At 38.5% G+C, this 61,284-nt stretch overlaps 1 protein-coding gene across 1 annotated transcript; it reads right to left on the bottom strand.

Annotated features, from left to right (window-relative positions):
* Nucleotides 1-846: 846 nt before the first annotated feature.
* On the bottom strand, nucleotides 847-25,064 carry GPHB5 (glycoprotein hormone subunit beta 5). The gene is made up of 3 exons (XM_044073591.1): nucleotides 25,039-25,064; nucleotides 24,120-24,327; nucleotides 847-1,641 (listed from the first exon to the last, which is right to left on the bottom strand). Exons 1-3 carry the CDS (start codon nucleotides 25,062-25,064, stop codon nucleotides 1,453-1,455), a joined length of 423 nt encoding a protein of 140 aa, XP_043929526.1. The 3' UTR covers nucleotides 847-1,452.
* Between the last annotated feature and the right edge of the window lie 36,220 nt (nucleotides 25,065-61,284).

Here is a 61,284-nt window from a genome sequence, read left to right as displayed (position 1 = left end):
TAAACTGTATGTGGGTAAAGTGATCCTGATTGCTTACACTTAAATGAGTGTGATTCAGCTGCACATCTATGTACTTCAAATATTAGAAAAGAAAATGCCATGGCCTCTACTAACACCTTCTGAAGGTAACTGAATAAAATAAGAATGGTAGCTCACACACCAGCAACCACTAAAACCAAAACAAAATCAAACTGCCAAATATATCTGAAGGTGTTTATTCACAAAATGTTGAGTTCTTTTGTCATACAGATTTCATCAGAATATCATACAGACTTTATCAGAATGTACTCTAATGAAGTCTATATGACAAAAGTGATTATGTTATGAATAAAAATCGTATGGTGTATTGCTTAATGTTTGCTATTTTATTTTCCTTTCACATTCTGAAGATAACTTTTAATGGTTTACTGAAGTTGGATATTTATTGTATGTATTTTATTAACCAGGTTGCTCATCTCAGTGAAGGTCCTCTTTAGTGGAGATACAGGAGCTAAGTGACTTATGCAGAGTCACACAATAGGCAAATGCAGAGTGACATAATCAAACCAAGGACTACAGGATGAAGGTCATTAGCTGTTCATAAACTTAATCTTCAATGTTAACCTGTCAGGACAGAAATAATACATTATCATCTTAGATTTTAATGAAATTTATGAGGCACACAACAAGGTATACAAAGGTAATATTTGCATGTTACCACCACAAAAATGATTGCAAATTGATTTGCTTATTGTACCTTTGTATCAATGCATGATGACATCATTATTTAAAGTTTTGTTTTGGCAAAATTGTCTACAAAAAAATGTGTTAAGTTTGTTATAAAAACTAATTTATTCTTCCAGTCCAACTTTTTTTTTTGCATCGACCACTCAGTAGACAGAGTGCAGATACATTTTTTTAGATGGTAAGATCAGTCAACCAGGAAGACCAGGGATTTTTTAAGTAGAGGCACAAACAAGTTTTAAATGCACTATACTTAATTTGTTAATGATGTGATATTAATTCATATGGAATTAGGCTAAATGTAAAAGGATAATTGCCTGTAAATGTGTGTATTTGTCTGCAAATCATTAGTGAAAAAATATTGTGCTAATCCAAATCTTGTTTATTCCAAACATGTTTTGAGAAGAGTGATGCTGGTGTCCTTCTGTATAGTATGCCATTTGCATGAAGGGGCCCCATATACTTGGTTTTAAGGAGGCTTAATGTGAATCTGAGAACCAGTTACCTGGAATAATTCAGTTCAAGCATATCATGCCAAATCTGAGCTGTGGAAACCTCATACTTCCAAATAAAGCTTGGCAGGCATCTTGACCATGCTGTACTAAACTATCTACTACAATATAACGTTTTTATGTTTTGCTGACTGGGTATTAATAACAGATATAGAGACATTCAACTGGATGAATACATTTAACAGTGCTTTCCCTCATTCAGAAACATTTGTAGAAGCTAAAGTGTTTCACACTCTGTATTAGCTGTAGAACACACACCGCAGTCACATCTTATTGCCATGGGGTACGTGTAAAAGGGGTCAACATCAGGTGAACAGTGTGGTAGCTTGACTGTGATTAGTTTTGTCTCATTGTAGGTGCAGACACGGTGGTGTGCTTCAATGTAAGGTGGTTCCAAAACAGGTTTCTGTTAACATAGATAAAATAAAGCATGTTAGAACATGTTAGAAGACAATGGATAGAAAGAACGCATATTTTGCCTGTCTAGATATCATACACTTTTAAAATAATTATTTTGTTATATCCATATAAACAAGCAACAAATACTCCAACTACTGACATGTATGTTGTATGTCAGCCATGTTTATATCAATAATAACTGTGAATTAATCAGGTAATCAATGATCAAGGCTGCAAGTTGCAATTTTTCAAATAAGGACAAAAGGTCAAAGCATTTGGACTGATCATTGCAATGGGGGAAATGGGGAACATCTTTCATGAGGCAAAGTGACCTTGTGGTGGTTACAATAAATATAGAGAGATGGAGGCTTTACTCCCAAACAAACACTTACAATATATTCGAGCAAATGATGTTTTTGGATACATTTTTTATTTAGAATGGCATTCTATGACTCCTGATTTTGCTCACCTGTCCTACAACTTTAGCAATCCAAGTTGTGTAATAATATTGCTATAAAACATAACATACATGTTGTTGCTGTTTTCAAAATATTATTTAATACTAAAAAGTGATATCAGTAATCAATAAGTATAAAGTACAGACTTTGAACAAAACATAATCATTAATATATTAGAAACTGAAGTAAATGACCACAATGCAAGTTCTCCTTCTTTGTTTGTCAAAAAAGAATTAAATTGGAAAAGCCACATTTAAGAGAACTGCAAATAAAATGAAACATCGGAGTATCAAGATGAAGAGATCCATATGTGATGAGTCTGAGCTTTGGTTTCACAGCTCAGATACATGTAATTTGCCTGATAGTCTAAAAAAAGATGATTAATATTAAATACTTTTATGTTAGAAGCTAGCAAAACTGAAAAAACTTAGCTTTGGTTAAATACCATTATGGTTATTACATCCTGCAGTTTGCTTTAAAATATTGTCTTTTCAGGTATTTATCCCATTATTTAGTAGAAGAAAAGTGGAATCTATAATTGTCAGTCAAATGCTGCAATACCATAATACTTGTTTGTGTGAAGGAGAAAGAGAGAGAGAGAGAGAGAGAGATGCATATCCGGCTCAAATGGTGGAAGCCCTCCTTATTCAGAATTGTTTTGACCAGAACTTTACAGATCTCTGAACAAGGCAATGTAGCTACCAAAAGAATAGCTGCTCCTTTATAAAGAGAAGCCCCCCATGTTAAGGTTATGCAAGTAATTGTATGTCATCTGAATCTTAAAAAGCTCTGCAAAATTATAAGGGACCTTCAACCTGTATCCAGTCACTTCATTATTTGAAAAAAAAACATTTTTCAAGAACTCACATAGCTGTTTTTTAAACAACTGGCCTGACTATATAACATTACTGTAAGAAGAAAACTGAGAGCTGAACAAAAAGTGGTACAAAATGGCCCAAAACTCTGTGTTCATCCAGGAGGGAAAATGTGTCAAATGATTTGTACCACTACCATCATTACTTCACAGGAGACACTTTTTAATGAACAGGATTCTTAGATGCATTTCGGAGAATGTGTTAATTCTCACTAAAGGTAGGATATAGCAAAAAAAAAAGTTATATAGGAGAGAGAGTGCAGAAAGAGCAATAATAGATGCTGACAGACACACGGTTACTTGCAAAATGAATACAGTAACTCCAAGATCATATAAACATAGAGAAAAGGGAGAAAGTGAGAAAAACACAACACTCAATTTCTTGTTATGAGTTTACCTGCCATCACAAAACACCACTGAGTCCAACAATCTTTTAGGTTTAATGCTGTGAATATCAGTCACCTATCTGGTGACAAACACTAGGACTCCCTTGATTTTGTTATTAGTCATTCAGTATCTTTATTTCAGCATCTTGTAGCCTATTCTGCCATAGCATATCCTTATAAACTGCAATGTAATGTACATAATACCATGCTGTTTTCTGATACCACTTGGAAAACAGTTTTGTACAGTACCCTCAAGAACATTTTAATCACCAGAAATACTGCTAACATTTTATGAAAATTAATCTGAACTTCCAGCTACATGACTACACACTACAGTCCCTGCACCAAACAGAAACAAAGTAATATTCAATCAGTTGACTTAAGTATGTATCCACCTTCAATGATGTTTAACTTCTTGAAAAAAAAATAGGAGGCAGTCTTTACAGTTTAGAGATATACTACTTAGACTGGCCTGAACTGTTGTCATCAGTCATTTCCCACTGGCAAAAGCAGCAAGGATAACTATAACATTTATGGATAGATTTTAGTGTAGCCACTAAACCAACATTTTTTTGCCCTTTTTTTGTATTGTCACCCACTGACCATCAGGTGCCCAGCTGTGTCGTTTTTCCTTTCAGTGTCCTTGGTAGCATTCCTTCCAAGGCTGGGACCACAATAGTGGTGGGCTGGTAGGAAATGGATAGGCAGTAGAATCGCATATGCTGCCTTGCATGCAATGGACCTTTTCATGCCCAAACTGGTCAGAGATACTGATATCATGTGATCAATACAAATTATGTCATTTAGCTCTGGTTTCCCTTCAGTGTCAAGATATTAATGGCAGTCTGTTACATGATTACAACACTACCCCAATCACTGGTAATGTGTACTATCACAGGCACCCCCCCCCCTCCTTCCTGGGGTGGCCAAACCAGCAAGGCTGCTTATTCCTGTCTCCTCCCCTCCTACCTACTCTAGCATCCCAGCCACTATTCAAACTTGAGTCAGCTGGATCATGGTCAGTGTTCTGTTCCTCTATGTAAACCAGCATGTTTTTTGGCTACCAATCCATATAGCCAAGGAGAAACATGCAAAACTGCACACAAATAGCAACTGGAAATCAGGACTGAGGCTCAGTCTCTTGACTTCTGAGGCATGCAGTGTTAGGGATTTGGATGAGGTGATCCTGAGCTCAGAAGACATAAGTACTCTATTGTGGGTCCCATGCCCAATCTGTCTAGTAGTTAAGTCTTTAGAAAGTCTGTTTTATGCCTTGCAGCTTTTGCAGAACTTGAGTCTTTATGCCTAACTTTGTTTGCTTCATAATTTGTGCGCACGCGTGTGAATGTATCTATCTATCTATCTATCTTTATTTATTTATTTATTTATTGATTGATTGATTTATTTATTTATAGTTTGTTTGCCAGGATAGTCCATTGGGCCACAAGGAGCCCATTTTCAATGGAGTCCTGGGGAGAAAAGCTCCAGAAAATGACAGATTACAGATTTAACATGAGTAAGTTATTAAAGAAATATAATGTGAACAAATGAAGCAAAATTAAACAAATAGAAAAAGATATTAGTACAGTGAACATAGTATAATGCAATGAGTAAAATTTACAGTCAACATTTTTAACAGTTTAACATATTAGCACAATGCAATAACAGAAACAGTCTAATTTTTTAACAGTTATGCTAATTCATGCAGTTAATTTCTAGGGTACTGAATTGTACCATTCTAGGAGTTATGCTAATTCCTAGAATTTATTAGGGGTACAAAAAAATGGGAGGCTATTGTGAATTATAGCTTATAGAGAGTAGCTATAGTGTAGGGAGATTATGTGGGGTGGGAGCAACAGTATTCCCATAGTGAAGTCAGGTGTGAAGTAAGGTTTTGAATGAAGAGAGGCTGCTGGTGGTGCGGATGAGAGGTGGGAGGGAATTCCAATGGCGTGCTAGAGAGAAGGACATTAGATGCTTGCTTAGTAGAAGAGCAGGTTTATGCAGTTCAATTAGATTTTGGGAATTCGATCTCAAAAGTCTATTTGGTTGGTGCCTTTTAAAGGTGGTGGCAAGAGAGGGACAGAGAGAGGGTGTGAAAATAAGTTTGTGTGCTTGGTCAAGTTGAATATAGATGAGGTAATTGGTCAGCTCAAGCCAATTCAGTTGGTGTAGGGCAGTGCAGTGATGGGAAGTGGATCTATGGCCGGTTGCAAATTTTGTTATTTTATTATAGCAAGAGGAGGGTTTAGTCTTGAGGGAGGATTGCAGGTTAGTAAGGATAGAGGTACCGTATAGGAGGGATGGGATAAGGTAAGTGTTGGCTAGGGTGAGCCTAGTGGAGGGAGAGATGTAACGGTTGTGGCACCAAAGCATACCTATTTTTGGTGGGGGTTTTTTGATATTTACTTGTAGATGATTATCAAACTTTAGCTGGTCGTCGATCAGGACTCCTAGTAGTTTAACATTAGAGACTATTTCAAGAGGAGTATTATTTTGACTGGTGACTGAGAATGAGGTTTTATCTAGGGGGTTCCCTATTAGCTGATCGAAGACGCATTATTTCGAATGCGTCTTGATTGAACTTTATAGCGCAAAACGGCAAAATACCAAAGTGGCATATAAGCAAACTCTTTCCCTGGGAAAGAAATCGCTTGGCCGCCTTCGATATTTTGCCTTCTTCATTACTGTAGTGCAGTCTCGGAGTTGGTAGATTTAAGTAGGGGGGTGCAGGGCACAGCCCCCAACATCAGGGAGGGTGTGGGGCTTCACCTCCACATTAGAAATAGTTAGTGGTGTGCGTGTGCTGCGTGTGTGTTTCTCAGAACAGCATTTTTTTCCCTGGGGAAAAAAATCATTGTTCTAAGTGTTCAAGATTGTAAGCTTTCGCTTACATGTTGTCGATGAATCATCGTTCACTTTTCTAAGCGTTCAGTGATTCAATATAGACCCTATCTAGGGTGGTGGTTTTGGAAGCAGTAAATATCATGAGTTTAGTTTTAGTAGCATTGAGTGCTAGATGGTTGTCCATCATCCATTGCTCAGTGGAGGAGAAGGCATCTTGGGTTAATTTAACTAGGGTGGGTATAGAAAAGGCAGAGCAGATTATTGTTGAATTGTCTCCATATTGGACAAGGTTGGCATTTGCGATGGCTTGGTAGAAATCGTTTATGAATACATTGAATAGAAGGGGGCTTAAAATTGAACCCTGGGGACACCTGTGGGAGTATTGAGAAAAGAGGAGGTGGATTTTTTCCACTTGACTGCTTGTTGCTTGTTTGAGAGATAACTGGTAAACCAGTTAATACAGGAGTGGGATAGATGTAGTTTGGAGAGTTTAGTGAAAAGGTTATGAGAGATAGTGTTGAATGCTTAGAGAGGTCAAGGAGGAGAGTGGACACGATGTGGCCAGTGTCACGGGCCTTATTAACTGTTTCTAGGAAGGAGAGGAAAGCTGTGGTAGTGCTCTAGCCGGGTTTGAAACCATGTTGAGTTGGGGTTAGAAGTTGGTTGTTTATGAGATAAGGTAGAAGTTGTAGATGGATACATTTTTCGAGAAGTTTAGAAATGGGGGATAAGATAGCAATAGGTCGAAAGTTTGTGATATTATTGTTATTACCACCTTTATGGAGTGGAATAATAAAGGCCATTACCAGAGCTGGGGAACGTGACATTCAGCAACAGATCGATTTATAAAACTGCAGATGGGAAGAGCTATTCCTTCTGTGGCAACTTTTATGAAATATGAGGATATATCATCAGGGGCATTGGAGCTAGGTTTCAATGTTAGTAGAAGTTTTTTTATGGTGGCTGTAGGGATGGGGTTGAAGGAGAAAGGAGGAGGTTGGGAGCAGGAGATGCTAAGGGAGGGAGGGATAGGTGGAAATAAGGGTGGGGAAGCCAAATGGGAAGTGAAGGATGATGTAAGTTTATTTATGGAATCGATAAAGAAGGTGCTAAATTGGGTGGCTAAGCCCAAGTCAGAGGCATCTGGATCAGGGCAGGTGTTTTCTTTTTTGCCAGGGTTGAGAAGGGAGGAGATTCCATGCCAGAATTTTTTGGGGTTGGTGTTATAGTTGGTTTGGAGTGTAAAGAAGTAGGCTTTGTGGTCTGAGATAATAAGTTTTTTTACTTTGTTAAGAAGTGTTTTAAATTCATTAAGGGTGGTGGTAGTGTTATTTTTGAGTAGCGTTTCCAGGCTTTATCCTGAAATCGCATGGCTAGTAAGGTATTTTTGGTTAGCCAAGGTACAGGATTGCTTCTTATGCATTTTGTTTTCAGAGGGGCAAAGGAGTCAAGCAAGTTGTGGAAAGTTGAGTTAAAGTAGGTAACAGCATTTTCTAAGGGAAGGATTTTTTAGTGAGCTCCAGTTCATTTTTTTAGTGCATTTGAGAATGTACTAGGATTAAACTTTTTTAGACAGCAAATGAAGGTGTAGGTATGAGTTAGGTGTATGGAGGAGGAAGATGGTGGGCAAAAGTGGGGAAGTGGTCACCTAATGGGTCAGGCAGAGTGCCACTATCAGAGATGTAACGTGGATGAGAAACTAGAATCCAGTCCAGGGTGCTTCCAGTACGGAAGTTCTTGGAAGGCATAGTTGTTGAGTTAATAAGCTGAGTGAAGTTGTACAAGTTTATATTAAGTGAGTTTGTAGGAGACTGAATTGTTGACCAGTTAATATTAACATCACTCATGATTATAGTTTCATTAGTGATGTTGTTAGAGAACCAGGAGAGAATATCTTCAAGGGTTGAGATATTGTCTCCAGGAGGGATATAAAGGGAGACTTTGCATATAAGTTTATGTTTGTTTATATGAAGTAGGGCTGGAATTAGTTTGCCTTGCCAAATTTGGGAATAGGTTTGGTATAGGGGGTAACTAAGTGGGATGATGAGTAGAGGAGAGTGACTCCCCTTCCTTTTTTATGTGTTCTATCTTTCCTAATTATGGAGTAGTTGGGTGGTGTTAGTCCAGAGTCTTTTATATGGGGTTTGAGCCAGGTTTCTGAGATGGCCAGAATATTGGGGTGGTTATGGAGAAGCCAGGTATGGAGGTTAGGAATTTTGTCGCATATGCTCTGAGCATTTAGAGCTGAGAAATGGAGGGGTTTACCAGTTGTGGGAGGAGGATGGGATCGGGAGGTTGAGATGTGTGGGGGAGAAGGGCCAGGGTTTGGGTGAATGTTGCCATAGAAAAGGATAGAGATGAGATGGCAGAAGAGGTATTTGAGTTGCTTCGTATGTAATCTATGGGGTGTAAGCTTTATGAAAATGTGGCTAATACAGATGTGAGTAGAGTTTTTGGGGTTAGGTAAGAGTTTGTAGGTGAAGAGCATACTATTATTGAAGGGATAGAGACTGGGCGATATGCAGGTTGAGGAATATGCGTGCATCATGGAGATTGGGTTAGTTTTATGAAATGGGGGTGGGTGATTTGCACTGAGAGGTTGGGTGTGTGTGTGTGTGTGTGTGTGTGTGTGTGTGTGTGTGTGTGTGTGTGTGTGTGTATATATATATATATATATATATATATATATATATATGGTTTAAAATTAGAATGTTGGCGTACCATTGTAAGGCTATGAAGTATTCCAACTACAGATGTTCGAATACTTCATATGTCTGCAGGTTAAATGAGCAAATGTAATATTTGCGAATGGACTGTACATTCGCAAATATGAACGTTCGAAGGGAAGTACAGGGATCACGGTACAGTGTGGTTAAGGAAATACATCCCTTTCCTCACTATAGTGTGATCTCAGAGTTGGAATATATAGTTGGGGGGCGGGGTGCGCTAGTTAGGGAGTAGCAGCAAGGGTGGCATTGCTGTTAAGTGCTGAAGATGCAGTGTTCAACATTTTCGGTAATAACAGCTGATTTTTGACATTAGGACGGTTAGGTTATGTGTACTTTCAGCGAATTAGTTCGTTGTTAAGTACCTTTTTTTGTGATTTTCGAGATTTCAATAGTAAACCATATATGTATATATATATATATATATATATATATATATATATATATATATATATATATGTATAGATACACACACACATACACACACACACACACACACACACACACACACACACACACACACACACACACACACACACACACACACACACATGCATTCTGTGATAGATTGGCATGCAGCCCAGAACTGTCTCTTTGCCTTACCATATCAGGAGAGTGGAAGAACAGGCGAATGTTCTACATTGTAATAATTCACTGGCACCGGTGTATCTCATGGAGCACCCTAATTAATGGAACTGGTGACATATCAATTGACTGTTATTTAATTTAATAGGTGACTAAGAAGCTATACCAGCTTAAAGCACTGGATATTACCTGTTAGGGATATAAATAGTATGTCTGTAATTTTACACCAGATGCACATTATTGCCACCTTACACACAGAATCTCAAAGGAAGAAGCCAGAAATTTCTGATTTGTACACATAGCTCTCAACTGTCTAGATGTTTTGCCTCATATTTCTGGTGTGTTCCTCATAAAATTTGTGTTTTTCCTGGCAATTCAATGGGACAATTTGTCACTAAATAATGACATGAATTTGAGTTCCAGACTTCATATCCTTCAGAAAAATGAATGCTAGCACAAATTCTATTATTCTAACAACTTTCTAAGTTTGTAAGAGCAATATTTAAAATCAGTCCCTATTTTTGGGCCCTTGTCCCCTGACTATGTCAGGCTTTGTCCAGATTTCTTGTGCTAAGAGGTTGAGAGGTATGTTTATACACCAAACTCTTGTTCTTCTGACTACAATATTGCCCTGTTTAATAACTGCAAGGCAATACAGTCTGTCATTATAAAGTTCAGAGATATTTGAATTACATGTCAACTGCACTTTCAAGCCATGCTAGTTATAAATCATATCTCCCAGCAAACCTCCTTCGATCACCCAACTGAAATAGAGACATCTGTAGTTATCTTAGCAGTCAGAAAAGATCCAACATTTTACCCAATCAGTCTGTTCCTATAGCAGTTATTGAAGCATCCAAGCTTGTAAAAAGATCCTATAACCTAGTGCCATCCAAGGCACAGAAATTAAGAGAAAGACATTGCCATTTCTCAGCAATCCCACAAGCTCCATCCACATCCCAGTCCTACCAGAGACTCTTTCAACCTACTGTTGCAGCCAGTAATGTAGTAGCCTCCACTTGACAAAGACACAGATGCAGAAAAAGAGAACTCAGCATTCACTACTGTGGAACCCGTACCAATATAATTAATACTGCAGTATGCAGCACAGAGAAATCCATACCAATGTAATTAATCCTGCAGTATGCAGCACAGAGAAATCCATACCAATGTAATTAATGCTGCAGTATGCAGCACAGTGAAACCCATACCAATGTAATTAATCCTGCAGTATGCAGCACAGTGAAACCCATACCAATGTAATTAATGCTGCAGTATGCAGCACAGTGAAACCCATACCAATGTAATTAATCCTGCAGTATTCAGCACAGTGAAACCCATACCAATGTAATTAATACTGCAGTATGCAGCACAGTTAAACCCGTGCCAATGTAATTAATGCTGCAGTATGCAGCACAGTGAAAGCCATACCAGGGTAATTAATCCTGCAGTATGCAGCACAGAGAAAGCCATACCAATGTAATTAATGCTGCAGTATGCAGTACAGTGAAACCCATACCAATGTAATTAATGCTGCAGTATGCAGCACAGTGAAACCCATACCAATGTAATTAATGCTGCAGTATGCAGCACAGTGAAACCCATACCAATGTAATTAATGCTGCAGTGTGTAGCACAGTGAAACCCGTACCAATGTAATTAATGTTGCAGTATTCAGCACAGTGAAACCCGTGCCAATGTAATTAATGCTGCAGTATGCAGCACAGTGAAACCCATACCAATGTAATTAATGCTGCAGTATGCAGCACAGTGAAACCCATACCAATGTAATTAATGCTGCAGTGTGCAGCACAGTGAAACCCGTACCAATGTAATTAATGCTGCAGTATGCAGCACAGGAGGAATTTGCTGTAGTAAACATGGTCACTTTCACCACAAATAGGCACTATGCAACCTGACTGGCCCTACTCTTTGTGGATTAATAGTTAAAGACTCCCCTGCAGCCTTTCTGTGGAATGAGGTCAATGGCCTTTTTGTGGAAAAGAATGACAATGTAGGCAAAGATAAGGACTCACATAAAATTATAACTTTGATTTATTTTTTTTCTTGAATTAAAAATGCATAATTTATATTTGCATTGTACTTTTTTGTGTTCAGGTTTATGCAGAGGTGCATTCTGCTTGTAAATATGCCATGTCTGTGATCATTGAGATATGTACCTTATGTCAGTGTGTCCTCTTTATTTCTTTTAAAAAATATCTCTGACTCCTCTTCTAGTAGGGTATGCAAGAAGTGGCCGAAGGTGCGCATGTCTTGTGGCATCTAGTGTCTTAATGTAGCAGCGATATTGCAATCATCATGGCAGGGAGTGACAGACTATTAAAGGCTTGACTCTGTTTACCCAAATGCCTCAATTGCTATTCCTTTCCAAAGATTACAAATATTTTCTTAAATTAAGACCAGTCACTTCAAGTGTAGATATCTTTCCTCGTTGGCCACTGGTTATGAGCTGAGATGCTACACAATGAAGTGGACTGTTGTAATATGTTACATTATTCTAGTACTGTTGCAGGGCGGACACGGTGGTGCAGTGGTTAGCATTGTCGCCTCACAGCAAAAGGTTCTCCGGTTTGCTCCTCGGCTGGGGTGCCTTCTGTGCAGAGTCTGCATGTCCTCCCTGTGGTCGCGTGGGTTTCCTCCGGGTGCTCCAGTTTCCTCCCACATCCCAAAGACATGCTGTAGGTGGATTGGACACTCTAAATTGGCTGTGTGTGTGTGTTTGTGTGTGTGTGTGCGTGTGTGCGTGCGTGTGCGTGCATGTGTGTGCGTGTGTGTGTGTGTGTGTGTGTGTGTGTGTGTGCGTGTGTGCGTGTGTGCGTGTGTGTGTGTGTGTGTGTGTGTGTGTGTGTGTGTGTGTGTGTGTGTGTGTGTGTGTGTGTGTGTGCCTTCAGTGGAAGGTTGGGCGCCGGGCTGGCAACTCGACACTGTAAAACTCCACTGCCAATCATGAGCGGACAGGTGATCCACTGTGGCGACCCCTAACCAGGAAAAGCCGAAAGAAGAAGAAAGAAGATTCTAGTACTGTTGCAGACTAACTGCACATTTCTCCCTTGGGTCTGGTACTGGTGCAAGCTAACTGCACATTTACCCCTTGGGTCCACCCACATACAGATGGTACTCTAGTGCTGTCAAATAGAAAGCAGCTGTCTTCTGCTGTTCCATAGAACAGAAACAAAAAGTGCAGTAACTTATTAAACAGGTTTTACACATTTTATGGTAAAGTAAATACTCTGTTATTTGTTACTTTGTTGTAGTTAATGCAATAATAATAATAATCAATTTTGGATGTGTAGTTTGAACTTAGAACATTGTTAATCACAAATGACAGACAACACCTACACCCCATCATGGAAATCTTAGAGCTTTTCTTATGCCACAGAATATAAGAGGTCTTACAACGAGGCACATGCAGCAAACTTGTTTTACACTTCTAAGCAAATTGGGTGTCAATGTAATTGTTTTTAAGAACTGCAACTAAGCTATAAACAATGTACTACAGTTCTGTAATTTGTGGAAAGGTTGGGATATATTTCATTGTCTCAATTCATAGAAGACAGAGAGGTTTTATTCATGTTAGAGTATCATCTTAATTGGATTCTCGAGACAGAATATAGGGATATGTGTCATCACTGGCTGCCAGCAGAGTAAACAAACCACAATGAAAGTGCTCTTAGGTAAGTTCTGCACTCAAAATGATGACAATACAGTGTGCCTCTGTAATTTTTCAGATACTATTGTCAGGCTAATTAAGCCCAGGACTGCAATATTAGTTTGTAGGGACTTTCATGTGGTCAGGACATTCCCTAGTAGCAGGTTCCTATGCATTACTCTTTTGTTAAAGATTATAATATCTATAGGGTTCTGAAGCCATCAATCCTACATTATTCATTTGTTGCCCCAGTGACTGGCACTGCTGCCAAATTAGACCACTGATTTGTTAGTAATGGGTTATTACATATGGTGTATGTGACAGAGAAATGACAATCTCAGATCATAACTATTTTTTGTTTTTGCTAATATGCATGAGTTAGGTCCACTGCCAGATATGCCATGGAAATATAAATCAAATGGCTATTATTTTTAAGTGATTGTTATGAGGGATTGCTCAGTTCTGGGCATAGTTGACAGATGGAATTGAAAGGGTAGAGCAAAAAACCTGAATACTGTAAAACTCAGTTAAGGAAATTTACATGTAACATTAAGAAAGGCAAGCAGGGTGTGCTTGAAGAGCTGCTACAAAAACGTGATGTTCCGCTCCTTGCCATGCAATATGAAAACATGAAAAGTAAGTATACGAATCAGGTCTTATGCTGACAACTACAAAGCAAGAAACAACATTGCTCAACTTAATCCTTACAATTTGCTTCACTGCAATACACAATTCAGAGATGGAAGACTTTGAGCTGTGCTAAAGGCATTATATCTCCCATGTTTCTCAAAGAGAGGATTTAAGAAAAAAGATTGTATTTGGTTACAGCAGGATTTCAAGATGATATGGACAGCATTACATATACCCCCTTCATTGTCATTGAAGTATTGATCATATTTGATAGCAAGTTATATATGACAGAATCCAAGGCTTTGCAGTCAGACCTTAATGATTTCTTTGACGTCTAGATCTGCCTCGTCAGTGTAAAGAAAATTAAGCAGATAAGCCAACCCATTTCTATAGATGAGATCCCTAAAAGCTGTAACAGACCTTCCTTCAGTAAAGGCACCAAGGCCAGATGGTATTCCAGAAAGACAAGCAATATATAGTCCTTCAGCGTCCCCGCTTCTGTGCCTCTTTTACAATGCCATTAAAAATGTCAGCTCTTAGGCTCACTATGATTAGCCACTGTTATGCTCTTCATAAAGGTGGAGCATGACTCATCGTATCCCTCCAACTATCACCCAATGTCACTGATTTATAAGGAGACCAATATCTATACAAAGATCTTGGCTCAGAGATTTGAATGCCTATTACCCAAACTAATACATTTTGCTCAGCAAGCACTATTTAAGATTAATTGTACAACTTTGTAAATCCCAGGAAACCCCAATGGTCATCATATGCTTGGACCCCCAAAAAGTGTTTGATATAGTGGGATGGAACCTTTCTGTTGTGGTTTATGTAGGCATATGGTATTTAGGAACCTTTTATCTGTATGTACCAAGTTCTATGTGTACAACCATTGTGTAAATACTTACTAATGGCTTTAACTCTGACTCAACAGCCCAGCTCTATGTGTTCAACAACTTCAGTACTGCTCAATAAATTTGGGTACTGTTATGGCCTAAAGATAAACTGAACCAAAATTATATTATTTCCACTCTACAGCCCCTGTATCCAGCACTGTGCTTCAACATCCTCCCTAGGCATCAGTAGTGTCAGTAAAGTGACATACATTAGGAGCAAAATAACGGAGATGTTTGGCCAGTTCTTCAAACATAATACAGATTTACTGCTGATCTAACTAGCAAGATTAATAAATGGAAAACTCGGCATTTTCTATTTCTGGCTAAGATGAATGTGATCAAAATTGTCTGTTTGCCTGTTAGGCATTTTCATCATCTCTGCTGGTCCCCCTTTCCAGCCAAAGAGCAGAAAATCATATCCTACTTTATTGGAGATGGCCACCTGCCTACACTCTCAAAATAGCTGGCTATTTCAACTTAGGAAATGGGCCCTGGTATTTTAGATTTTCAGGACTAAGCTATTCCAGCCTCCCCATGTCAGGTTATACATGATCAGGCACATTCATATGCCATAAGGCATTTGCTGGGGATTGAGGCTATGCATATGCAACAAGGAAGGTATTCCCTTGAAGGCAGGAATGGAATATGGGACCTTGTAGGGTCTGATACTTTGCTTTAGATTCCTTGGTTATACCAATCTGTTCATATAGGGCAGAATATGGGGCTTACTCAAGTTTAGGTTGTCTACTCCTATGTTCACCAGTGGGAGTAGATTAATTGTGGTATTGTTTTTTGGCATAATGTGCTTACACTTCCTGGCCAGTCCTTCCCATCACACAATGGATGTATGACCCTAACCTCACCTCAGAACATTCCCTTCTGGCAGTTTTCCAACTACACTCCATTTTTCTCTCCCATAACTATGATAAACCCTTGAAAGATGTTTCTCATGAGAAGAAATTTCAGTTTGCAGATTTCAGAAAGGAAGGTAACCATCTTCCCACATTGCCTATAATTATATAAATACACTCTTCTTAAACACAAGACTATTACTACTGCTTTGTGGGAAAAATGGAGTTTAGTTATATGAAAGACCAATAACAACAGACTGTAGGAAAGGAGTGGAGTTACATGCATGCTTAGTGACATGTATTGCCACTAGCTTTTATTTATGTAACATTTGTTTACCAGGAAAGTCTGACTTGGAATGAAGACAACTTTTGAGGCCCAGGGAGAAACACTCGAGATGCATGTCTTTGTAATGTGGGCGGAAACCAGAGTACCCAGAAAAAACCCACACAAACACACGGAGAACATGCAGACTCTGTACAGAAGGCACTCCAGCTGATAAGCAAACCGGAGAACCTCTTGCTGTGAGGCAACAACACTACCGCTGCACCACTGCACTTTCTTTTACCAAGTTTAAAGTTTTACACATGTAGCAGTACGCCCCAAAGCTTCTGAGGTATGGCAGAAACAGATTTGTGCTGTAGATGATTTATATATTATGGTACTGTCTTAAGAATAATCAAGTATGACAGAAGAATCTGTCAGCAAACATAAAAAAAAATGACAAAACAAAAAACATCAGTCTCAAAAGACTGAAAGTAAAGTAATAAAAAAACCCTCAAAAATAAAAAAAAGCATTTTAGTCGAGGCAAGACCCCCCACACATACACACACTTGCAACTTGTATATACTCACTCCAAGACTGCATAAGAGCAGAAAAAGAACAAATTCCTACTCCCCATTGCACAGCAATCTTATACACACAAACACATACACACACACACACACACACACACACACACACACACACACACACACACGCACACACATGCACACACGCACACACACACCACGCCCGCGCACACACATAAGCAACGCTAGCAGCACCACTGCATGCAACTTTCTATATTCTGAATGTTCAACATTAGTGTCTGCAACTACAGAAGGAGGATATTCATGAGTTCTCATAGATAGTGAAGGCTGCCACTCCATCCACCTGGGATGTAGGTTTCTGGCTTTTTATTATAGTACCAGAGTTAGCGACAATTCTTTCAGCTGAAAAGGAACTGTTAAAGATAATGGTCGGCACTGTATTAAAAGAGTCTTGAAAACTGACGCCAATGATTTTATCCAAAATCTCACAGTCTATGAACATAAGCTGTGTGGTTGCTTTAAAAATTACAGATACAATGCTTATTTATAAACCTTTAGAAGATGTTACTTTACTGTATGGATTCCCAGGTATGATTAGAATTAAGTTTATTATCTAGCTTTGTATTACATTTTCAAGGGTGTTAGGTGATTTGCTGAATATTGCTCCTGTTTAGACATCAGGAGCCCTTCCTTCCATTTGATTGATAAACATTTTTCTTTACTAGCCATTTTTTATAATAAAACTGATGTTCATGATTTATATGTTTAATAATGTTTTCCCCCTTGACAAAATGTTGTTGGACAACAGCTGACAGAACACTGCTTACCAAATCATGATATCCTGAAGCCAGATGACATAATACAAACTTAATATACTGTCTGAAAAAATGAATTTTTGCAAGTGACAAGCCCCCTTTACACACCCCCATTTAAATGTTCTGACTTTAAAGCTGCTCATCCTGAGGGTAGAGAAAATATTTGATTTTGCTGCAAAACTAATTATGTCATTTACCCTGAGAATGTATAACCTTAGAGATGGAATTTTTATATAGAAGGTGGAGGTACAGTCCTCTACATGGAGGTGCAGAGGATTGCCAGTTAGAAAAAAAATATTCAGATTTTGTTACCCATTTTCTGATTTAATTTACTTTATGACTCGTAAAACAGATGTAACACAGCAAACACAAGCAGAAGTTTGGATGCTAGTTAAAGCTTTATTGGAGTATGGAGGGAAAAGGTGATTGCAGATACAAAAATGGGGCCTAGCTGGAAGGTAATATAGATACAGAGAGATAATGTAAACTATGGTAGAACTGGATGCCACTATATCTAAGATATTCACAAACATTGAAGGGAGGAGTGGGGCATAAAATGTATAAAAGTAAATTAATATAAGGTCTAAGTCAGAAGCTTCACATTATACATCAATACATAAATATGTTAGTAACATAGCCATCTCTGATTGTGCAGAAGAACAAAGCCTTACTAAAGATATACACACATTGGTAACATAGCCAGCTCTTCAGTAATAGAAGGATAAAGCCCTGACTATGATCCAACCTTCCTGAGCCTGATTAGTGGCTCAGTCACTTGTGGCAACTGACATGGAGGGAGAAAGGAATGACCTTGTTTAGCTGGCTTACCTCTCTTCATGGTCATGCTCCTGTCCCCAGTGCAAAGCCAGGACCACAGCAGTGTGCTGGCTACAAGGGGTAGGGCAGTCTTGAGGAGGTATGTCACTTGCAAAACTGTGTGGCATGCACTCACTGATGCCCACTGCTTGCCCAATCCTAAGCAGGTTGCATGATGTCTACAGTGGTGGACAGAGCCTTTAAACAAAAAAAAAACTTTTGCTCCTTGAGGATGACATCCCTAACCTTAATCAGCTCTTCCCGCATCCCCAAGGAGCAAAAGGTTTGTAGGTTTGTCCCCAAGCTGGAACAAATAGGTAAGTAGGGCAACTGGGAGGGAGAACTCAAAGGTCAGCAGGAAGATTAGTAATAAAACATAAGAACATGTTAATAAAATGTATGATAAAAAGGATAATGTACAGAACAGCTAAATAGATGTTTCTTGCCATGAAACAGGATGCAACAGATGTTGATGCAACATAATGATGTTAATTGATGAAGAGTTATTTATAAAGTGCCACAGATGTTTTAATTCTACAGAAGCGAAAAAATTGTACCTGGAACAGTCTGCTTCTAGAAGTGAAATGTACTGTCATGTTAAAGAGTTCACAGAATGAACATAAAGATATCTTTGGAAAATGAAGGGAAAATGATTCTGTGATCACTCAAGTGTGACAACATTTCAGACAGAAAAAAAAACGGATTAAGTTTAGTTTGTTACTCTTCAAAGAAATATTTCCTGTTGTAACTCAATCAGCAAGTCCACTCATGCATATGTATTTCCAGCATGTATTAATTTATGCTGACTATTGTTAATATTTGTCAACAAAATATATCAGAGAACACTTTAAATAGGACTGTTTTAATAAGCTGAATGAAAAAAATAAAGCAGGCCATTTTTTAGATGTCCTTCATGTCACTTTAAAGTGACTCAGCGTTTAATAAGTTTTGCTAAGTCATATTCCACACAAAATTTACTTTATTGAGTTGATCTAACCATACAACACTTCAAGAGACATTTATCAAACCTTACTTTGGTGAATCTAACCTGAGGAAAAGCCATGTATTCTGCAGAGAATGACTTCTATAATGCAAAACAAAACAATGGTATTGTTTGTGGGGTAAAAAAATCATTACCTTCCCCATGGATGGTCTATACTCTTTGTACCTTCTAATTTATACAGCTATTTTCCTAGTCACTGCAATTTGGAGTAGGAGAAGGGCAGCTCCTTCACTGCAGCAGTTATTTTGTACCCCATGCAACATGGACAGGATTCACTCAAGAGAGCTGTTTTTGTATAATCACCATCATTAAAATGAGTCAGTTAATATAATTTTGTTCTTGGGTTCCTCATGACCAGCACATTAAATATAGGGACTACATTCAAACCACCTAGATGACAGCACACTCTACTTTCTATGTCCTTGGTTTGCACTACCTGAAACACCTCCACCCAAGAACAAAAGTGTTCCTCGTGGCCATCCCGTTAAAAAGAGAGACTACATTGTATGTCATCTACTGTTTATCATAGTTTACTTTTACTTTTACACTCTCATCTGAATTAAACTGTGGTGGCACATGGTTTATTGCTGGCTCTATCACATCCCCCCTCCACTTTCCTTAACTCAACTTTCCTGCTTACTGACTTTGGATTCTTCATATTCATATAGCTCACCTCTATACACATGCTTCTCCTTACTTCTTCCTTATCCTTGCTGCTATTTTTTTATTATTTCCTTACTCCTCCTTCTTATCTTCCACCCATCCGATATCTCTCCTACTTTACATCAGCTACCGGTCTATGATACTTTAAGTTTAAGCTGCCTTACCTGACTTCACTCTATCCACTTTGCCAGTAGTTTTTCGCAGAGGTTTCCCTCTTCTCATGGCACCTGGCTCACTCCATTTGCCCTCGTTATGCTCGGGCTCACTCTGCTCCCCATATCCTACCCCTATTCCCACCCACCCCAGTCTCATTTCCTTTATACTTAACCACCTGTTGCCACTCCCCCTTGGCCTCTCCCCTAACCCCTCCCCTCCTAAACACCACTCTCCCACTACCCTCTACATCTTCTCTTCCCACCTAGTACATCACTTCTCCCTCTCAAACATTCTCTCTACTAATCCCCCACTCCCTCCCTAAACCACTCCCTAATTACTAATCCACTCCTTCCTTTCCTCAGCATATCTTCTACTTATCCCTACTGCCATAACTCTTTTGTACTTACCTTCTCTTCATCCAAAACTTATAAGCATAGTGAAACTGTCTACCAATTCCCATACCTAAGAAACTCAACATACTATTCCCGTCCTTTGACTATATCCCATCTCTCTCAATGCTACTTTTGACTTCTGTCTTTCTCTACATTTTACTGACAACACCTCAAACCCTCCAAATGTACATACTCTCATCTCAGTCATCCCATTTCTCTATGCTGCTAGCCTATAAGTTGCATCTGTCTCTCCTCTCCTCTTTTTCTCTATTCCGATTATATAACCTCACCTCCTACAACATGCTACTAAAACCTTACTATCAGTCTCCAACCTCCATCTATCCTGCAGTTGTGCCACAACTCCCACACTCATTTCTGGCATCCTCACCTAATCCTTCTACAACATTTCATCTTCCTAAAATCAAAATTCTCCTTAGCCCCTCTATCGTCCCTAAGTGCAAAGTTAAACACCATTACCTCCTCCCCCACCTCTCTATTCTTTTCCCATGTTACTTATACTGCTCTTATCTGGTGATATCCATCCCAACCCAGGACCTCAAAACTCCTCTTCCCCTAACTCATTGCTCAAGTATCCCATCTCTCCTCATCATAACATTCCCATTAAATACTTGTCTATGTATTCCATGAATTTAAGAGGCATAGTTAATAAAGTCAGCAAACTTCAAGCCTGGATAACCCATCACTCTTCTGATATCCTAACTTTCAGTGAAACTTGGTTGAAAACCCACATTCATGATAAAGACTTCCTACCCCTAGGCTACAACATTTTAAGACATGATCAAACTCACCAAAAAAGTGGGAGGAGTTGCCATCATGTTCTCCAACTAACTCACAGTCACCCCCTACATATCCTCACCCTCTCTGCCTCACCTGCAGAACTACTAATTGCAAAATGCAGACTAAATGCACAAAATGTATTCCACACTGTTGCACTCTATGTACCCCCTGGTGACAATATCCCCATACTAGAAAATATTCTCTCCTGCCTCACTCAATATTTACCAAATGATACTATCATCTTAGGTGACATCAACATTAACTGGTTATCCCTCTCCCCAGACACTCCAAACTCCTTCATTGATTTACATGGCTTCACCCAATTAATCACCACTCCTACAAACACCAACAAGTCATCAAATTCCACCTCTCTTCTTGACTGGATTCTTGTCTCACACCCACTGAAATATCACTTCCCAGAACCCTTGCTAGATGCTCTCAGTAATGACTGCCCAGTCAGAGTTCTCAAATTCTCTCCAAACTACTCCAGATCATGCAAGTTCATAGCCTGTTGAAAACTGGCCAGCTATAACTCTGAAACACTCAACAACCTTCTCTCTGCTATCAACTGGAACTTCCTCAAACACCTACCCCTGGATGATGCTGTTCATAAATTCAGCTCCATATTCCTTAACATTCTCAACTCCCTTGCCCCTTTACGTACAGTTAGAGTAAGATCTATTGTATCTTCATGACTTACACTCTCCACCCACTCCCTAATGCAAAAAAAAGTCTGGAAGATCTGGTCCAAAACTAAACACACTTCCCACCTTCAACATTATGAATTACTTCGCAACCTAACTAAGAAATCCATTTGCAATGACAAGAAAAACTTCTATAATAATTCTGCAACCATAACCTCTACCAATCCAAAGAAATTCTGGCATGCCATGAACCAAATTCTTCATCCTGGAAACCTCTCATCCCTGCAACCATGTCCCAACAACACTCCACTCGAAACAACCACTAACTTCAACTCCTATTTCATAGAGACTATTAGCAAACTGTCAATTCAAAACAACTCCAATTCAATTGCTAATATCCCTCTACCTCTACCACCTCCTCAGACTCCTCCTCAGCCTTCTCATTAAAAACAGTATACACCTACAACATTAGATCCTTGCTACAAAAGCTTAAACCTTGCTCCCCCTCTGTCGATAACTTACCACCTCTCTTTCTCCAAAAAGCTGCTAACACTCTTGACCTCCCCATCTCAATACTCATCAATACATCCATTACTGAATCCAAAGTTCTACTATCTGGAAACATTTCTATACCTTACCAATCTACGAGGGAGGCAACTCCTCTAAACTTACTAAATTCAGACCTATTGCAATCCTTATCGCCCCTCTCTAAAATTCTTGAGAAATATGTACATAAGAAAATACTTCACTTCCTCTTACAAAAGAATCTCCTCACCTCTACTCAACATGGTTTTCAACCTAAACATAGCACCTCCACTGCCCTCATTTCCTTTGTAAACACCCTTTCTCAACCCAGAGACCATAATAAACTTATCTCATGCCCATTCCTTGATCAGTCAAAAGCATTCGGCAGAGTCTCCCACCCTCTCTTTCTGCAAAAACTCAGAACTAAACCTTACCTCTTTCACTATCTCCTGATTCACTAGTTACCTTAATGACCAACTCCAAACTGTTAAATGGCTCTCTGCTACTTCTCCTGCTCTGCCTATCAAGATAGGTGTATCCTAAGGATTCATCTCTGGCCCATTACTGTTTAACATCTTTACCTATCTCTTATGTACCTCATGTCCCCAGTCTTCACTGGTGAAATACGCAGATGGCTCAGCCGTTATCACCATAGCTGATTCCCTCACTTACCTTAACAAAATTACACAGAAATACTTCTTATCCATAGAAAATTGGCTCACTAAGAACCAGCTTATTCTGAATCTAAAAAAGACTAAGCTCCTTCTTTTCATTCCCAAAACGATGAACCATCTAAAATCCTCCTTCTCTATCTCATCCCTCAACAACACCCCAATCTCTATCGAATCAAACACAAATTGTTAGAGGTCATCATTGATGACCAAATCAGATTTGATCTACATGTTCTAAATAACCTTAAGAAAACCCACCAAAAACGTGGACTTCTATACAGGAACAAGAAATGTCTCTCTAATAAGGCTAAACTTACCCTATCCCATACCTACTTCCTCCCTACCCTACTATATGGCTCACAAATACTTACATACAAACTACTCTTCAAACTAAACTTGAAGCTACCTACAGTAAAGTAGCAAGATTCGCAGCTGACCATTCCTGCCACTCACACTACTGCCTTGCTCTTAAAAAGTTAAACTGGCTAGAACTTCCCCACCAGCTGGTACTATCACAACTTCAAATATTTCACTCCATATTGTATCTGCCCTCTTTCTGCCCTAACATTGCCTCATTAGTCTCCCTCTACTCCCCTCCAAGGACCCTGTGAAGCTCCAAACAAAACCTGCTCCAAATTTACAAGTCTAAAACAAAAATAGGGCAAAACTGCTAGAGTTATTTCCTAGCCCAGTCCTGGAATGATCTTCCCTCAGATGTTAGAAAAATTTGTCACCCACATAAATTCAAAACTGCCACTAAAAACCATCTTAACAGAATTTGAATCTGTCCCTGTAACTATCCTCCTTGAATGTCTCACACAATCAGCATCACCTCCCTCAAAACTAACTTCCTATTGTTTCTGACATGTTTTCCTCTTTATTTACAGCATATTTGCTGATGATATTAAATACTCAACTTTTTCTCTAAGAAATTTGCTCATCTTGACTTGTTGATGTAAATATGTATATACTCATTGAAGTGGTTAATCATGTAATTCAAATTTTGAAAATTTTTCCCCTTAGAGATTCAAATTGTAATTCTTATTTTTTAATGTATATTTTAATTGTATATGAGTGCTTGTTTTTCTACTTGCTCTTTCTTGTAATTTGTGGAGCTTTTCTCCCTAGGCCTCCACTGAAAAAGGGCTTTGACTCAGTCAGACTAACCCAGTCAACAAATGTGAATAAATAAATAAATAATTTTGATAGCAAACTACTTGAAACTGGCTTATTTGTGCTTCTATGACAGTAAGCAGGAATCTTACCTCCCATGTTTCACAACGCCCCCAACAGGCATCTGTTGTAATCCTCATTCCCTTGCATCCAGGTTTCTTTGCCAAAAAAGTGAACTCTCTCACCGCACAGCCAATGAAAGTACGTAAATTGACACTGGATGTTGTCTTTGCTGCATTAACATAGTTTATCAGGAACAAAACAGGAATATGCCCCAAGAAGACATACTGGAAGTTCATCCTATGAGAAGAACAAAGTTAGACAAGAAGAGTTAAAAGCACTATATATTCCTGTAGTAGGAGGATGATGCTCTACATCCAAAATATAGCAATAAGGCATGAAGGATATATAAAATTATATCATAATATATCTCTTAGGATTGTTTAAAACAGCAAACAAAACTGTGAATTTCATCCTCTACCATAACTACTGTTATTACATACAGGTTTTACGTGAAAACATATTGTCTTGTACAACTTATTGGTAAGCCCACTGGACATGTGTCTCTTTTCAGTGGAAACCTGAGAGCACTGTGTGGTTAAATGGCTTGATTAAAAGTCTCACAATATGCAAATAAAAGCAGAAGGAATCATACCCATTTACCCTGGACACAGGAAGCAGCTGATTAACACCTCAGAGCCTTAATTCTCTGCACATTCCACTAGCTTCTACAATTACTGCATTATAACATTGTCTGTCTTATCTATAAATATTAATACTGTGCCATGTGTTTGTTTAACTTTTGTATAATTAATAATAATAATAATAATAATAATAATAATAAATGATAATGATTTATAAATCTGTTAATGAGAATTCAGGATGTCTGTCACTCATACACAGATTACAAATGCATGGCACACAAGATTATCTTCTTTAATACCTGAAGCAAAAAAAGATTTAGGTTTAGGTTTACATTTCATAAGCTTAGGTGTCAAAGTTGTAACCTACTTGTGTTCTAAAAGCTTGATTGACATTACGCCGTGTGCTGATACTTTCTATTACCCACACATATAAGATTCTTACTAACTCTATTAATGAGGAATTAGATCTAAAATTTAATGGTAGTTTGTAACAACACATTGACAATTGTTCAGTAATGTAATTTCAAATTTTTTCTATTATTTATATTTGTTTTTAATAGCAGGCTTCTGGATTGAGTGATTGCTCCACCCACGGTATGTACCAAGTAGAGGTTTTCAAAAAGAAATTGATCAAACATAGGTTTATATATTAAGCAAATGTCACCTCTCAGATACCTAGAATAAGATCATAATTTCTTGTCCAACTGCTTTCCTGCTTAAGAATTGTCTTACCTTTTTGTAGTTGTACTAAGTGGCCGAGTAGGCTGGACCAATGAAGAGTGTAAGGGAACAGAGACTTCACACCAGTCCTAGACATACCGTTTAATATCACTTGTGCTACAGAGTAAGATTTTATGAAATTAACTGCTCCAAATTGGTCAAAAACTCTGTGCCAATTGACAGGCTTCCTCCGCTTCTTTTAAACAATGCATCAGACTTTGCAAATGATCTGAGCAAAATGCATTTTTTCCAAATGCTTTAATTTTTTCCATTGTGGACATCACACTGTTAACTCTGTGATATAACTATGTATTCTTTTCCACACTAAAATTAATATTGCTGCATTTATTACTATTACAAATGAGGACATTATGACTACATCAGATACATTTTTTCTGCCTATCTTGCAGAACTTTTGCATCATTTCTTGAGGTAACATTGTTTTCTACTAGCATTATCCTGTATAATTTGCTGGCAGGAATTTGCAGTGCATATCACCAGAAATAGATAGAAGACTGATAAGGCCAGATAAATGCAATTGTTATGTATATATTATTATTTTAGTTACTATCACCAAAATCAAATGTGAGTTAAACTTCCTGCAAGTTGTCATTATTTTCTTTTGCTCACTTTCCTTGCCTATAAAGCTTACACATTGTATTTGCTTGTCATTAAGGTGCATCATTTTTGATGGGTCTAACCGGCTTAATTTCATAAACGATGATACATAGTTTATTGTAACGGCTAATGCCATATGGAATACAAATCATACCTTAAGGTGCTGAAAACTTACTGCTTTATAAGGCAGCGCTTACTTGGTAATAAACAGTGCAGTACCCTGAATGTCTTGAACACATTGGTGCAGCACTGGAAGACAAGCAACAAAATAAGTAAAACAAAGACGGCAAATATGAAGCTGACCAATACAGACAAGTATTTAGCACATTTTGAAACAAAACAGATTTATTTTTATTTGGTGCCTGACAATCAAAGTAATGGCAGGAATATGGTACTCATTAAATGCCCCTGAAGTCAGGTTTGTCATAATTCCTGTTTAGAAATAAAGTTACATACAGAAAATTTGGATTTTCTGCCTTAATCGTCATACATTACTACTCAAGCAAGATTTTGGTTGAAACTCCTCAAAACAGATTGCTTTGTAACTAATATTGGTTGACTTGTCAATCGTATGTTTTATGGCAAATGAGTTTAGGAACAAACCAATTTGTGCAGGCACATCTTCGGTAAGTGTTAGAGAGTTAAATGGGGGGGTGGTGAGGAGTGGGAGTTTGTTGCAGAGAGGAGCTATGATTATGGAATAAAGATAGACTTGCTTAGCTTTGGGAAGGGAAAGGTTAATTTGTTAAGGGGACTTTAGAGGAAGTGAGATAGATATAGGGTGGGACTTATGTGTTTTATAGGAGTGCAGCTGGGAAGAGGAGTCATTTTGGCATGACCTTGCTACCCCCTCCCCCTTCCCTTTTTTTTTTTTTTGTTTATTTTGCTTGGTATGATATTGGTGCTGGGTACTGGGTGGAGAAGAGGGGTAAGCTTGTCCTCTTCTGATCCCCCTCTTGGTGTTGGATGTTGATGCAATGAGTTTTGGGGATGAAAGTAAATGGTAGGACGCTGCTTGATTGATGAGAATAAGTGAGCGGAGCTATGGATGCTGCTTAGTTGGGCAGGGTGAGCGAGGTCCGCTGCCAAGATGCATGTTATAAGGATTTTACATGTTGTGATTACAAGGTTATTTGTGTTACAATTAATATTCAAAACAATGTAATAAAGTTATGTTTGGAATTAATAAAGGTTGTCAACTGCCATTTGGTGTCATGTGTATTATTGACCAGGACAACTAGTCTTTTTTCCAGTGTCACTGAGCAAGTAAGAAGGCTGGCACTTTTTTAACTATTACTTCATAAATTAAGTGACTTGAAGTTGCCTATCTAATATTCTTTAAAACTAGTTCAAAAATAATGTTTTTTTTAAGAATTTATTGTTATTACTGAGAATGGCTGTATTAGCTATTTAAATTGTTAGGGTTATGTTCACCAAAATGGCTTAATATACAAGCAAACAAAAATGTACTGCTACCAAATTCTCAGCCTCGTTTTTAAATACCACAAATCAAGCCTTATTAAATTTGCATAATCCAAAAACCACAATGTAAAGCACATATTCATGAAGTATATAAATGCTTGCATTTCGAAACAAACAGTTTTAAACTAGTCATAGAATAAAATAACCCTGTCTTGCAAACATATGTTCACATGAAACCCAAGTCAGCATGCATAATTTAACAGGGACTACAGTTTATTAGTTCTGGCTGAAATCAGTGACCCACACTTTAATGTCACAGTCTTTATTGCAGGGTCTGCAGTGCTAATGGTATTGATTGTCCAAGTTCAGGATATAGTCACCTTGTACACTTGCTGTTAACTTTTATGAGAAATGTGACTTTTGTTAGGTAGATTTCATTGACCTGGTCTCATCAACTTGCGTTTAGCTGTGCAAAAGGTGTTACATCTACAGATGCTACATTTATTAACTATTTTTTCTTTTTTTTTATTTTGATTGGGCTTTTCATTCACTCATTATCATCATTTGATAAGGAAGTTGTCAAGTGTTAAGAAAATAACTGTCAAGTAGACTGGTCTTTTTTTTTTACTCTTACCGATGGATGGGTGATGAATTTTAGTCAGATCTAAAAGTCTAATTAGGTTTAAATGATAAATAAGCATCCACCTTTCTGATCCAAATATGAAATGAAATGGTCTATACTTACCATGGTCCCATACTACTGTATGCCATGTGAACAACAAATAAACTCAGTTAATATATAGAAGGATAAGCTCTTGAATCAACTTTATAAAAATAGTAATAACAGGCTCACTTGGATGTTGTTGTTTGTCTTTCAGCTTTCACAGTTAGGGGTCGCCACAGCGGAACTCCGGTCCACTAATGATTGGCAGTAGATTTTCACGAACACCGAGGTGCCAGCTCGACGTCCAACCTTCAATGAAGGCACGGCCATTTACGCATGTCTTTCGAACGCCCATCCAACTGCAGGGAGGACATGCAGACTCCACACAGAAGGCCCTCCCCGCACTCCAGCCGAGAATCGAACTGAAGAACCTCTTGCTGTGAGGCAACAATGCTACCGCTGCACCACCGCGGATATTCTTGGTCTTAATGAAGACCAATGAATTACATGTTTTTAGTGTTTAACTTGCATGAATCTCATTTCCCTAATCAGCAAAACACTATTATCTATTTGTGGGTTTATTTATGTTGCATGTGCAACATTTCAGGTTAAATATTTAATGTGTGTGTATGTGTGCATTTCTAGAACTTATGTTTGTTGATCCATGATCACAGATGCTAACAGAAGGAAGTTTGCTTTACTATAGCTGCTGTCTGCATTTTTTCGCATAAATCTGTAATAGCAACATGAAACCATTGTAAACATGTATAATGCATGCTTTTATAAATTTAAAATCTAAATAATTTGTAACAATTTTTCTTCTAAGAAATAATCTTAAGTCTCCAAACACTTGTGGACAAAACATAATTTTATGAATATGTAGTAGGCAGCAATTGTGTTACTATATATGCACATGTGAAAATTGCACTTGGTATATCAAGAAAACCATAGTTATGTAAGGTGCAAATGTCAGTATCTAACTCAAAATATAATGTCTGAATACTTATTCAGCAGTAATAATCCTTTTATTTAGTGGTAAATGTATCAGCTACTTTCCTGTCAATATTTCTACCTATCTGAAATGTTTGTTGATTCATTAAGAACATTAAAGACAAACTTGTTTTTTCAACTATAGTTAGGCAATGCTCAGTCAAGAATCAGAAAAGACTTGTGTATGTTTACAGTGGAGTGTATGACCCTCCCCCCAGTTTCACACAAGCAGAGCCGAACAAAGCAGTTGATTAAACAACAGACCAATTAAAGCAACAGAGAAGAAAAGTAAATAAAAAAGAACAAAGCAAGTATGTGGACAAATATTGCCATATATGCACAGAATTTTATATCTATCTATCTATCTATCTATATATATATATATATATATATATATATATATATATATATATATATATATATACATTTGTGTGTGTGTGTGTGTGTGTGTATGTGTATGTGTGTGTGTGTGTGTATACATGCATACAGTTCTACATTTGTCAGCATCTGATTTTTAATTCATTTACAGTTATACCATGCTTGGCATTTTTTTCACAATAGGTTTTATTGCCCTCACAAATGAAATATGACTGACTGATTGACAAGCTGCTTAATAAACACCTGTTGGCAATCCTAGAAGAATTATCACCTCTATCATTTTCTAACCTACAACCTGGTTAGTACTCTCCCCTAATCTGTTTCCCAAAGCATGACTGTATAAAAATAAATAAATCGGACATGGAAATGTGAGCATTATTCAGCCTGATAGTATAAAATATATTGAATGTTATAGCATCAATATGCGTAATTCCATTATCGTATATAACAAAGAAGAAAAGTTTTCAAGTTGAATTATTACTAACAGTGCATCTTAATAAGTTCAGTGTGTACTGCTGCAAATGCCATTTGTTTTCCAAGTTTGTTTTAAGTCAGAATACATATGTTTTACAGAAATTGGAGTGGAACATTATGTCTGTATTATAATTAACTACATCAATGGTGATAAATAAATATTACATGGTTCATGCATTTTGGAATATTTTTAAGAAAAACAGTTTGAAAATATTTACAATACTTCTGTCCTGTTAAACAATTTTGCCATACATCAAAATTAAAATATTATGTAAACATAATTATAAAAGAAAATGCATGCTTACCTAGTAATGTTCTTAGATTTCTGTTTGATTTAGTCACGCCTTTGAGATTTTCAGTGTTTAAACTTGGATTTGAAAAGTGCTGTGGATTTAAGGAACCATGAAACAGCTTTCCAAACAGCTTCAGTTAATGTATCTTCTTAACAATGAACTGGTTGATGGCTCAGGAATATGTTTATATATATAGTGAAATGCATGTCAATCAAATGAGGTCAGTGGAAGAGCCTTATAAAGACATCAAAGAATCCGGATAAGGCAAGGCTTTTTTTCATTATTTTAGCTTTAAAGGTGTTACTTTTCTTTTGCCAGAATCCACAGTGATGAGATTTAAAAAATAAAATCTTTGTAAGCTACAAAAGAGTTTACGTAATTAAAACTAAAATAGCAAATGATGCATTTTACCTGACTGAAACAATTGTGGTATGCTGAATGTGTTACCTTTAAATTCATGGCAATGTTTACTTTAATATACAGTTGGGTATACTCTGGGAATTATTTTGATTATCTTAGTAGGCCTAAGCAGCATAAAATATTGCATGAAATTAGGACATATTCTTTATGGCATACATCTCTCTCTTATGTTAGCATAGGGTGGATAATACATTTTTAGCTTTTAATCCTCTTGTCACTTATTATTTCCTGCATGTTCAGTGATTTGACTTCCAACATCAGCATCTTCCTTTTATCTTCATATGAATTAATCTGGTATATGACACATAGTAATTACCTTAGCCCCTTTACTGTTGGCAAGTTAAACTTGTGTATTTCCCTGCTGGGGATATGTCTTCAGACTTTGCTTCTTCTTTGTACAGTTTAGAATGCTATCTGTTTTGTATAACAGCTACATCTTTCTCACTTTCACCCACCTCTGTATCCATTTATTCACCTATGATTTTAACATATGGTTTTCTCACTCCTTTTTCATACACCACTGTTTGATGCTCCTTCACATTTCACTACTACCTGGTTACCATCTCCTGGCCTAGCATCCTTGAGAAGTTAGGAAGCAAATGGAGTTTGTAGAAAAATATGATCTTGTCATATACTTTTGTCCCACTTACTGATTACCTGCTCCTATCAAATGAATTATTCTTCATTCAGTACCTCGCACTATATGCCTTGTTCAGCATCAACCTATTTTTGATAGGCTTTATGAATGGATGGGCAAAATGTTATTCTAACTGGGAGTACAATTTTCCTATGTCAGCAGATTCTGTCAGTCAGTTACTTAAAGACATTACTTGAATGATAAGTTACTTTTTAAGTATTCTTCATGTTATGTAAGGTAAATTCCATAATAAAATGACATTCATTGCTTTATTCTGATGGCTAGGTGTAGGATACTATTGAAAAACTTGTTTAAGCTATTTTATCATTTTATGGTTATTAAAAAAACATATACATTCATTTTCCCATTTGTTCTAGTCTTCTTGCTTAACCCATGTCTATGTATAGATGTACCTTTTTGCAATCATTATTCAGTTTTTTTTATAATGGCAGGCAAGGAACTGAGCTGTGTCATTAGATGACAAATATTACTTAGCCTTGCATTAATATCTATTTATTGATTCATTCCTTATCCATGTAATACCAGAAACAAGAAGAATATGTTTTCAGGGGTAACCTAAGACGATTGGCCTGGTTATGTGACTTGTTCAGTCATAAAATGAGGGAATCAGATGGAAAACAATCAAATGAAACTCATGCTAGCAAGTAGGATCAACCCTCTATGATTTACTGCCAGGCAGATATATATCTGTATAGACATATTTTTTCATGGTGTGAAGAAGTAGTGGTGACACCATGAAAGCGCTTACCTTATTAATAAAATATATTCCAGCTTTTAAATAGCACTGAAGTCATGACTTCCTACAACATTGTTTGGTCTGTTAGATGTTTTATGATATATTTTTAAACAATAAACATCTTTATTATTTAGACATTTTTTCTTCAAGCCAAATTTATTTTCTCAAAATTTGTTTCAGCTACTTTGCTACTGCAATAAACTATTCCATTGATTGTTCAGAATTATCTTAATGCATTACCTAGGGACTTAAATATATGAGAATGTTATTTAATTTCTTCTTGTTATCCAAGATATGTATGAATTAATACTTGTTAATGAACATCTAGTCATGAGTTATTACTTATCTCTTTGAACATATCTGGGTATATGCTGTTATCTGTTACCTTAACCCTTTAACTGCTCCTATGTATTTATTTGTTGCACGTGATACCAGCACCCTCTGCACTTTAAGATAATTTACAACACGCCCACCAAGTTAGTTCTTTCACTTTTATTACCCTCTTCCATTCCTTATGAGGCCACTAAATCTGTCTCTCAGTTTTTGATGGAAGGTGGGCTTCTGTCTCAACTAATGGACAACATAGAAACAACCCATCAATCACCTTTAGTGTTCTAATTCATGTATGAAGAAAACCATTCCACTCTGACATCAAATGTTACAGAACGGGCTTGTTCAGTTTTAAAGTGTATATATATATATATATATATATATATATATATATATATATATATATATATAGGGGTTATTCATTACTTTTTTCATCATGATTCATGTTACAACATTTACATTATAATTAGCAAATTGCAAGACTTAAATTATACTTAGTCTGGTATTCAGAGTCAGGGGATTCACTAATGACTTACCATTAGAGTCAGGGATTCACTAATGACTTACCATTAGAGTCAGGGGATTCACTAATGACTTACCATTAGAGTCAGGGGATTCACTAATGACTTACCATTAGAGTCAGGGGATTCACTAATGACTTACCATTATCTGTGAATAGTGGTACTACACTGATATGCAAATAAGGTCAATAAAAGTAATTTGCAATGAATACAGAAAAGCCAAGTCTTTTTTTTTGAAAACTGGCCCATTTCTCACAAAACAGTAAGTTGTGTAAAGTTTTACATTACAAAGTTGTGAATTACTTCACAAAAGCATGAGTGTTTTTATAATTTATTTTTTTCACATATCACAGGTGAGCGGGACTGAGCACATTCAAGCCCAAATTATTTAAGGGGAGCTTTGGACTGCACAGCACTTAAAATAGATGTTTTAAAAAGAAAAGGGGTTTATAATTGTTTTATATAGGGTTTTCCTTTTCTGGACACCCTGATAGTGTCATTAAAGAATAAAAGGGGGGGGGCATAAGAAAGATTGAAAAAGGGGATATAAAACAAAGAGGGGGAACACACAAGGGAAAAATTAAGAGGCTTTGTGGTGGGACAGGTGTGAAAGGATGGGCAATATGTTTGTGTTGGGAGATAGACCCCTATTATTTATTTATTTTTTTTATATGAGCAGGTAGTGTGGGTGGGAAATAGGCAAGATGGTGTAGGAGAAAGGATAAGGGAAGAAGGGCTGAGGAAGTACCTGCTAGACTCCCAGTCTACAGAGCCTCAACCATCTACTGCTAGATAGGTTTGCAATGAAGGACCCCAGTGTTGAGGGGTTAGGGTCCAGTATTGGTGGATGGTTGGCACCAAATGAGAGAGTGTGTCTTCTACATGCTGAAGATAGGGTTTGACTGGCTGAATTCTGTTGTCCACTACCTCCACCAGTATGTCCTTTACTAAGCTCAGAAGAATCCTTTCCGTGAGGCTTTATTTTTTATTTTATTTTATTTTTTTTATTATCTTATTTATTTTTGCTTTCCAGGGTACAGCCCTGATTTCCATGGAACTTGTTTAGACTCAGCCTGGGAGCAGTGTCTGGTTAACTGACTTGCTTAAAGTCACACACGTAGGCAATGGAGGCTAAGGGAGTCAAACTCTAAGACCGCAAGAAACAGTTCAGGTTGCCATGTGCCAGAGTGCATGCATGATGGTGTCTCCATTCCAACACTGTAAGGACATCCCCAAATGGGAAGTGGAAGATTTGTCCTTAGCCTGGGAGGTATGTACCTGACCTGCTCCTGAGGGATTTGAAGCTGTAAAAAAAGGAAAATAAATGGAAGAGAAACAAAACAATACATGAGAAAGAAATGCATAATCAAAATAAGAAACTCAAAGAAAAAAGGGGGTGAGGATGGCCAAAACAGAAAAAAGCACAATAAATCCAAACATCACTGCTTACATACCATTTCAGACACTATTGAAATACTGCAGTAAAATCTTTATTGAAGTAAAACAAAAGCATTCAGTTATACCAATAAATTTGGATGATCTCAGCAGTAAAATAGGTGTTGCTGCTGATGATGATAGCATAATTATATTTATTAGGCAGCCTGAGGGAATTGGTAGGCAGTTCTCGGGTTTAAAGGCAGGATACTTCACCCCACAACATGCTAGTAACTCTGGTGAAAGTGATAGTGTAACACAAAGTCAAGCTCAAGTTGACATGCCATTCACGATTGTATAGGAAAAACACCCTTGCACCTCTACACCTCTACATCCATATCTCCAAACTCAGAGGAACACTTTGAGGATGATGGCAGACATTCAAAAGTAACAGAGACCATATGCACAGACATTTCTTACAGCTAACCCAGGAAACACATAAAGCACTGGCTGCCCAAGAGGTAATGTGCTGTGACACTTTTAGGACTCAGAGCACTGCCACATAGAGTCAGCTGGAAATGATCAGAGTTATCCAGGGTATGTGTGATGATTTCCAGCACTACTTTGAAATGGCAGATAATACAGATAATGCCATACTAACAGTGATGTGCAGTATGGTGGCACACAAAGCATCCATGGCCACCTCCATTTGTACACTTGTCAAGACATGCCAGAGTCAAGCTAAAGTCAGTCTTACAAGAGACAGAGGACAGGCTACTATCCAGACACATGGGGGGGGGGGGAATCTCATGATACTACCATGGCTTCTTGGGACAGTAATATCAGTAGTCAAAGTGAGCAGGCACAACACATTTCACTCAGATCATGTCAATGTTCATCTACACCTAGCAGAAACTCCCATGATGATCACAGTCATGCAGCAGTGTCAGTTCAGTGACAACAGGATCACCTGCATCAAGTAGGTCATGACATCAGACCAACTTACCTTACAGTTCTCTTGGTAGCCGCTCCTCCAAATCAGTTGCACCATCACATAGCCTAGGAGATGTGCATGACTCATTTGGTCTTGAATTACTGTGAATCTGCTTCAAAGACACAACTGTCTGTTTAACTAGAATGGAAGTTTTATTTTTTTTGGGGGGGACAAATTTGTAAACATATGCTTTTCATTCCTGTAAAACTAGTCTGTACACCATCAATGAAAGTTAGACAAAAAGCGATACTAAATGAAATACCATTCCTACAGGTGGTGGTACTTAAAGCATCAAAATATTAATGAACAAAAATTTTCAGAAGAAATATATCATAAGCAAATGATACACCTTGCCATGTAAACTTACACTGCTGCCACTTCACTCTCCCCACTGCACAGATGATGCTAGCCTCTAAAGTACATTTTTTGTGTAGAATAGCATAAAATTAATCTGATGTGCAGTACCACATAATAACCTAATAAGAAATGGTGTATATAGAGAAAGCATTATAAGTCATTCTCCTTACATTTGCAATGCAATAACTCTAGAAGTATTTCACTATTGTCATTATTCCTTATTTTTATATCATTATAGCTGAAGTTATTCAAGAAAGTTGACAAAAATGTGAATTATTTTCTATATGATACCTTTTAATATCACTGAACAAGAGTCAGTGAGCACTCCTACATGGTAGTAACATGAGTATTGTTTTATAACAAAATAAGTAAAGAAATGCTGCTCACAAAGGCAAATGCTCTCGTTTAGAACAGTCAGAATTAAAAATGTATATATAAACCAAGAGCAAAGTAAGGATCCGTTTAAGATATTTTCAAACCAAATAATTTATTGTTTCAAATGATAAGCGCTTTCGCTAAATATTAGCCTCATCAGATCACATACCATTTATTATACATAATGCTTAAATACTGAATATGAGCAGTTAATTCATTCAAATCGACCAATCAGAAGATCATATCAATTAATTCCTTTTCAGAATTAAAAGGGTAAATACAGAAGTAAGATACATAGACTAACCTTTGAAAATACATATAGTTACTTCCTATCTATCAAATACATAAAATATATAATATTAAAAACAAAATATATTCGCAATCATCCAAATAGATACATAAAGAAATATAAATATTGAAACTATAAAATGCTGAATACATATAACAATGTATATAAATTGTTTTATGACAGATAAAAAGTAAATATTTTAAGATGAAACAGAATATAAAGGTAAGTATATAAGTTATTTTCCTTACAATTGCAATGCATTAACTCAGGATGTATTTCACTGTTGTCAATATTCTTTACTTTTGTATAATTAAGTAACCATTAAAGCAGAAGTTATTCATGAAAGTAGACAAAAATATTAATTATTTTCTAACTTGATGCCTTTTGACATCACTGCACAGGAATCAGTGAGCACTCAGGCATGGCAATAACATCAGTATGTTGCCTCCTTTGTGGATGGAAGTGATGTGAGATTGTTTCCATATGGTAGGTACTTCTGATTCAGACAAAGACCTATTTACAAGGATACTGATTGTGTAGGCGACTGAGTTAGCAGCCAGTTTGAGGTAGTGTGGTGGAAGATTGTCAGCTGAGGTAGAACAGGGTTTTAGTTTTTGTAGCAGTTTCTTATTTGTGTCAGTGGGTATGGGCTGAAATGAGAATGGGGTTTGTATGATGTTTCGTTGAGGAGGGGGGGTTAATAATGACAGGGTTAGAAGTAGTTGTTGATCTGGGGTTGGTGTCTGAATAGGTTGAAGGATAAGGGGTCCAGCATTAGGGGTGTTAGTGGGTCCAAAATTGATTTTATGAAGTGCTTGTTAATGTTTTTGGCTATTTGTGATGGAGGGGTATCAGGTGATAGGGTGTGCTCTCCATTTCTTCCAGGGTTAAGTAGAGAAGATATGGAATGCCAACATTTACTGGGGTTGATTTTATGCTGGAGGTGAAGCTAGGAATAATATGACCTCTTATTTCTGTTGATTAGTTTTTTCACTTTGTTACATAGTGTTTTGAAATTAACATGATTGTGTTCATTTTTGTTTTGTTTCCAGGTTAACCAGGCTAGGTCCCTTTGCTTCATCAGGTGTTTAGATTCCTTAGAGAGCCATGCTGCTGAGTTCTTTTTGATTCTTTTCATACTAATGGGATCTAGTGTATTAAATATGTGAAATAAAGTGTTGTTAAAGTTTAGTACAGCATCATTAAGGGGTAGTTGTTTAAGGGGTGTCCAGTCTATTTCATGTAGGAGATTGGTGAATTTATGCTGACAAAAATTAGTTGAGTTCCTAACTGATTTTATAGTGTGTGCTCTTAGGTGTTGGGAGTTTGTTCTAAGGGAATAAGCTGGTAGATAATCAATAAGGGAGCTAAACAGTGTGCCAGAAGAGGGGTAATTAGCAGGGTGGGATACTAGGATCCAGTCTAGAGGGAATTGTCAGGTAAGATCTTTGCTGTATATTGTTGGAGTATTGATCAGCTGAGAAAAACATACAGATTTATGCTATTTGTGGGGGAGTTGGAAGCTATGGTTTGCCAATCTATATTTAAATCTCCTAAGATTATTTTTTCAAGGTTGATTGTTTGGGATGTCCAGGATAAAATATTTTCCAACACACTGGTATATTGTTACCTGGTGGGATATATATTATTATTATGCAAATTCTTTTTGATATGCTGAGGTTCAAAAAGAGATTAGTACCTCAGCACTGGAAAAGATGGGTACATTACTGGTGTAGGCTGTGATGTTGAGCATAGAGGGATATAGAAGTGCTAATCCCCCCCCCCTTTTTAGATGTATCTCTTCTGGTTATTGCAAAGTTTGGAGGTATTATTTCTGAGTCTTTTACATTGGGGTGTAGCTATGTTTCGGTAAGGGCTAGTATGTCAGGTTTATTTTGATCAATACAGGCATGCAATGGGGCTGTTTTATTATATATACTTCTAAGGTTCAGTGTAAGTATGTTTAAATCTTTGGGGTTACTCTTGTGGTTAGGATTAGAGGGTGGACCAGGGTTAGGATGGATGTCTCTACATTTGAGTAGATAGGTAATGAGGAATGAGTACCATAGAAAGTTTTTCTTATTCCTAGGTGATGGTACTGGTGTCAAGTGTGGTTTCACAGGAGGTGAGTAAGCCAGTTTGCGGCTTGAATAATATGGGAGGGTATAGGGAAAAAGCTGGGAGGAGATATGTGAGAAGCTGTGTTGTTTATTGGCAAAAGGGTTGGAGGAGGTTGTTGAGGTGTATTGATGTGTGGGGGTATGCGATAATATAGCTGTAGGAAGGTTCAGAATTAAGAGTAAAGAGGCAAGACAAGTTAGGAGAAGCATGTCAACTGTGATAGTGGGACTGATGTCCCTCTCACCAGGTTGAATAAGGAGAAAATTACAGTCAGCTGCCTGTCGGGTGCTAGGATCCGCCACATAACGCATGCACTCAAATCACTCCACAACAAGTACAAATATGACTCTGTCATTGTCCATGTTGGAGTGAATGACTTGAGACGTACCTCCCTGGACTGCATGAAAAGAGACATGGAAGAGCTCTTGGATCATGTGGCCCAGGCAGGTATGACCCTAGCCCTGAGTAGCATCCTGCCTTCGCCCAGAATGAGATACCACAATATAAGGATAAAATGATTGACTTCAACAATTGGCTAAGCTTATGGTGTCATTCAAAGGGGATCCAGTATCTGTCTGCCTGGGATGACATGATTGACAGACCACGATGCTTTGCCAGAGATGGTCTGCACCTGTCGCCCCTGGGATTCAGGTTACTGGCTAAGGCTCTTGCCACCCCTATAGTGCCTTTTTTAGGCAAACGTCAAAGGACAAAACCACCACCATAACAGGTACAAGCATGCAAAATCTGAAGGTAATGCTACTCAATGCTAGAAGTCTAAACCTCAAAATGCACTCTCTCGAGGCACTCCTAAAAATGGAGAACATCGATATCTGTGCAGTAACTGAGACCTGGTTCAAGGCTCCAGAGAGCACCCCTGCAATACCAGGCTACAACTCTTACCACACTTTTCGGCCACCAAACCAGGACCGAAACACTAAAGGTGGAGGAGTGTCAATATTCACCAAGGATATTCACACCACCAGGCTAGTTGGCCAACACAATGTGTCTGAAATTCTCCAAGTGCAACTAACACTAGGTAAGACTGCAATCCAAATTGTAGCTTGCTACAGATCCCCACCATACCCCAAGATTCTCACTACACCTTTCTAAACATACTGGAAAATATTAAGATAGAACCAAACACCCTAATACTGGGTGATTTTAACTACCCTGCCATTAAATGGGAAAACTACTCATGTCCCAACACCTTTGCAAGCGGTTCTTGGAATTCATAAATTCCAATGCCCTGGATCAACTAATCCATAGTCCCACCAGGGGCTCCAATATCCTAGACCTGGTCATTACCAACATGGGAAATCAATGCTCCATACCTATGGTCACCCCCTCGTTAGTCAGGTCTGACCATAAGCTAATCACCCTTAACATCCACATCCCACCCCACCCCCCAGTAAAGAAACCACCATAAAAAAACTTCTCTAAAGCTAACTTCATGCTACTCAAGTCAGAAGTGACAAACTTCATGACGCCCATGCAGACGGGAACTGAAAGTTCAACTGCTGAATCCTACACTAAGGCACTGTACGAGCACATCCACTCATGCATGAATCGTGCCATCCCAAATAGAACCAAAATGCTCTCATCCAAAAAAAAGGAAGCCAATCTGGTGGTCCCCTGCCATAAACAAACTTTACAACAAAAGGAAGAAACTTTTGCAGAAAAGAGGAAAATCTCAGGATGCAAAAAACTCCCTTACTAGCCTCAGTAAGAAACTGAGATGCCTCATAAAATCCTCCAAACTAGTTACGAAAATAAAATTGCCAAAGATTCCAAAGACAACCACAAAGCATTCTATAAATATGTCAAGAATCTAAATGGCAATGCTCAGATCTGCTCTGAGCTAAAACAGAATGGCATTAAATATACTGATCCGAAGGATATTACCAATATCCTGTCAGATCGATTCAGTGCCAACTTCACCCCCCTCTCACCCCCTAAATGGCCCATCTCAATACCAGAAGATTGCCAAATTCCAGTAATAACGGCCACACAGGTACAAAACGCACTCTCTAAAGCCAAGAATACAGCATCCATGGGACCAGATGACATCCTGGGCTGTGTACTACATGAACTACAATATGAACTGGCACCTCACCTAAGTGTCATGTTTAATCATAGCCTCATCTCAGGTTTCGTGCCCACTGAGTGGCGCAGAGCTACAGTTATCGCAATCCACAAGGGGGGATCCACCTTGGATCCCGGAAACTACCATCCCATCAGTCTGACAAGCCTTATCTGCAAGGTCATGGAGCGTATTATCATGGAACTTATAAACAAAGACATTGGCAACCTTCAAACACTGGACCCCACCCAGTTTGGGTTTGTGAAGGGCCGATCTTGTCTCCTGAACCTGATTGACTTCTTTGAATCAGTCTCCAGAGCCATGGACAAGGATAAGGTGGTCCACACAGCCTATCTAGACCTTGCCAAGGCCTTTGACACCATCCCCCACTCTGGAATCATATATAAACTTACTAAGTTGGGCATTAATCCCTATGTCACCCAATGGGTTGTTAAATGGCTTACTGATAGAACCCACACTGTAAAAGTAGCTGACTCCAAATTCAGCTCCAGACAAGTGACAAGTGGAGTACCTCAGGGTTCAGTCCTGGGGCCGCTCTTGTTTGGCATCTACTTCTCTGAAGTACAGGTCAACACTAAGGGACTCTGGCTAACAAAGTTTGAAGATGACTGCAAACTGGGAGCCATTATTGAATCCCCAAATGATGTGGATACTCTACAAAAGGGCCTTACAGAAACAGATGCTTGGTGCCAGAGCCATGGGCTCAAGCTCAATGCCAAGAAATGTATTGTTATCCCCTTTGGGAAAAAACATGTATCCATGAATTACCATATAGGTGGCAGTACACTAAACACAGAAAGTGTGATAAGAGACTTAGGGACACAGGTGGACAGTGGTCTCAACTTCGATAATCATATCACCACAACAGTCAGGAAATCCTTCTGTGGCACACCTCATCACAAAGGGCTTTTCATCCAGAAAAAAGGAGGTCATTGTCCCACTGTACTCATCCCTCATTAGACCCATTATAGAATACGCCCCATTTGGTATGTACCTCTCAAGACATCTGCAACAACTGGAAAGGCCTCAGAAATACCTCACTAAAAGAATCACAGGCCTAAAGCAGATGCCCTACGCTGACCGCCTTAAAAAACTCCAGCTATACTCTGTCGCATATCGTCTACTCAGAGGCGATCTCTGCTTAACATACAAGGCCATGTCAAACCCAGAGCTGTTGGACATGCTACACTTAAAGAAATCCCAATCCCTCAGAGCTACACGCTCCAGGGATCTAAACCTTGTCATCACAATAAACAAAACATGCTGGAGGGATAGGTTCCTGACCCTGAGACTCCCCAGACTCTGGAATAGATTGCCCATACATGTCAAGCAGAGTGCCTCTTTGGACCTCTTCAAGAGGAACCTTGACGATTGGATGGGAGAAAGGAAATTCACCCCAGGGATCACGTCAGTCGCCCTGCTAGACAGGGGTCCAGGAAAGTAAATAATGTGGGAAGAAATAGCCAGGGAATTGTTATGGCTAGGCTTGTATAGGCCCTAGGGCTGATAGCCTAGTACCAACCTATGAACCTATAAATAGTAAAAGTGGTATTTGTGTGTTTAAATGTAATATCAGGTGTAAATAGAGATTATGTTATTGTGTGATATGTGTGCAGCTGAACGTAAGGTTGGAAATGTTTTGACTTCAGAGTGGGCTTTGACAATGTAGCTAGGTGTTTTGCCTTGCTGTTTGTGATAAGGAGGGGTGAGGGAGATGTGATTGCCAGTAGTAAAATTATGGTGCAATGTTAGTTGTGTGTATAGTAGAAGGGAAGGTGATAAGTCTGGACCTAATGTAAGATAGTTTGAGGTGATGATTGTATTATGATGGTAAAGTTGAGAAAGATGCAAAGAATGATAGCAGAAGGTATGAGAATTCAAGGTGATGGATGTAATGGAGAGCAGATAAGATTGGCTAAATAAAAGAACGTAAGGTGTGACTGAAATGTGGGTGTGGACAAGGTAGAGTTGTATTTAATTGGATCATAGGAATGAGGGTGTATTGAGTCCCTGTAATCACATCTATGCAGGTAAAAGCTGCACTCTCTAAAACCAAAAACACAGCATCCATGGGACCAAACAATATCCCAGGCTGTGTTTTACATGAACTTTAGAACGAACTGGCTCCCCACCTAAGTGCCATGTTCAATCATAGTCTCACATCAGGCTTTGTGCCCACTGAATGGCACACAGCAACAGTTATCCCACTCCACAAAGGGGAAGCCACCACTGATTCTGGGAACTATCGCCCTATTAGCCAGATAAGCCTGGTCTGCAAAGCCATGGAACATATCATCATGGAACTCATAAACAAAGACATTGTTAACCTCCAAACTCTGGACCTCACCCAGTTCAGTTTTGTGAAAGGCAGATCATGCCTTCTGAACCTGATCAACTTCTTTGAGGCAGTCACCAAAGTCGTAGACAAGGGTAAGGTGGTTCACACAGCCTATCTTGACCTCGCCAAGGCTTTCAACACCATCCCCCAATCTGGAATTATAGCTAAACTCACTAAACTAGGTATAAATCCCTACATCACAAGATAGGCTGCCAACTGGCTCACTGACAGAACCCACAGTGTAAAAGTTACAGACTCCAAATCTGACTTCAAACCAGTGACAAGTGGAGTACCACAGTGTTCAGTCCTGGGACCTCTCCTGTTTGGTATCTACTTCTCCAAAGTACAGGCTAACACAGAAGGCCTCTGGCTAATGAAGTTCACAGATGACTGCAAACTAGGAGCCATTGTCAAGTCCCCAAATTATGTGGACATCCTACAGAAGGGCCTCACTGAGATAGATGCCTGGTGTCAGAGGCATGGCTTCAAGCTCAGTGCCAAAAAGTGCATTGTCATCCCCTTTGGTAAAAACTCTGTACCCATGAGCTACCACATAAACAGCAGTCTACTTAATGCCGAATGTGTGATAAGAGACCTTGGGACCCAGGTGGACAGTAGTCTCTCCTTTGATAATCACATCGCCACAGTAGTCAGGAAATCCTTCTATGTGGCACACCTCATCACAAAACAGTTCTCATCCGGGAAAAAAGAGGTCATTGTTCCCCTCTACTTGTCACTCATTAGACCCATTATAGAGTACAACGCCCCTTTTGGAATGTACTTCACAAGACATCTGCAGCAGCTGGAAAGGCCACAGAAGTACCCCGCAAAGGGGATTACTGGCCTCAAACAGATGCCCTACACTGACCGTCTCAAAAAACTCCAGCTTTACTCTGTAGCATATTGCCTGCTCTAAGGAGATCTCTGCCTAACAAATAAAGATAGTTTGAGGTGGTGATTGTATTATGATGGTAAAGTTGAGAAAGGAAACCACCCACATAGAAGGACACCATCCCCCATTCTGGAATTATAGCTAAACTCACTAAACTAGGTATAAATCCCTACGTCACAAGATGGGTTGCCAACTGGCTCACTGAGAGAACCTACACTGTAAAAGTTGCAGACTCCAAATCTGACCTCAAAGCAGTGACAAGTGGAGTACCACAGGGTTCCATCCTGGGACCTCTCCTGTTTGGTATCTACTTCTCTGAAGTACAGGCTAACACAGAAGGCCTCTGGCTAATGAAGTTCACAGATGACTGCAAACCAGGAGCCATAGTCAATTCCCCAAATGATGTGGACATCCTAAGGAAGGGCCTCGCTGAGGCAGATGCCTGGTGTCAGAGCCATGGCCTCAAGCTCAATGCCAAAAAGTGCATTGTCATCCCCTTTGGTAAAAACTCTGTACCCAAGAACTACCATGTAGGCAGCAATCTACTTAACACCGAATGTGTGATAAGAGACCTTGGGACCCAGGTGGACAGTAGTCTCTCCTTTGATAGTCACATTGCCACAGTAGTCAGGAAGTCCTTCTATGTGGCACACCTCATCATAAAAGGGTTCTCATCCAGGAAAAAAGAGGTCATTGTTCCCCTCTACTCGACACTCATTAGACCCATTATAGAGTACAATGCCCCTTTTGGAATGTACCTCACAAGACATCTGCAGCAGCTGGCAAGGCGCAGAAGTACCTCACAAAGAGGATTACTGGCCTCAAACAAATGCCCTACACTGACCATCTCAAAAAATTCCAGCTTTACTCCATAGCATATCGCCTACTCCGAGGTGATCTCTGCCTAACATATAAAGCTATGTCAAACCCAGAGCTGTTGGACATGCTACACCTAAAGAAATCCCAATCCCTCCAAGCTACATGCTCTAGGGACCTAAACCTTGTCACCACAATAAACAAGACATGCTGGAAGGATAGATTCCTGTCCCAGAGACTTCCTATACTTTGGATCAAGCTACCTATCTATGTCAAGCAAAGTTTCTCATTAGCACTCTTCAAGAAAAATCTTGATGAGTGGATGGGAAATAGGAAATACACCCCAGGGATCATTTCTGTGTCTCTGCTCGACAGGGGCACAGGAAATTAACTTTCTTGGGTGACGTAAGCCAGGGAACCTTTTTGGCTAGGCTTACTTAGGCCCCTTGGCCAATAGCCTAGTACCCACCTATGAACTTATGAGGAGGAGTGGTTTGCTTAGGATAACAGCAGAGGTGCTGGGAGTGGGTGGGATATTGGGGAAGGGCAGGGGAGCAGAATAAGCAAAGTGAATGGAGTGGGAAGAACCTCCCCCAAAGGTTTACCACCAATAATCAGTGAGGTAGAATGTTCATAGATACAAAGACAAGGTGTCTGAACTCTAAATACTTGACTCAATTCACAGCATCTGATTTTATAGTTATGGGCTTTTCAATGTCTTTCCAGGGATATATTACACTGATAAGAGTAAAATATGGTGAAGTGCTAATGTAGCTTAACCTTTAGCAGTAAAAGGCCTTTGAGTAAGTGGGAGTGGGGCTATCCTTACAGCAGATTCAACACTACAAAACAAAACACACTAATGTATGACTTAACAAATTAAGTTATTAGTCTGAGTATTGGAAATCACCTTATATAGATTTAAATACAATATTAAAAAAATATTTTTCCACTTACCAACAAGATGACCACTGGACATCTAACCACACAGGAAAAGGTAGTACAGTGAGTTAGTGTGCAAGATATGGGAATCATGTGCACCACCAGGATGCTGGGCAGAGACACTGGGTGATGTACCCCCATGCATCACAGACTACCTTGCAATTGATGGAATGGTAGCCCTTGCTATTGTGGTACCACTCCCTATGTTGACTAGGAGGGGTCCTAATTGCAACATGGATGAAATCTATTACACCAATTACATCAGGGGAATATGTCAGCCCATAAAAGGCACACATAGTCCTGGCTTGGTCCTGACATAATACCAGGAAATAGATGTACTAATCCAAATGTGCCAAAAGTGCATCCAGGAACTCCTACAGTATCCTCAAGGCAGATGCCTGTGAGATCCCCAGTGTGTCCCCAGTCTGTCTTTGGAAGGTCCCCATAGCAAGTATAATGAGAGCTATACATACCTTTGTGTCCACAGTGATACAAAATCCATGCATTCACCCAGTGCCTCATGAGGTCAGATATACCCACTAAGACCCTTATAATGTCCCTGTCCACATTAAACCTATCAAGAATTTCCTAATTATCAAAGTTATAATGAGTAATCCTTTACTTATACTTTCACCTTCTTGGCTGGTGAATGCTGCTGGGTACAAGGGGTTTTGGCCCAGACAGACAAGCAGCTCAGACTTAGAAACAGCAAAGCTCACAGCAAGTGACAGCATTTTCACCAGTTTCAACTCTAATAGATTTAGCGGGGCTTCTCTTTACATACCGTATCTGTGACCAGTGCTGAATTTGACTATAAATTGCAAATGGTGCAAAACATACTTGATTAGCATATGAAAAATTACATCACTCCTCATTTGCATCTCATTATTTCTACATTTGGATAACTACATTCGAAGTCATCACAAGTTTGCATAAACAGCCTTTATGAATTGCAGCTCAGCTGTGCTCATCCACAAACAGCAGATTGTCTCAGCACATTTGCATAACTATGAAAACCAGCCTTAATTTCCTCTAGGCTTCTTAGGGAAGATTTACTTCTGGTAAATAAATATCCTAAAGATCATTTTCTAAAAGTTACTATTGGTACATTTCTGCGGATACATTTAATACAGCAATCAAAAATTATACCTCAGTTAAGGTTACGTTGCTTTGAAATGGATTGCTCATAGTTTTAAGATAATCTTTACATTTAAGCAATTTTTAATTAGGTTGGGATATGTGGCTTTCTGATAAATGTAATCAGCCATTTAATAAAGTTACAGACCCAAATCCAACTTCTTTTGCATACCTTGTGTTTGTATTTACTCCCAACACTGAACATTGAACGTTACTTTAACTTTTTTTTTTTTTTTTTTGCAAAATATATATGGGGGCTAATGCTTATACGATTTACTTTGTAGTTTTATCATGTAAATGAATTTAAAAAGTAAATACATAAATGTTGTTGATAAGGCATACCAGGTTAGTTGGTGTGTGTGTGTGTGTGTGTGTGTGTGTGTGTGTGTGTGTGTGTGTGTGTGTGTGTGTGTTCATATTAGACTAGTCCCGTCTCCTTGCTAGAACATCATGCTTTCTCAATAACCTCTCTCTCTCTCTCTCTCTGTATATAACTATATATCTATATACATCTATTTATCTAAATATATATATATATATATATATATATATATATATATATATATATATATATATGTATATGTATTTACCATCATAATGTTGGCAGGCACATCGTTGAAACAACTTCCGCGAACTCTGAACTGCAACTCCTCATAACCGCGAATGCCAATATTCCCAATCATAAAATCTAGCCCCCTTTTTGACCCATGGTAGCACTTGTTTCAGGTATGGAGGAGTCAGAAATGTCAACATTTGCTGTTTTGTTCGACTTTCTGATGTGTCAGTAGTACAGAATTTGCAGAAACGGTTTGATGGTTTGACCATGTCCACGTTCAGGGATGTGCCTGCTGACATTATGATGGTAAACTATATATATATATATATATATATATATATATATATATATATATATATATATATGTCAACTTAGCCATTCATTATTCACCATCTTTACATAAAACAAAATGAGAAGTCACTTTCAGTTAGTGCTTTTGTCTTAAAATGACACATACCTAATCAGACTAAAAACACAGATTCACAGCTTCCTTGTATTCAAGAAACCCTAATCACATGATCAATTTTCACCAAGAAAAATCTGTATTGTATTTATGGTCACAACTGAAGTGCTTTAGTGTTCAGTGTGTTGCATAAACTGTATCAGATGGTTGTTTCAAATGTAGCAAGCAAGTGCTACAGTTTAAAAAAAGAGAAAAGCTTTTTTTACTTTATTTTTTCTTTTTGCCCTTTGTTCAGCTAGCAGCCTCCCCACCCTCCTTTTGACTTCCACACATCCAAACAACATTAACACATTAACTATCTTTATCTCCTGTAACCTGCTCAACTACATTATTTAAAAATAATAAGGTGAATGTTAAATAGTTCCAAGCCTACATCTCTCAAATAATTTTCATCATCCCTATATCAAATCTGGTCTCTATCTGGAAAATTAGTGTTCAGTTACCAAAAACCTAGTGAACCTGCTGCCCTAGCCACATAAGATTACTTAATTTCCTCCTTACTGATTCAATAGCTGTAACCTTAACTGGTTCTCTCAAACACTCGTCAGAATAATAGCTGACCAGACAACCAAGCTCCCTGGTAACTGTTGCTGAAGACTTAACAAATCTCTAATAATCCAGGACAGAAGCCTCCACTTCAGAAATTTGCATAAGGCATTCCCACCTAAATGAATAATTACTACCTTGACTGAACTAACAGATAATTCAAATTTGTTCACCATAAGTAATAACTGGTACTACAGCATATCTCTTCTCCCCCTCCAAACAATGTCCCATCTAACTGTACCAAGGGCCAAACAATTTCCTCTTGGCCTTATGACTGATCTCTTAGCAGCCCAATACACATAGAAGAGGCCAACTATCAACATAGTCTTGTGACCTGCAAAACACACAGACAATAACATTCACAATCACTTAAAGCAACATAAGGACCAAAGCAAATTACATAGAATGAACATAACAAATAAACCTCCATTAAGTAAAACAGCAATGAATCAGGTACCTACCATAATTACTGATGACCAAATATAATTACTAAAGGTTTTTGAAGCTCATCTACCCTTCCTCTTAATAACTCAATGGATTTCTTTCTGATGCTAAATCTGAAGCCCTATCAATTCAAAACAAGTGAGAAGAATATCTACGCTCTACAAACCCTTGACATCTCACTGTCTTTTTCATCACTGCCTCACATTGCCTAGGCTGCACAGCTCCAACCATCCAGAAACCAAAAAAGTTAAAACAGTTTTGCTAAACAAACCCAGTTTCCTCCATGACAAAACCTACCTCAGTGGACACAACAGCCAGTCCCTTTGTCTTTCCAAGACTACCTGCTGACCTCTCCCTACTTGATCAATTTTGGACCTGGCTAACCAAAGCAAAACTTTCCTATGTGCAATACATTGACCCACCCAAGTAAGACTTCACAACAATTCAGTAACCGTAAGTACCCCTTCATAAAAAAAGTTGCCAAGGTAGCATAAAGACATAATCCTCAAAGGAAGAGAACATCATATGCAAGTGTCTCAGAACAACATTCAACAACTGCATTCCAACAGAAAACTTTCTATCAATTGAAAAGCCTCTAATCCTTTCCCAGCCTTTCAACATTCTCAGTATTAACCAATGCTTCATACTATCCTTCCACCCTACACGTTTCATAGTTGCACTCAGTGCCACTAAATGAAGCCAAATTGAGCATACTAATTCACTTACCTCTCACCTGTACACCATATATCATTCCACTTGCCTCTCAAATAAACCTCTCTCCCTTAATGGTAAACCACCCTCAAAACATTAAAAGAATACAAAGCTGAATTGCAAGCTTTTTTTGCAGACTTGGCCCATGACTGATAGATCAATCATCATTCTATGGTTTGCCAATCTCTCTAACTATCTTTGCTGGTAAAAATCTGGGGCTATAGCCAAAAGCTGTGAAGCTGAAAATAAGATAAGCTGTCGGCGAGGATATTTAGGCTACCTGGGATATTATTTGCAGAAAGTGATGAAGTAATCCTTAATGACTTTACAACCAGCTTTCTCAATAACATTTGCACTCTGTCTAATTTTGAAGATCTTTTCGACAAAACTTGAACTACCAATTTGTTGTCTGATTAAAAATTACCCTCTTATCCCTTAAACCCTAATGAAAGTGACCTTGCCACCAGGATAGGCATCAATTCCAAAAAAATAGCTTCTTTCTTCCAATTCAAAGATCATTTCTACAGCCATGGTGTTACAAAGACTTTCCCTTAAAATAAGTGCCCATCCCTAGGCTACCTGTTGCATCTGTATAAAACTGCAACTCATCAGAAGATATCCACTCCTCCTGACACATTGCTACACCATTAAAATATGCCAAAAATAGATTTCAAACAAACAAATCCTCTTTCACCTTTTTAGATACCCTAACTCTGTGGTGTTTTTTTCTTCTTCCCCTTAATAAATTTACCAGTAACCTAGTAAATGGATTACCTGGACTGATCGCTCTACAGACAAAGTTCAATAACCAAAGTGATTCTATGACATATTCGAATCTAGCTTTTCTTTTATCCAGCACACCGCCTACCTTAGTCTGCAGTTTAACTAGCTTTTCCTCAAGTAACTGAAATAAACCAAAGATAAATATGCCCCTAGACCTAAGAAGGCAATCACTTTTGCTAGACCCTTCTGTTTTTCCCTTCTAAGGGCACTCCCAACTCTTTCTTCAGCTCCAAAAACACTGCACGCTGCTGCACTCACACTGTTAAAAATCATCTAAATAGTGCACTGACTTTTACCTAGAGATGCTCTGCTCCCACACTGTAATGCTGACCTAAACTTCTCAAAAGTTGCAAATGCTATCACACATGGGTACGGCTTTATCAAAATAAAACTTACCCCATAAACACATTTCTAACATGGGCCACTCCTCTCTTCTAAAAGGCAGTAAAAAATGCCACCTCAGTGTCAAACTTCATCAACCAAGAGTCAATGAAGCCTTGTATCAGCTGCACTGCATCAGCCAGCAATGAATTTGAGAAGTTTGTATCTATCACTCAATCAGCATACCTATTTCTGTTGTATTTTTTTGTTTTGTTTTATATCATGTCTCCCAGCCTTCCCTCAAACCATGTGCCTTCCAACCACTCACTGAGTCATTTAACTGGCCTACCCCCTCTCCTACCTCCAACAATCCACAGATTAAAATATTTCCATTATTATTATTATTATTATTATTATTATTATTATTATTATTTCATTAACATTTTTTCACACTCTCCTGTCTTCCTATTTCTTACCCTTTTTATATAACCATGCAAGCAAGCTGTAATGGGCTATACTGCCCACTGCAACAATGTCATCTGCATAGCCCAGGCTATGGCCCAATGCCTGACAAGTGAACCATTACCTCAAAGCAAATGGGACACTTTGCCATGCACCAGTAATGCCCCCACTGAAAGACAGAGGGAAACCATAAGAGATAAGGGCATTGTTTTAATTAACTGCCAACAGTGGCCTCCCTGGTCAAACTTGCACGTGGGGAGGGGGACTCAATTACCACCACCTGACCATGTGTGTGTGTGTGTGTGTGTGTGTGTGTGTGTGTGTGTGTGTGTGTGTGTGCGTGCGTGCGTGCGTGTGTGTGTGTGTGTGTGTGTGTGTGTGTGTGTGTGTGTGTGTGTGTGTGCATGTGTGTGTAAAATGTCATCCCTCCTTCCCTTCAACAACTTGCAACTAGCCAACCCTAGCCCCTGCTCCTCCTTTTTACTGAATACCACAACTCTAAAGCCACTCTTTCCATCATGAGACAAACCTACCCAACTGACCAAAAAGCCCTCAACTCTCCTCATGGTGAACTAAGCCTAAAGGCTTATCTTGCTCAACAGCTTGAGTACCTGGCCTGGCTCTAGTCACCTGGACACTGGCAAGATGTCTTCATAGACAAAATGCCTATGTTAATAGGATTATCACCAAGTTTCCTACTCCTTATAGACTCCTAGCCTTCTCTCATCCAATAACGTATCCTTACCTACCTCACTTCCTATATGAACTAAAATCCTGTTGTAGACCCCAACTAAACAAATGCTGTGCAGGCAGTCATGGATAACAATGTCTTCAAAGGCAAACACATATTACCGTCTTACTGCTTTCATTACGTTCTCTCTTGTCTGTCTGGCCCTCTAACATGTTCTTAAAATTCCTGCTCTTTTTGTCAGTAAAAATGCCATTTCCCCAACTATTTCCCACAGAATTGTTTTGGTATTTAAATTCTCACTTTACACTCATAATATCCCTAATTAAGTAATTGTCAACGGAATAATGCAAAACCATCCTATAGCTATCCAAACTGTCCCCTTTCTTATCTTTCTTTTTTTTGTTTTTATCAACTATTCTTTCTGCTTCCTCTATTATCTTCTTGGGACACACCTTTTTTTCAAAAATGTTCCTACATTCATCCTGCATCTCTATATACACTTATTATTCATCTGTAAGCCTAGAAATCCTAGTTAAAGTTTTTTTAACTACATTATTTGTAACCAATTTGATGTGCACTACTATGGTAAAGAAAATTAAGAATTTATTCTTCAAACACTACTTTTTACTTCTCCTTTCTTCTTTTCAAGCTCTGCATCCAAAAAGATTATAGAACTTTTATCAAAAAACTATTTAAATTCTAAAAAGTCAGATGAACTTTTTATATGTTTTAAAATTCCATTCAAATATTTCCCCTCCTGACCATAAAATAAACAAGTCATCAATAAAATGACATAATAAATTTATATATTTTGCATAATTCAAATTTCAAATAATTCTCTCTTCGCATTCCATTGTTACTAAATTTGGAAAACTTGGAGTCATTACAGCTCTTATGGCTACTTCACTTTTCTACGTATATAAAGCCCTACTAAAAAAGACATTATATTACAACACTAATGGGGGAATTTAATAAAGCCACTGCATAAATAACCAACCAAAATGACAATAAATAAATAAAACTGCAATGCATGCTATGCTACGTAGTTGAAAGAATTTCTGTATATGTATTTGTACTTGCACTTTAAGGTTAATTGAAGGCAGTAAGTTTTTGTATACAAATGACTGCAATGGTGTTAGCAATTATCCTATGAAGGCAATAGCTGAGGTAACAGGAGGCACCAGTAAAAAATTGTGGCAGTCAACTGTGGCTCTGTGTATATATTTTTTTGCAGTTTTATTTATTTATCATCATTTTGGTTGGTTATTTATGCATTGTGATGGCAGCAGGAGCCTCAACGGGAACTTCGATGTCTAATATGCAGTCTGAACACGGCCAGTTTAATTTCGCCGAGTTTTGGAAGGATAGAGAGGAAAGGTTCGCTGCGGTTGATCCTTGGACAGTTAATGAGGGTGAGCTGTATGGAACTGACTTTGAGAAATTAGAAAAACTTTTAAAAAAGAGCTAATGTTCTTTTATGATACTCGATTGATGGAAAAGTATATTGCATCCAGTTTAACACCACGTGATCTGAGAGTGGATCGTTTACCTGCTTTTAATTTTGTGGATGATGAAATGGATTTTTTGGAAGAATGGAAAACTGTATCACTCACTTGTACCCTTTGGATGGCTTAAAATCTTAGTTAAGTGTAACCTGAGGACAAATGAGAAAGTGCTGGCAGAGATTTTGCATTTGCAAGAGACTTTGAATGCTGCAATTCCAGAGGATTTGTTTGTTAGCAGGATGAAGGATATCAGGGCCAAATTGTGTAAAATTGAATCGGAGGTTATGCAACATAAGAAGAGAAAGCTGGAGCGGGACACAAAGGATTATCAGAATAATCTTGTTTCTATGGCAATGTAAACCTAGGCATGGAAGAACTAATAAAGTTCAACTGGCATTCAGGTCTCGGATCTCATGATACTCATCAGTCTTCTCCACAGAAACAGCTTCCAGTAGTAAGAAAAGTGTATCTTTTGAAAATTTACAGGTGGAGGCCATGGAGTCTATGCAGGAGCAGTCGAGTCAACAGCAAAACAGTGGGCGAGGACAAAAATGTTGAAACAACAATACTGGCTGCAACAACAGCAGAGAGAGAAGGAAGTAAATTTGTGAGATGGTTTTGAATGCATAGGACATTTAGGTTCAACTCAGTGTTGTTTTCAGAGATATGGAAAACAGGAACAGTACAAGATTATTAATTTATCGGACTTGATTTTGACTAATGACATTAAAAGTTTATTAAACAAGAGGAGGACGTTTGTACCAACTTGTTTTCTGAGTTTAGATGACCTGCTTTTAGAAGTTGGTTGTTTTTGTAGAAAATTGCATTGTAAGGAATTATTTCACAACAAAGCATTACAAGTAAATGAAGCATGCATTGAAAATGAAATTGACAGTGATAATTCACTGTTGGAATTGTCTTTATATGATTATGGTATGTCTGTTTTTGACAATGTGTATTGTGAATGGGATCAAGATGTTGTGAATCATGTTTATGGTGATGGTGAGGGTGAGCATTTTGTAACGGGCAATGGTAAATTGGAGGTACCTCAGGTTCCTTATGTAAGTTCTTTTTTCTCCCCAGAACTTCAAGTGCTATCAATACTTTTGAAACAGTTTTGCGTAGACAGATTAAAAAGGAATACCACAGGTTTATGAAAAAAATAAAATAAAGGGGTATAACCTTACTAGAACTGAATGGCATGCTTTACAAAAACTGCGTTCAATTAATAAAGATTATGTTTTGCCCAAGCAGACAAGGGAGGCAATTGGGTAATATTATCCAGGGTAGGGTATAATAAAATGGCCCATGATTTGTTGAGTGATGAGAAGACTTATCAAAAACTGTGCGATGACCCATTGTTGGAGTTCAATACATCTCTTTTAGAACTGTTGGAGAGAGGGGAAAGGCTGGTATTTTTCTCGTGTACTGATGTAAAAAGGTTGTATATCGAAAACCCAAAGATGGCTAGATTTTTCACCATTCCCAAAATTCATAAAAGTTTGGAAAATCCCCCAGGAAGGCCGATTATTTTGGGTGTGGGGGCATATCTCCAAAATGTAGGGGTTTTTTGGATAAACAGTTAAAAAAACGTGGTGAAAATAGAATCCCATATTAGGAAGATGGTAGAGATTTCTCTGACATCGTAAGGGGAATGGAGTGCAAGGATGAATTTTATTGGGCTAGTGTGGATATGAGAGCACTCTACACTAGCCTCAGTAACACTCAGGGTTTAGAGGCAGTACACAGGATGTTAGGGGAAGGTCCCAAAATAAATTACATTTTGCAGTTATTAGAATTTTCCCTAACTCATAATTATTTCAGGTTTAAGAAAGAATTTTTCATACAAAGGGATGGTACAGCTATGGGGCATCATATTCCCCATCCTATGCCACAATATTCCTGGGTTACTTCGAGAATTTGTTTGTCTACAGTACTAGTTTCTTTATTGAAATGGTAGTAATATACAAGTGATATATTGATGATTTAATATTCATTTGTAGGGGTAAAGTGGAAGAATTCGATGAGTTCATGAGGGGGTTGGAGAGAAATTAATGTGGTCTCAGTTTCATTCATAGAACCGGGAGGACAAAATGCAATTTTTGGATTTTGAGCTATTTGTTGGTAAAGATAGGAAAATTCATTATAAGCCATATTATAAAGAGACTGCAGCAAATAATTTTCTTTTGGCATCAAATATGCATCCTAAACATTTGTTGGATTCATTACCATATGGAGAATTCAAGAGAATTTTCCATAATACATTGGATAAAGTAGGGCTAGATGGTGAATTTTCGAAGGTAAGAATTAAATTGTTAAACAGAGGCTATAGCTCTGATGTCTTGTCTGAAGCCGAGTCTAAGGTTAAAGCATCTCACTGTGCTTCAAATTCACAAGGTCATGATATAACGACAGACAAAGTATCATACGATAGGGAAAAAGGAGATGGGGAAACAGATTTTTTTTTTTTGTAAATAAATTTTCCCCCTTTCTCTGAGATTTTGAAAGGATTGGTAAGAAAATTTTGGCCTGTTGTTGTGGATGGGGAAGCCAGTAATAGTAGTTTGTTCCCAGATAAAGTTATTTTTTCACACAGTAGATTTTTGAATCTAAGGGAGTTGTTAAATAAAAACAAACCAAGTAATAAGGGTTCCCTTTTAGTTGTTACTCATGTGGAAAATGTAAAATATGTAATAGGGTTAAAAATTTAAATGGGACAAAAATCAACAATATGACCTTTAGTACATTTGGTAATTTTAATTGTGGCACTTGTGGGGTGGTTTATGCAATTGGATGTGGTTGTACCCCCACCAGATGGTACATAGGGCAAACAAAAAGCAGTTAAACATATTATAGAACATTTGGGGGACATTAGACATAAGCTCATCACTTTCATGCAGCACATGGGGGATCTGAGGTGAGCCTGTTTTACAGTGTTCCATCTAAACCCAATTGTGTACAAGGAGATGATTTCATTGCTATTTTATTACGTCTGGAGGCTAGATTCATTATTAAATATGACACTTTGTATCCCAAGGGAATGAATTTAGAATTAAATCTTAATGTTTAAAAGCATGAGAATATATGATGGGGTAGGTTTATTCAATTTTTATGTATATGTTTAGTACCTTGCATGCTATGGGTAGTTGAAAGAATTTCTGTATATGTATTTGTACTTGCACTTTAGGGTTAATTGAAGGCAGTTAAAGTTTTTGTATATAAATGACTGCAGTGTTGTCAGCAATTATCCCATGAAGGCAATAGCCGAGGTACCAGGAGGCACTAGTAAAAAATCGTGGTAGTCAACTGTGGCTCTGTGGAATTTAATAAAGCCTACAAGGTTTTTTTTTTCATGTAGGCATTGCAGCGCACTGCTAACACAGGTGCAAACATTTTTAGATTCAGTAAGCACTGCTGAGTGGTGAGCAAGAGCACCCCCCAACACAGAAACTTCCGTGGCATGCAAATCACCTCATAAGCAGGTGAATCAAATGGAAATGAAGCAGACAGAGTGATCCAACAAGCAGACAGGCCGCTCTGCAGACCCAATGCCAGTGTCCATAGTGTACACAGAAAAATTCCATGTACAGGACTGAAGACAGACAAAAGGGGCTGTAAAAATGTAGGTAGATAGACAGAAATGGCATATCATACACAGATATGAGCAAAACTGTCCTCTGTGTGTTCCAAAAGTTACAGTAAATATATTAAAATACATTTTTGTAATAATCTTAGCATGTTTGAGCGGTGGGCGTCAGTGTGCAAACAAGTCTTATTTAAAAAAAAAAAGTGGAAAAATCAAATATTAATATAATGAGACAGAAATGTATTACAGGACCCTGTGTGCAGTATCTACAATGGTGCACTGGTGCTGTTTCTAATGTGGAAGGGCATGGAAGCATGCAGTATCCAGGTTGTGAACACGGATCCCTATGCAAATGAGGTGGAGTTACTGAATAGCACAATGGGGTAATCGTATCCACACATCCCATCTGTGTAGGCAGAGAACCACACTGGTGTCCACAAAGGAGGTAGCTGACATCAGGAGAGGGTGTGTCCAATAACGTCTAAGCTGACTGGAGCTTAGCTGTGTCTGTTTGCGTGGTGTGCCGCCATGCTGCGCATGGAATCCTGAGGGGGGGGGTGTACTGACATCTAAGCTTTGTTTACCTACAGGGTGCATGTTTCCACATGTTTGCATGGCGTGCCACTGTGCTGAGCATGGAAGTTTGGGGGATGTGTGCACTGGCTGCTAAACAGTGTTTACCTATGGGATGCGCATTTGAGCAGTGTGCCTCAGTGCTCAGAGTATCTAAAAGGCCAATGATGTATTAATTAGTGTTGATCTTTGCTTAGCTTAAACTAGAGCCATTAAATGATGTCAGTAATATATTGGGCAGGTACAAAGCATCGTAGGTAGCCAATCACGCAGGCAGCACTTGCAGTAGGCACAATAAAGTATGCATACACCCTACAATCTGATTTTTCCCTCATACTCTGCACCATTAGAGTACAAACTTGGGAATTTTAACTGAAAAAATGCTAGGGGCTGCTGCAGGTCTGCTACATTTGTATGTGTTAGATGCTGAAGTCAATGCTGCTGCTGCTGACAATAGGCTTAGGCAGAGAAGGAGAAGACTATTCAGGCCCAGGGTAACCTTCCAGAAGCTATATGAGCTGGAGATTGTAGAGTGCTACAGGGTGAATAGGGACAAACCACAAGAACTCACTGAGCTTTGCCACCCTCAACTCAGGCCCAGAGCCAACAGAGGGGAACCCATCCCAGTGGAAACAAAGGTATGTGTAGCCCTTAGGATAATAGCCACAGGTACCTTTCAAAGACCAACTGGGGACATGATGGGGGTCTCACAGGCATCAGCATCCAGGGTACTCCACCAGTTCCTAGATGCCATGTTACCACATGCCAGTAAGGACATATATTTTCCCCTCACTCCTGAGGTGAGGGACAGCAATATGCAACACTTCTACCATGTAGCACACTACCCTGAGGTACTGGGTGCCATACATTGTACTCAAGTAACACATCAAAGTACCACCCGGTGAGCAGGCCAGAATCTACATCAATCACAAGGGGTACCACTCCATCATCAGCCAGGTCATGTAAAATGCCCAGGGCATTATGTGCTGGCAGCCCTGGCAGCTATCACTACTCCCATAGCTGGCATGCATCACAGCTGTACCAGTTGTTTGCTAGGGGGGACATCCCACACAGCCATTTACTCGGGGATGCTGGCAATGCACTGAAACCATGGATGATGACACCCATCAAAAATACACACACACACCCACGGAAGGATGCCATAATGAGGCACACACACAAACTAGGAACATCGGGTCTACTTTATCCTGTTGAAAGACGATTCTGCTGAATATGAATCGCGTGACACATAAACAGCAAAATGCAAATACGTCGAACCAACAAAACCGTGAAATTTAAAACGTCAAACCGTCATAGTTGGCCAAGCCCACTGCTCGCAAGACACTACGTACCCAAACACAATAACAAAAAAACACATACATACACTAACAAAAACCCTACTTCTAACCCTAAAGTAAAGCACCAAACCCCTACTTCTAACCCTACACTAAACCCCACATGCACAAATATCTATGCACTATCCTTAACCCCTCCCTAACCCTAAGGTCTGTAACTACCGCACACGTAATCTACAAAGCTATACCCAAACAAACTAAAATTCCACACACATACATTTAACAAAACCCTACACTAAATAACAAAACCCTACACTAAACCTTACATACATTACCTACCTATGCACTTACTTTAACCCGCACCCTAACACTAAGTTTCGTAACTATAGCGCACTTACCTTATGAAGCTATACTGCAGACAGGCCAACTATGATGGTTCGACGTTTTAAATTTCGTGGTTTTGTTGGTTCGATGTATTTGTGTTTCTCTGTTTATGTGTCACACGATTTATATTTGACGGAATCATCTTTTGACAGGATAAAGTAGACCCAGGAACATAATAGAGCATGTGTTTGGGTTGCCGAAGTCACGGTTCCGGTGCCTTGATCTATCTGGTGGAGCCTTGCAGTACTCTCCAGCCACATGTGCACATATGTTCACAGTATGTGCCATGTTACACAATATGATCCTGCAGAAGCATCTGCAGTAAGATCAGCATAGGGAAGAGAGACACAGCCCCCACCAGTGCATAAGTCACCACAGCCACACTCATGGGAGGATTTGGAAGAGGAGCCCCCTGCTTATGTCCCTGTAGTCAGATGTAGGCGTTCCCAATATACCCTGACATTGGCTAAGAGACAATACATAGCACATTCACTGACAACCTAGGGCCCCAGAGACTGACACCTTACTCCTACTCACATACATATATTAAAATAGCTGATACCAGGCAAACCACACAACCTGTACCAACCATGTATTGGCTGTGTACCACTTGCATCAGTCATAGTCAGCCCTGTACCACAGTTCTGTCAACTGCTGCTCTCTCAAGGTAAGTCTCTAACCTACACACTAATTGTGAGGATTACAATTAAGGTATCATATATATGGATCTGGTGCTATTATTCAAGGAAATATAATGGGCTATTTGGTCAGAGTTAACATCTGCATGGGACAACATGTGTTCCTTAATTTTCACTAGGCCTCATGGTTGGAATATTCATGACATCAGGCAAAGGAGATGTCAAAAAGTGGGCACACATGATATTTGGACTACTGTCTACCCAAGCTGATCATGTGCTATTGTTCCCCCACCCCCAACACATGGTGTACCCATATAACCCCTTTAACAGAAAATCAGCTATGGTAGCAGTTGACCAGGCAATCTCAGGGCAGTAACATAGATAGTGCTCACACATTGTATGTCTCTCTTCACTCAGGATAGCAATGTACATATGTATGCTGTTGAATGTGTGAAGGATGACCCCTTTCTGTCTAGCAACCTGCGTGGCTCAGTAGACTAGGGAAGCTAGCATGGGTGATGGTATTGATGGTTTGAATCTAGAATTACTTGCAACTTTTGCATGTGAGGTAGTAGTATGTTGGTATTTTCACAGAATGTCATACCTCCCAACCTCTTAGTGCAAGAATTCTGGACAAAGCCAGAAAGATTGGGTGGACAAAGGCCCAAACATAGGGACAGATGTTAAATATTGGTCAGATAAACCTTTCTGGAAGTAAAGGTGTTGCAGTAGTTCATATATTCCAATGAATATAAAGTCTGAGACACAATTGTCTGTATGTAGTTAGTAGAATGTATTGATGACAGCATTCAGAAAAGCACCAGAAGACCACAAATGTGTGATGAACAGATTAAACACATGAGGCAAAACTCTAACATTCTGTGAAAATCAGGACAGTTGAGAGGTATGTAGACTGTCAGACTGTTGGTGGTGTAACATTACCAATCCCAGTCTCATATTTAGTACAGCAGACAGCTGGGGAATGCTGTGGACATTTTGAGTGAAGTGCAGTACTGCAGAAACTGAGGTGGATGTTAATGTCTGTAACATACAAAATCCTGGACTGGAATACAGGTAGGTGTGGCCTGGAGTCACATTATAAGTACTGACAGTCCCACTGGGCATGCCTGTACACTTGAGCACAATTCTATTGGTCCTTCATTGCAATGACCTATTATGTACAAATGTCTATACATGCAGACATATACGTATATATATATATATATATATATATATATATATATATATATATATATATATATATATATATATATATATATATATATATATATATATATATATATATATATATATATATGTATATATATAATAGATATATATATATAGCTATATATATACATATATATAATATATATAGATATATATATATTTATATATATATATATATATATATATATATATATATATATATACAGATAGATAGATATTAAAATGATACATAGACTCCCCCCATATATCTACTGAACACTTATACATATCATACACACACAGCTAAATTTATATATACATCCCTGTTATATACAGAAACATGTGTGGGTGTCTGTATTGTCCAATATACCCTAACAATGGTGAGTAAACTGCACCATAATGTTGCTCAAAGGATCCAAACTAAGGGCACAACAGTACATACTCCACTTACCTACAGACCCCTATGCCTGCTGGATGTCACCA

Source organism: Protopterus annectens, chromosome 6.part0 (assembly GCF_019279795.1).
Source record: "Protopterus annectens isolate FY-2018-M chromosome 6.part0, PAN1.0, whole genome shotgun sequence".
NCBI classification, from domain to species: Eukaryota; Metazoa; Chordata; order Ceratodontiformes; family Protopteridae; genus Protopterus; species Protopterus annectens.
The sequence above is the reverse complement of the archived record's forward strand: the minus strand, read 5'-3'. Positions and strand labels throughout refer to the sequence as shown.

Excerpts from the sequence above, each read along its gene's own strand:
- GPHB5 (XM_044073591.1), bottom strand. The coding sequence starts at position 25,064 with ATGTCAATCAAGCTTTTAGAACACAA. Across the intron at positions 24,328-25,038 it reads ATCAAGCTTTTAGAACACAA|GATGAACTTCCAGTATGTCT; the intron begins GTAGGTTACAAC and ends TTCTTCTCATAG. Across the intron at positions 1,642-24,119 it reads GGCGTTGTGAAACATGGGAG|AAACCTGTTTTGGAACCACC; the intron begins GTAAGATTCCTG and ends CTATGTTAACAG.